Raw genomic sequence first — 53,125 nt, 5'->3', positions numbered from 1 at the left:
ACAACCTGTAAGATAGGGATTTAGAACTTATCCACTAGAACCAAGGGATACACATTATCCAAAGCCTATGTGCAGCTAAGGGAGCCCACTCACCACCAAAAAGAATCTTAATAAAGACATGAGTATGGATGAGTCAACAAACAATTTGGTTAACCAATTAGGCTAGCAGTGGGGGTGGTAGGGTGAGCCCCAAGGGCAATCTCAAGGCTAACCCCCCTAGCCATTTCTGCAAGATAGACACACTCACTTATTCCCACACTAAGAGAGATGGTATGTTGTGTAAGTTTTTGCCAAAATCATACAAGCATGGAGTGTCCATTGCTAAGGCCAAGATAGTAAAAAATTTGTACTCATTGCCAACACCACGAGAATCACAATACAACTCATTGTTGGTACTACCAAGGAAACCCGATAGGAGGGTGGACTCCAACAACATGGTGAATGCTCCTCCTAGCACCAAGGAAACCATTAGCCTTACTAGCCTCACCAACTACTCCTCACAACCATCACAAGCTCTAGTGCCTGCCTACCAAACCCCTTACTGAGAGGTATATTTAGATTTCCACAAAGTTACCATACCCACCTCTGGTATTATTACAATCTCAACCCATTCCTCCAAGAAATACACCAGTACAATAGTAATCAGTGACTCTACTTGTAGAATTAGAAACCTAGGAACACAAGAGCTATGAGCCTTATGAGCAACAAACCAATAAGAGCAACACAGTCCCTATGGAGGGTAGAGCAGGCTACTATAGACTATGCCTCATTTTTTGAAGCTATGGTGTAACAAAAAGGGAGATACTTCAATAGTATGACACATAGGAGGCCATCAAATGCAATGCTTTTGATGCACATGCCCACGTCGTATTTTTCTTTATACTTTTGGGATCATGCACACCAAGTCCCCCTAGTGTTCCATGCACCCCAAATCACGTACCCCTAACCCAAACGTCATTCCTTATGGTAGCAAATGCAATAAGTGGGGATTCAATCATGCTTTTAAAGACTATCCTAATAGAGTTAAAATAACTTATGTAGAGCAAAAGCATCACAACAAGCCAGTTCGATGACCCGTAACTTGTTGAGTGTATAAAGAGGAATTATTCATATAGTCCCCCTTAATGCCATCACAAGACTCCAACCAAGATAGGAGCATTGGCAAGGAATTAGCCACCATGGGAACATCCCCCAAGCATCAAATAACTAAAAGGATTAATCTTGAAAGATTTAACATCAAAGCAACCAACTAAAGAGCATGCGACATGAGCCCTAAAGGCCACAGTAGCCCTTAAATAGGCTAAGGGGATGGAACCATAAGTCCAAATAAAGAAGACATCAAAGAGTAGACGGAAGCATAATACATGGTCTATTATCAAGGATGATGATGTCGTGACCATTGAAAATGGTTAGGACAAGAGCTCTAAAAGCTCCCTCCTTTACAAAGATAGTGAGCAAGCTCCCGTGCAAACCAACTCTTCCCAAAGAGAAGAATCCCATCAACTATGCAAACTTTCTCAAAGAGAATAATTCCATTGACTATGCAACCCTTTCCAAAGAGTGCCCCAATTTTGTCTTGTGAGGTAAGGCTAAACTAGAGCCTATACTTCTCAAAGAGAAGAATTTCATCGACTATGCAACCCTTCCCAATAAACCCAAAGAGTGCCCCAATTTTATCTTGTGAGGAAGATACACGGACTGAACTAGAGCCTAGTCGACTAACCCCACCCTAAACGTATCCTAGACCCTCTTCCACACTCAATCACATAGAACCTAAGGGAACCTCATAGCTTGCTAAAGGCCTTGACCAAACATGTAACCATCCTTAAAAGGCCATTAAAATTTTTAGTTTTTGGAGCCTCTACCTTTGGAACTGATCCAACCAGGCCCTCCATTGCTAATGTAGAGGACTCATCAGTGGGAGGAAAAATTTGACTCATCATCGCAATATTTTCTCTGAGGTTATATTAGCAACGCCTTTATTTCATCCCCTTTAAAGGCACCACCTCCAAGGGAAGATTCAATTCATATACCCATCATAAAATGGTAGGTCCAAGCCTAAGTCCAAGTGAACACTACCTTGAGAAATAACAAGTCTCACAAACTTCTTATCCTTGGAAATCCAAGTACCAATAAGTTCTCTTTTGTAAGGAAATTCTTAACTTTGGAGAGACTTATCCGATTAGATGAATGGGAACCTAAGAGCCCACTATACAAAGCTTAAAGAGGATGAGAATGAACCATGTCATGTTTAGTGCTCTCCTTCCTTAGCCAAGACCAAAGGATAGCCAAAAGTGCCCATGAACAAGCCAGGACACTACTTTGAAAGTGATGAAATGAATGTCATGTTACCTATCATGTATGAGGGAGCAACGGTCTTTGGAATCTTGGTTAGTGATGTTGGTGTAAACATAATCACCCAAGATTGATGGGAGACCTAGAGAAGTCCACCACTTAAAGTAGGCACAAACCTCATTGATCAATCTTGAGAACATAGAAACCATTCGTGGGATTCCTTTAGGATGTAAAAAATCAAGCCCTTTAGGCTAAGCTTCCACCACTCATTCAAGGTGATGGAATTCCAGAGAAGAGAGTCATACGCCATGATCCTCGGAAGGCCTTTTACGATGTGAGATGCAAGGTTGGTCCATGATTCGGAAACCAATCACATTTATATATATGCAAGGGTAACCAATTCTTGAAGATAGAATTGAAAATATAGAAGACTTACCCTATGGGTCAAGGCATTCTTGCCATGGAGTCAGATACAACCGTTCAAATCACATTCAACATTTGCAAATGTTTTCGAATTGTTAGATAGTGAAAATGAAAACCTCCTCTAGATCTTGATGGCTTGGATTGGATTCATGTCTTGGTAACCATGGACACTTTTTAACAGAAACTTGAAATAACATTTACAAGGCTATATGGAATGGAGTAGCCTCCCTATTTATGTTTAGTGCAGTTGGGAGCTAAAAGTGACTTTGAGCCCAAAGTAGCTAGTGACTCATCTAGTGAGGACACAACACCCAAGCAAAGACATGGTAGCTATTATTTAGCTAGAAACCTACCTATGAGCATAAATAGGCCAAGGGAGCCTCAAGCAAAAGATTCCTACCCACAACCCGAGCAAGGGTAACTATGGGCAAGGTTCTTGAAGCTTTATGGGTTATCTCAAGCTTCTGCTTCTTTGGAGGGATGTTTAGGTCAAGTTTAGTGAAGAGGTTAAGTTTGTCAAGGTGACGTTTGATCGGGGTATTGATTACGGAGGTCCTTTACCGATGGCATGCCATAAGACCTTACTGAGCATGTGGGCACAATTGATCTTGTTAGCATGGGATTTGCAGGCACCATAGAGCTCTAAAGTGAACACATTGGGCCAATTTACTATGGTGCCTTTGTGAAGTTTAGCCAAAATGGTGAGCATCACTTGCCCATGTCAGAACCATCACCTTTAGTGTGTAAAGAAACATGTTGGAACTTTTATTGCATCAAAGTTTACCCCATTATTGTCGATATGCTGATAAGGTAAGGGGCATTGTCTCAACAAATGGGTCAGCGACTTCCACACTTGCCTCTTCTTTTGGTGCTACCTACTTGAGTGGGATAAATGTGGAGGTTGCATAGTTAGACATCATGGATAATGTGGAATACTTGTGCACATATTAAACCTTAATTTTGGTATATGCATAGGTGTATATGCACATGTTGTATTGTGATTGGAAGACTTGGCTTAGTGAAAGGGGGGGTACAATGGAAAGAATGCTAGAATGATAAGAAGTGGAGAAGAGGCTTATAGAGAGAAGTTAATGGACTTCCCGAAAATATGGATATAAAGTTAGACTTTTCGGGCTATGTGTGCCTACAAGTCAATTTCCCAGCTGTGAGAACTGGCTCAGATCCACTCTATGGGGAGTTGATGAACCCACTTACAATCTTGGAGCTACTCTATCCACTCAGTGGTGCAGGGAGCTATATAAGAAGTAAAAGGAATATTACCTTATAAACTTGTGTGTAGAGGTTAACACATATGCAGGGATGTGCTTTCCAGAAAGGTCTTATTGTGGGTAGGCTTGATTATGCCTCTTACGTTGACCTTGTCAAAAGGTGGTTTGTTAATAGTGTGGTAGGAGATGCTACTGCTTTGGTGGTTTCTCTGTCTTTTGGCTTCCCATCCTTGTCAGTCTACTTTCCAATGACACATCTTTAATACTTTTCCCGAGTATAAGTTACCAATTACTTGACTTTTTTACTATTACCCACGGGGGCTTGTGGCAATTATCTTCCTCTTGGTGGTTCACTTCTTTCCATGCGATGTTATGGCTCACCCAAACCCCCCCTTGAAATAGATCCAACAACAAGACATTACCTGGTGAACCGCAACTATCGTGAGGATCTTTTCAATGGCCGAGCTTGTAACCCTTGAGGTCTCCAAGCTCTACAACTCCTTGAGAAGCAATTACATCACATCTCCCATGAGCGTTGTCACACGGCTGCATTTCACTACGTGTATTCGTCCCTCCTCTCACCTCACTTCACTCACACACACTCACTAGCATGCATTAGAAAGAGATTAGCAAGAGGAGTAGCAAGAGCAAGACTCTATTGCACAATGGGAGAGTCCTTTGTATTATGAGAGATATTCACTTATATACATGGCCATAAGTGTTCACACTCACTTAAAGTCTGGCTAGCCAGGCACTTTAGGCTCATAAGAGGCCTAATGCTATTACAATGTCTACTCTCATAATATATCCAATGAATTACATCACTTGGGACTTTATCCTAACTTGTTACCACATGCTCTTGAAGCGGGAATCGCCACAAGTATTCCAACAGACCATTACGGGTGCCCATCTCAGTTGTAGATTTGGATACCATTGCTTCACATCTTGAATGTATGACCTTTTGGTGTATCAACCTTGACTCCTTGATATACGATAATGGTAGTAGCCCTTGTTAACCCTAGGAATGGGTTAACATTTTCCTCTTCCTAATGTTGATCGCGTCCTCATGATCGTGTGTTGAAGACCTTTGTATGGGGAGAATTGACAAGCTTTATTAATGGCTTTTGATGTTGAGTGATGTTGAATGATTTTTGTTCCTCTGGAAGGAATAAGAAAGGCTAGTTAGTAAATGAAAAGGTTAGTTAGTGATTAGCGGGCGAGAATTCCTAACGTGTGGGGGTGGTGGGGGTTTTTTGCGAGTGATTGCATTTTTATATTCTTATGAGCATGTTTTAATGTGGGTTATATTTTTTGCTCACTTTGTTTTTTGCAATCATAAGTAAAGTTACATGTTATTTGTGTTAGTTAGGAAACTAAGAGATGTTAATTATTGGGGAGAAGAGAAGGAAGGATCAAGAGAAACGTAAACAAATCATCAGAATAAGATTATGATTCTCAGTTCCTCATCTAATTCATTTAAAGAGACATTCATCATTTGAAGACATTGGCCTTTGATAATGTCTCCTTTTGTGACAGGATTATTGTCAAATGTTATTGAGTAGGATCTATTCCTATATGCTTCTTGCCATGTGGTTTTTATGCTTTTATGTATATTTAAGTGCTCAATATACATGAAGTATAAGAATTGAGTCAAATAGACTCTTATTGAGGTGATCTTGTTGAATAGCCACTTGTTGGGGCGAGGCTTGAAAGAATTATGTTGACTTGCGAGGTTAATATGGAAATCTTCACGAAGGATTAGATATCAATTGTGTTGTGAATACTTAGCTCTGTTTATAGAGGTTTGCAATTTGAAAGAAAATTCCAGGCGATGGTGGGTTGTACCATTGACCAAGATTTCGCCCACCATGCCCCTCTCATCCCCAGAGATGTACCTGGAAAGTTGTCACTGATAAGGCTTTGGTGTAAATGTTCTCCATTGCATGAGTATGGATATGTACTCATGGAGCAGCCGCTACATTACTTAGCCAAAAAAAATAGTAAGCTATAAGCTTAACAAAAATGTATTGGGGCTAGAAGATTGTTGGGAGGTTCTTCTGATATTCTACCATTTTTAAGTAGGCCATTTGTGTGACTCCCTTGTGTTATTGTTTTTTTTTTAAATCTTTTTGGTGATGGGAAGAGTGTTAGTAAAGTAAACAATAACAACAATTGTGTGATGTGGGGAATTAGTAGAGTAATTAGTTTGTTCCGTGAAGCAGTAGACTGTAGGTCACGACATGAAAGCTTAATATGTGAAAGCTTAAAGCATGAAGGGTTAAGGCGTGAAGGCTTAAAGCATGAAATGTTAATTCGTGGTGTTAAAGTGTGAAGGCTTAAAGCGTGAAAGCTTAAAGCATGAAGTGTTATGGCATTAAGGGTTTAATCCGTGAAAGCTTAAAGCGTGAAGTGTTAAGGTGTAGAGGGTTTAAGCCGTGAAAGGCTTAACCCGTGAAGGGCTTAAGCCGTGAACGACTTAACCCATAAAGTGTTAGGGCGTGAAAGCTTAAAGCGTGAAATGTTAATTCGTGAAGTGTTAAGGCGTGAAGGCTTAAAACGTGAAAGCGTGAAGTGTTAATTCATGAAGTTTTTTTTTACATTACACTAAATTTTATTACCACCTTAAGAACAACAGGTTCTTGTGGCTACTCTCCTTTTTGAGAGAATAGGTTCTTATGCCTACCACGTAGCTTTTGCACTTATGTTTCTTATCTAGAGGGGTGAAAAGAGCATTGTGAGTTTGTCCTTGATGTGTTCATAAGTCTCCATTAGATGTGGGAATTGATTCTTGAATTTGTGGTTCAAGTGTTGTCGAGGCGGTAGGTACAGCTTTTGGTTAGTTACCACCATTGGGGTTGATTGAACAAGCAAGATCTTGTGTATGTGTTATATGCACGAGAGGGGTTGAGTGGCTTGCTTGGTGTTACTTGGGCCTCCATTCTTGTCGAACTTTAGGTGAAGTTGCTAGGATTGAAGGTGTTGGTAAAGCTTTCTTCACTTTGTTTGATCTTGGTAACCATATGATGGGATTACCATCATAATACCCTTTTTCCTGAAACAAGTGCATAGGCACCCATCTTTGATGAACATTATGAATTGGTACTGAGGTTTCTTTCTTTGTGGAGGCTTACGAGACTTTTTGATGTGCTTGAGAATCCAATATTTGGTATTACCTTGGTAGTACCCTTGTGCTTGCAGTAATCTTTTTGGTACCCACACTTGCTGAGTTGCCGGAGTTCTTTGAGGAGCTCACACAGGCTTTTGTGGACAATGTTGTGGAGTACTTTCATTCCTCTTTGGCCTTTGAGTTTTGAATTAAGGAAGAGGTTTTGATTGTTGAGGCACCCAAATTGGAATGGCACCTTCATAGTAGCCTTGAGCTACAAGTAGCTACTTTTCCACCCACATTTTGATACGATTAAGATACCTTGATTTTAACTATCTTGGTGGAGTTTTCTTTGTGGATGAAGTGGAAGGTTTTGGGTCCTCCTTCACATTGGCTGGCATTGAGGTTCCGGTTTTGAGACTCATGGGTGTTGTTGTCAATGAGGCTTGATTCTCTTGTGGAGTGGTTGTTGATGATGAGGCTTTTAAGCATGTAGCCATCTCCTTTGGCGAGGTTGGCCGATGAAGAGGTGTTGGCTCTATAGCTTTTCCCTTGAGTTCCTTTTTAGAGATATATGGTTGCGCTAGGGGGACTTTGTCTCATCAGGAATAGATTTTGATTGCGAGGTTTTGGTATTGGGCATAGAAGCTATTTCTCTTATTGGTGAAGATGGATTCGGAGGAGTAGAAGCTTTATCGGATTTGGGCATTGATGCAGATGGTAGGTCTTTATGTAGAGGGGCTTCCAAGGAAGAGGGTTGTAGCTTTTAGCATTCGACATCATAGAAATCCATTAGGGTTGAATCCTCTTCCGTGCAGTATGGTATTGTAAACTTTGTGTCATTGACTATCATGATGACCTTATAGCTAGTAAAGCACAGTGGCGCTTGGGTAGTAATAGTCCATTTATGCCCCAAGATCAAATCTACTTCCAACACATATTCAACCACAAAAAACTTGCAAGTAAGGGGGTTAGTTTCAATATACATTATATGTTCAAAGTACCCCAAACGTGGCATGTTCAATTCTTGTGTGAATGGAATTCTATCAGGATATATGAGCCGTGAGTGTTGGTTGACCTAACAAATCCCATAACTCGAGGGTCATGAGATTTTGCTCCCATTGTGAATAAAGTTGTGCTTGGATTGTGGTGATTTTATGGGAAAGCTCTAATCCAACCATAATTCTTGAGATATTTTGAGTAAGATATGTTGGAAGTTCCAGGTCCTCCAAGGTCTCTTCCTCCCGTACCAATTGCACAATGCCTATTTGCATGTATTCATCAATTGATACAACGAGTCACGTACCCAAGTTCCACCAAGGATGACATAATACTCAAGGGAATTTGGGGTAACATGGAATCAAAATTCCACATTTCCACCGATTGTTTGAGTAGCATAGCTAAAGTAACCTGGAACTTCAATGTTTTGTCCACCATTAGCACCTTTTGCAGCAAGACTATTATCTTTAGGGATGATTTGCAGTTGTCCCAATGATACCCAAGTGTCTATTGTCATGATGTTATAACTATCTCAAGGGCTAATCAATGTGTGTTTGCGCTTAACATCATTGCCCGTAGGAAAATCTAACCATACCATAATAGAATCTTCAAGTGGATACATGGATGTTTCAGTTTTTATTTCAGCTTTAAATCCTATTTCGGTTTCATATTCCCATTCACCTTCATTCTCTTCTTGGCTTTCAAATTTTTCAAGAGTGCTCAATGTGTATAATGGTACACTCAATCCTTTGACAACTCTAACTGAGGTTTGTTTGGAAACCTACAAATCCATATAGTCCTGTTCTATGTAGCTCTTGATGTCTTGGTATAACTCATGTTTAGCCTTTAAAGGTGCAAGTGCTACCACTATGCTGGCTTCACCCACCAGACAAGAGTACTCCTCCAATTAAGGATTTGAGAGATTTCTTAAATTTTGTAAGGGATTCATCCAATTCCTCATGTGCTTTTTCAACCGCACATTTGTGCAATATGCCTCTAATGACTCTTCTATAGAGAGTACGTCTTCCTCTTGAAAGGGAAAGCGATACTCCTCCGAATTTTGCATTTTGGTTGCTTTTTTTAGTTTGACATTATGAGGTTCAATCACAACCAATGATCTTGTGTATGACACTCAACAATGCTTACCATGTTCTCCTGAGCTTGCTTTTTACGTTCCGCATAGGTCATCATTTTCCAGTTTGGGGTGGTTGGGCACGTTCTAGTTTCTTGATTGGTCTATGAGGTGCACTGATCGTCGAATTAGAACTTTTTTTATCCTAACTTTCCTTGGATTGTCAGGTTTTCATTATGTTTGCCCATGCGACGATAATGAACTTTCTTTTTTGCTTTTTTGTTCTCTGTCTTACCCGTGGGTTTTGTAGTTTGAGTGGTAGCCTTTGAGGTGGATGCTTCTGCATCGTGTGTATCTTTTGGCTCTTTTGGAGTTAGGTCCTCCATAGACTCCTTTCCCTTGTCCTTTTATGTCAACTTTGGTGTCGACAGTTTGTCACCCCTTGTTTTTCTTGTGTTTAGAAGGTTTAGCTTCCGTCTTTGGCTTATGTTTTAAAACATGCTCCTCTACCCATTTTGAAGTGTTTTCGTTTGCATTCTTTTTTATTGTTTCATGTGCTTTGGCTTGCAAGTACGTAAGTACATTCAAGGGTACCGTGGACAATTGCCCGTTTTGCACACTCAAGATGTTAAGAATTGTATTATGTAAGACAGGCTGCAGGGAAGTAACTCGCCTTGGGCAATCTTGGAATATGTGATCGATGCCACATCCTTCACATATGAGTTGAAAGGTGTCAATGATTGTGGGCATGGAAGGATTCCAAACTGTGCATTCTCCACCTTGTGCGGTCTACGACAATAAAAACACTAGAGTGTTTCCTTAACTTCTTCCTGAGAAGTTTCTACCCTTTGGACTATTTTTGCTTAGGGCACAGAAGATTGAGGTTTTGAGGTAACTGTAGGTGAATTAAGACATTGGGTGTGTCATGACCAAAGGTATTGCAATATATGCAGTACAGAAAGACAGGCCTATTGTACATACATTGGGGATTGGGATGGACGTAGTGATGGCAATGAATACAAGGCATTTCACCCATCACCTTGAGAGGCATTAAAGATGTTTGTTTTTAAGGGAGTTCATCCTCTCTTGGAGATTCTGATTCAAAGCTTTTAAGCAAGCCTATGTAGAATTCAGGGAATGATAATTCTGAGATCAATTTTTCTTTAACCATTGCTTCACTTGGTTTAGATGAGGAACATCTCGTATCGTGATCATCGTTGTCATCTAAACGCATTGCTTCTTTACAACATTGATCAAATGTTTTTGGATTGGATACAATGATAAAGTTATGTAAGATGTTATTCTTTATGCCCATCATGAAACATCTCTTCAATTGCGCATCATTTAATTTCTCCCATGGCTCACATCATGAGTCTAAGATTTTTATCCGAAGGATAAAATCTTAATGGTTTCATTTTGTTTACACTCAATTGAATAGAGTTCTTTTGCTTCACTCCACCTATCACCTTGTCTTGAAAATCCATGGGGATAAATGCTGACTTCAGGGTCCTGAAGTTCGTCTTGATTGCCAGAATCAATGTGATGAACCATTGACTGGCCTTTCCCACTAAGCATAGGTTCAATGCATGTACCTTGGTGGGGCAGTTTGGATTCCAAAGGCTTTGCATTTTTTTTCAAACATTTGTATGAATTGAATAGGATCAGTCGCTCCATTGTATTTGCCCAAGATTCTGGAAATCTGTACGGCCTTGTTTTTGTATGAGTCATGGAGGTCGTGTGTGGGTGCTAATGTGGGTAGGGAGTCAATTAGTCCTTGGGCAACCTCCCTTCCCAGATTAGTCAATACATCCAAGGTGTGGGCATCTAGGGGTTGCAAAGGGTTGGTACCTAGCCCTCCTAAAGGTTTAGGACTTGTGGTAGTGCAAGGCAAGGGACCAAATCGCGGAGGGATTGATGTGACAAGGGGTGTAAAACCCGATGACACGCTTGTTGTCGGCATGGTGAATGGTGTTGAGAGTTGCATCTGGGGCATGGATCTCAATGGCTCAAAGATATCAGCCATTGGGTTCAGACTAGGTGTGAGCGCACGTAATCCCTCTATCATTGCCATATCTTGACGTTTTCAATTGCTCCTTAATAAGGTTTTCTTTACAGCTCGTTACACCCTCAGGAGGCTTGGCACACCCTTTGCTAGGTCAAACAAGTGTTCATTTGCCTTAATTAGCTTAGGTGCTACACGCACAAGAATGGCCTCTTAGAGATATTTTTTCAAAAAAAGAGCATGCCAGTAGCATCTGAGGAGGTCTCAAAACCTATTTTCCATCACTGTCTCAAGATGAAAGTTTTTTCTAGAAATATTTTTCCTGTTTCACAGCCCGTTTTTGAATGTATTCCAAAAGGAATTTGGAAAAACTTTGTATGAGAGAGTTGTAGTATTTTTGGAGTACTATAACTTTGTCTCTCTGATTTTTTCATAATCTAATCATTTAAATACTCAAAAAGTAGCCCAATTATGGTTCGCAAAATCTCTTTTCAAGCTATTTTGGGCGATTTTTAGTGCTTTAAGGGCCATTTTTTGCCTCGATTTCTAGGTCGAATTTTGAGGCTGCTAGTCAGAAACCAAAATGATGGATTTTTTCCTTGGACGCTCAAGACCAATTTCGAAGAGCTTGATGTCGGCTTTCCGATGAGCACTAGAGCGTGTTCATCGGATTCATGATTTAGGATATATGGGTCTCCAAACAGGGCCTTTTCGCCAACGGACTTGTTTCATAACGTGAACCAGCAGGGTTTCACGACGTGAAATGGACTTCACCCAAAAAAAAATTAAATTAAATAAATTTTTTTTGGGCGTTAGATGCTAATCCGTGAAACACTAACTCGTGAAACGTCGATTTATTTTTATTGTTGTTATTGTTGTTGTTGTTGTTCTTGTTGTCGTCGCTCGCAGGTTCTGTTTCACGTCGTAAAACAGCAGGGTTTCACGCTATGAAACACTAACTTGTGAAACTTTATTATTATTTTTTGGGTGCGGGGGAGCTGTTTCACGCCATGAAACGTCAAATTTTTTTCCCTGGGACTAGTGGAAAATTCGAATTTCCTTGTGTGGAGGGAATATTTATTGAACTTTAATGTGAGGAGATATGGGCATTTGGCAAGTGTGGGAATCAAAAAAGTCAACACTTTTATGAGACCCCCTTACAGCCTTCATAAATAATCCCCAATGCTTCAAACTTATCCCAAAGAAAATACACCCACATCTTCCTCCTAAAATCATTTATAAGTAACAAGAAGTAGGGGAAAAATGGACAATTCGACAACTCATTGGCATATTTCCTCATTAGCCTTAATGAGTTACGGAAAAAGGTATTTAAGAATTAATCAAAGATTAATCTTTCCCCCTTTTGGACTAATCAAGGGCTCTAATTAATCATTAATCACTAATTCACACCATTGAGCACATCATTGGATAGAGCATGGATTTGCTAATAAGCTATGTGCATCAACTAATGTGTAAATTAATATATAATTAGAGATTAATTAAACTCTTAATTTTGGTCTCTTCTCTTTATGTAAAATTAAGCAAAAGAGAGGAAAATTCCTCCAATTGATCAAGAAATTGATGTAGCTAAGTATTTTGATGTATCTAGATGCTCTCTCTCAAACACTAAAAAACACTAATGTCGACCTCTTTCATGATCAATTTTGACCCCAAAAAATATATTTTCTAATCTTTTTTGCCTCTTGAACTAGATTAATCACCCCTCAATTAAGGAAGATTAGTTGTTTTCAAGAGTTTTTTAATGTTTTTGAAATTTTTTTTAAAATGATTAAGCTACTCCTAATGCTTTCTAACACTCTAATGTATACAAATCAAACAAAAAAACACATGAATCAAACAAAAATTAATGATTTAGGTCTATGTTTAACTCTAAAAATAGCTAAAAATCTCTAAAAATTACATTCTATTGCATTTTTTGATGTAATGGAAGCAAAAAAAGCCTAATAGACTCTATATGCAAGCCCTAGGAACATTAAAAACCACGTTAACAGTAAAACAAAAATAACGATTTAAGCTAAAAACTAAGCAAAAAGGCATTCTTTACAAAACAAAAAAGAGAGCTATTTCTCACCAAATCACCATCAAAACCACATCTTTTTCACAATGGAAAACAACTAATCAAGACAATGGGCAATGGGTAATGCGTAGATTAGAGGAAAACAATGGAAAAAGCCAAGGGATGATTCCCCGGCAATGGCACCAAAAATGTTATGGACCACCCAAACCCTCCCTTGAAACACATCCAATAAGAGATTCTATCATGAGGATCTTTCCAATGTCTAAGATCGTAACCCTTGAGGTCTCCAAGCTCTACAACTCCTTGAGAAGCAATTCCATCGTGCCTCCCGAGCGTTGTCACACCGTCACGTTGTACTCGTCCCTTCTCTCACCTCACTTCACTCACACACACTCACTAGCATGCATTAGAGAGAGATTAGCGCAAGAGGATTAGCAAGAGCAAGTCTCTATTACACAATGGGAGAGTCCTTTGTATTATGAGAGATATTCACTTATATACATGGCCCATAAGTGTTCACACTCACTTAAACTATGGCGGACTGAGCACTTTAGGCTCATAAGATGCATAATGCTATTACAACAAGTACTCTCATAATATATCCATGAATTACATCACTTGGAACTTCATCCTAACTTGCTACCACAAGCTCCTAAAGCGGGAATCGCCCAGAAAAGTATTCCAACGGACCATTACGGGCGCCCATCCAAGTTGTAGATTTGGACATCATTGCTTCACATCTTGAATGTATGAATTTTTCGTGTATCAACCTTGACTCCTTGATATACGATAATGGTAGTAGCCCTTGTTAACCCTAGGAATGGGTTAACATGCGAGATTTTGTTTCTTTTCTTATGATCTTCTTGTTAAAAATAACAAGTGATGTTGGTTAAATGTTATGAGGTTGGGTAAATGTAAGAAGCAAGGGGGGGAGTGTCATGTGACCCTCTATTGATGTATAAGTTACATAAGCCATAGACTATGGTTCAAAGGCTCAAAGGAAGCCCATATGGGCTAATGGATTACCATATGAGCTGTTTTTTCTTAGAAGAGATGAGAGAGTCCTAGCTAGGATTAGAAGATAGTTTCATCCATCATATTGCACTAGAAGAAAATTCAAAAGGAGCATGGGATGAACTAGAGATGGTGCCAAACAAAAGAACCTGAAAATTTGTTTGAAAATTCAATTCTTTTTATTGGGAATCAAAGAAAGTGAGGAGCCACTTCAAGCTCACTTAAACAAAATGAAACACATTATGCAATAGCAATCCATCTCAAAGTGGATAAAGTGGATGCAATAGCAATCCATCTCAAGAGCATTACCTTGGGAAGCATTTTGGCTATCTTGAAAAATCTACCATACTAGACCTTCAATGGCATTGAAGCAACCTTGATTTGAGTGGAGAAAAGACTCAAAGTCAAAGAAAGTGGACCTTCATCACATTATGAGGAGAAAGCCAAAGGACCAAGAGTGAAGTGAAACTTTTGTGGCAAACTAGGCCACAGAGGAAGATTCTCATAACAAGAATAAGACTCAAGCCATTGCTCAAGAAAACACAATGATCAAGAAGAAGACTCAAGCCATTGCTCAAGAAAACACAATGATCAAGAAGAAGACTCAAGCCATTGCTCAAAGAAGAACCAAATGAAGGGGCTTCCCAAGAAGGAGGCCCATTTATTAGAACATCCATTCTAATTGATGGAAAAGGGAACCTCTTTTAATTCATGTAAGAGGGCGTATATCCCACCTTGTGTTTAATCCACTCATTGTATTCCTACCCTTGTGTAAGACTTCAAGCCCTACTCTAACATTGTAGCCCTATGAGACACCTATGTGACTGAGAGACCACTCTAACCAATTACTAAGAGTGTAGATCCAGTCAGAGGTAGCCATCTGAGTCGACCCACTACTGTGTAGCGAGCCGTTGACCTACTCTATTGACAAGTTGTTGACCTGCTATTGCCAGCCATTGACCTGTTGCTAATAACCCAGCGACTTACTACTAAGATACTCACCACCTATTGTCGTACAACTTTTTGCATTCCAAAGTCAGCATTCAGTGTTTAGCCGAGTTTACTCATTTGGCTAGGTTTACTCGTTTCTTCGGGTTCGTTTCTTCGGGTTTACTCGTTTGTCCAAGTTTACTTTCTTGGGCCAGGTTTACTACAGCCAGAAACAACTTTTCGAGTCAGTTGTCATGAAGTTAGCTCTAGTTGTTGGAACCCGAAAGCAAAATCAGCTGATTGTTCTACTGATTCAATGACACCCAACTTGAGTAGCCTACACTAGGAAGGAGCTAAAAAACTCAATAGTACAAACTATACAACATGGAGGCTAAAGATGGAGTCACTATTATTCTTCCAAGATTGTTGGGAGATGGTTTCTATGGAGAGACCAACTGATCTCATTGTTGAAGCCCTAGTAAATCCACATGATAAAGCTGAGTGTGAAGGATGACATCCTTAGCCATTTGAGGGAGGTGATGACTCCCAAGGAAGCTTGGGACAATATCTGAAGAAGGTGTATGAGCCTAAAAGCACTTTAAGACAGATTTCCTTGAGAGCTGAACTCACCAATGAAACAAGGAAGCCCAATGAGAATGCTACTGACTTCATCAAGTGGGTGAAATACCTACAATAACAACTAATAGATATGGGAGACAAGATGTGTGACTATGAGCTTGCTACAATCATCATCCATGGGTTGAAAGCAGGCTATGAAGGTCTTGTTCAAGGCCTCATCATTCTGAGGGAAAAAACCCTCACTTGACAAAATGGAGCAGATCCTTAAGGATGAGGATCGATAAGCAAGCATGAAGAACATCCATGGTAGCAATAGCACTTTAGCAACAATGACAAAGCCCTCTTCACAACAAGAGGTAGAGGAAGATCAAATAATCAAAGAGGACGAGGAAGACATAATAACTACCAACCCAACAACAACAACAATAATCAAGGTACTTATTCTTATAATGGTAGAGGTGGCTATTCCTCTAGAGGTAGAGGAAGAGGTAGAACCTCCCATAACTCCATTCAATGTTATTACTCTATAACATTTTGAGAAAGATTGCATGAAAACGCAAGCTGATCTAAAGGGGAAATCAGTCAGCTATGCTAAAGATGGAAGGTCTTAAAGCTTCACAAATGCCAACACTTTCCTCTCTATTAAAGAGATCAAAGAGGCCAACCATGTAGACCATGGCAGCAAGCAAGAACCATGGTGGATTGATAGTGGGGCAAGCCTCCTAGATGTGGGGATTCCCTTTGTAGAATCCTTGTGCTTCTAGCAATTTTGTTTGAATCCAACAAAGCATTGAATTTTGAGGTGATATTAGGTACTAGGCCCCATTACTTGGATCTTTTGGGCTTCTAGGGTTATGTGGATGACAATGTTTTTCAGACCCAAACAAAAGAGATCCCTTTGTAGAAGCCTTGGGCTTCCAATAGCTTAATGAGGATTTAACGGAGCTCAGGTTTTAGGTAGACCACTATTGCAAGGGTCTCTTGCTTGGCAAATCTCCACTCATGGTTGGTCTTTGGATTAAATGATGGCTACTAGATCTTTACATGAGCATCGCAATTTCCTTAACTAGCCAAGGTACTTGTGGGTATCCTAGATCTTTCACTTGGGCATCGTAGTTTCCTAGCTAGCCAAGGTACCCTTGGGTATCCATTCTTTCTTTGTGACCTCCTTGAAAGGTTGAGGTTTGGGGGAGTGGCCTTCGTCTTCACCCTGGCAAGCTTTAGGATCTTCATAATGGTTTAAGGGCATGGCTGGTATGTGACAAGGCGAGAGTGTTGTGTAGTGTTAAAGGTTACCTAAAGGTGGTGGCTTATAAGTGGAAAACGAGGTTTGGGATATTGATAGGTTTGGGGTGCCCTCGTCTACCAAAGGTTTGGTAAAACCCATCCATCTTTGCCAGCTGACAAAGGCCGCAATCCATCCCCTCTCGAGAATGATGCTCACTTTCAATGTACTTGTAGAGGTCACATAAACTTACACAAAACAATTTTTTGCTTTCTTTCAATGTACTTGTAGGGGTCACATAAAACTTACACAAAATAATTTTTTGCCACAATTCATCCCCTCTCAAGAATTGTGCTCTCTACATAGGTTTAGATCTAATCAGAAACTCTACTTTAAAACAATGATCGTAGGGGTGGTGGGTGGCCTAATGAGGTCCACATCTCCCAAGACAAAACATTGTGGCTAGCCCCAATGTCAAGGCGGCGGACCATGTATCTAGATGATGTTTTTGGGAGAATAACTCAAACCAGTTCCACCATTGGTTCTATCTTATGGGAGATCTCTCAATGCGCCTAGATGAAGGTAAGAAGAGATGGTCCTTCATGATGGTTCTCTCTCACAAAATGCAAGGGAGGAAGAAGAAGCTAATGTGCAAAAATCTATAATCAAACCTATATAGTATAAGCAAGCAAGATTCACAATAGCATGCCATCAAGCAAGAAGAGGGAAGAAGGAGAGCTCACAAGAAAACTATTGCAAGGGACTTATTGTCAAAAATAACTGACCTACTCTAGGTCATTTGGGAGGTTTTTAGAGGTGTTTCATGACATCTAAACTTAGAGTAGGTATATATATATATATATGTGTGTGTGTGTGTGTGTGTGTGTGTGTGTGTGTGTGTGTGTGTGTGTGTGTGTGTGTATGTATATATATGTATGTATATATATGTATATATATGTATGTATATATATGTATATATATGTATGTATATATATATATATATATATATATATATATATATATATATATATATATGTATGTATGTATGTATGTATATATATACAAATGACCTAGAGTAGGTCTACATGTGTGTGTGTGTGTGTGTGTGTGTGTGTGTGTGTGTGTGTATACTTAAACAATTTTGGTCTCATACACTCTTTAGCCTTTTCTATACATAAATAGAACTCTGAGAGAGAGAGAGAGAGAGAGAGAGAGAGAGAGAGAGAGAGAGAGAGAGTTCAATTAATGGATACAAAAGACCAAAGAGTCTATGAGACTAAAATTGTTGGAGAGAGAGAGAGAGAGAGAGAGAGAGAGAGAGAGAGAGAGTTCTATTAATGTCTATAAAAGACCAAAGAATCTATGAGATCAAAATTGTTATAATGTGTCCATGAAATGAATGAATTACCTTTGGCACATGGGCACTATGTGCTGCCTAGTCCGTCAAGTAGGGCATCTCAGTTAGAGCTCTCTCGTGGTCATTAGCGGAGGCCTCTCCATACAAGGTCGAATGAAAGAAACTTGAGATAGGAGGTAATGGGAGGTAATTAGGTACTTGGGGTCTCCATCTATGCTTCTCTACATAGCTAATCTATGTGGTGGTGATGCAGGTCCATCAAAAATATGCACTGCAAGTATGAGAAATCAATACCCTAAGATAATGGGCTAAATCCCTCCCTAAAGAGGTAATGAAACCTCCCCATATCTTATAGTACACTAGGCATCTGAAAAGATAGTACTCCTCCATCCTCAACCTCTAGTGTGAGCAAAATTGGTAGATCATGTTCTCTTTGGCAATCCCCTATTCTTGCCCAATCTCCATCCTTGGGTGATGTGATGAGGATCTAATCTGGTTGATTGCAATCCCTATGTCACCCCCATGGCACATGCAACATGTCTATTAAGATAGCTAGGCTTATGAATGAAGTGGTTCTTTCTATGAACCTCTAATAAAGTGGTCGTGAAAAAAATTACATCTTTGTAGGAAGCTACAGGGGTTATCTAGTTTGAACTTATGGGTGAGAGGGAATTGCAGGGGTGCATCTAGAGTGTAGTGGAATGGGGGAAATTCATATAAAGACCACGTGAGAGAAACCACTATGTAACCCCGGTATACCAAACTTTAACTCTAACCTTTCCCATCTAGTCTTCTAGACAATTATAATGCCAGACGGAGACCCTATCTATCCAAGGTTCCCCCGACATTGCTTATTTTACCTTCCTCAATGATTTATTTTGCAAGAAATTATCTTTGATTATAGTAGCTTTTTGGTGATTCCCATGAGTGATTTTTATAATCCCTCCCATCCTTCTACACCATCATGCAAAGCCTCTACTCCTAAATTGATGAACCCTTTATCATCTTCATCCTTGATCTCAAGAATTTACAATTTTTTTAAATCTCTTTGAGATACTCGATTATGGTTTCATGCTTGGAAACAAATGAGAAAAAGCATCCTTAAGAGCATGTTGTTATGTGGCAAGCTAAGAAAGATTATTGATTTGTGCATTTTTTTAAAGTGATCATTCCATAACCGACTCTTCTTGCTTAGCTTTATCTTTCGCTTCCTTCTTGGAGTTATCTTTTTTCTCTTCTTCCTTGCCATCTTTTAGTCAAACCAAAACTTTTTTTCCATTGGTAAACCCTGTTGAAAATACAAGTGAATAGGGTGTGTGCGGGAACAAGCCCTTGGTTAGAGGCTGTAAAAGAGAATGAGTAAATGTGAAAGAACCTGTGAAAAGGTGAGAAGAATCTACTGGGAGAGAATAAAGGGTAGCATGAGAAGATTTAGGAAGTGTGGAGATATTCTGGGAGATATTCTGGGAAAAGTGAAGAGGTGGAGAGAATCAGGGAAAAGAGGTGGAGTGAATCAAGGAGAAATCAGTGGGATTAGATGCTTGATGTAAACTCTATAATTTGAGGCATTGCCCTAATGAGAATTTGCTAGTTTTTGAGTATCCATGCCTACATTAATATATTTGTTAATTACCCACTAATTACATCTTAATTATTTGCTAATCACTTTGTTAATGATGTTGATTCTAGTGTTTGATCCACCATAGCTCATCACAATGCCCTAATTTCAACATGGTATCAGAGCCATGCTAATTTGTGAGCCCATTATCTTGCTAATCATTTTGCTAATTAGGATTAGTAGAAAATTATAATTTTCCCTCTTTTTTCAACTCACCTCTGTACCCCCAGCCAGTGGAGGAGTTCCCTCTCCTTGCACACATAAAATTAGGCCAAACCCTTCTAGCACATGATAGGTATCTCATAGCTCTTCAAGCTCATCCAAACAACGTAGCAAACCGCCGTCGGATGAAGGAGAAATCGATGTTTTAGCAGGCTCCGTTTTTTAGCAGAAGATCTCAGATCTACACTCACTCAGGGTGAATCACTCTAATTCCTCTTAGCCCAAGGTGTTTTCAAGCATGCTCTACAAGCTGGTGAAGACAGAATTCAGTTTCATCAAGTCTACAGTGAGATCCAAGCTCTTCATCAAATCTGCAGGTGACTTTGGTAAAACAGAGATTAAGCTTTCAATATTTGGTCAAATCTCTTGTGCTTATTAGCTTAATCCTCTACTAGACTCATTGCTATTGATGGCTTTGAAAGCATTTGAGCTCATTTGAAGTCTAAGATACCAGATCTGGACTCCCCGCATACTCTATTTTTTGCACACAAAATAGTGGATTAATTTGCTAATCAATGATTAATCAGTGCTAATCACTATATTTTGGTGCAATTGAGGGTTCAAATCAACCATTAATTATTTGATACAGATCCCTATAACTTCAGATTACAATTCGGAGTTGGTTTGATACTCCAACCATCCCGTACAAATTGGTTACCCTTGATTTAATGTAATTTCTGGTAAAATTGTGTTGATAAATTTGTGAAAATCATCATTTTGCATTTAACCCTTGGTTAATGCCTGCAAATTACACTCAAATTCAAGATTATTCATAGCCAGAGTTGCATTTGGGAATGTGCATAAGAATGAATGCCATATGCATTATGTATTGGGCACATTACATCAGTGTAAATATGGGATCAGACACTGCCCTTGTCCAGAATAAGGCAAGAGGTAAGACCTCCTGCATAGATTTGGGTTTGCATTGCATAATGACACAAGATAAATAGAAAAAGCCCAAAAGAACTGTCAACAAAATGTTGAAACATGTTGCTCACATGGAGCAAGAAGATCTGACGGACAAGCTCATGGCCCCAGCCATGAAAGAAGAAGAATATCTCTTTCCAAGAAGAGGATCCACACCGAGAAAAAGATCTAAAGGAAGAATTGAAGGAAGACACGGACACGAGAAGAGAAGCTGCCACAAGAAGAGAAGCTGTCCCAAGAAGACTGAAAGAAGAGACGGACGCGTGGAGAGAAGCTGCCACGACAAGGAGACTGAAGACAAGAGAAGATGTGAGGCTCCAAAGAGTGAGGAGCCATGTGAAAATCTCTGAGAGAGAGAGAGAGAGAGAGAGAGAGAGAGACCCCACAACCCAATGTAACCTGCCCCAACAAAGTAAAACCACCTCTGAGCCATCGATGATGTAGGCCACGTGGTAGATAGATGTATGTGTGAGCACTTTAGTCAAGGTGCGGGCACTTATAGTAGCCTTGGACACAGAGAGAGAGAGAGAGTGTCAAGGACTATGGAGTTTAGGGACTTGAGGCACTGGTCGATACAGGGTCTAGGTGTGCTAAGATAACTTGAGGGGAGGAGTAGACACTGGTCGCGGACTACCAAGTAAGGGAAGGTAAACTTGGTATAGGGTCTAGGTGTACTAGGAGTATTCCCTTGAGGGGAGGTGTTGAAAATACAAGTGAATAGGGTGTGTGCGGGAACAAGCCCTTGGTTAGAGGCTGTAAAAGAGAATGAGTAAATGTGAAAGAACCTGTGAAAAGGTGAGAAGAATCTACTGGGAGAGAATAAAGGGTAGCATGAGAAGATTTAGGAAGTGTGGAGATATTCTGGGAAAAGTGAAGAGGTGGAGAGAATCAGGGAAAAGAGGTGGAGTGAATCAAGGAGAAATCAGTGGGATTAGATGCTTGATGTAAACTCTATAAATTGAGGCATTGCCCTAATGAGAATTTGCTGGTTTTTGAGTATCCATGCCTACATTAATCTATTTGTTAATTACCCACTAATTACATCTTAATTATTTGCTAATCACTTTGTTAATGATGTTGATTCTAGTGTTTGATCCACCATAGCTCATCACAATGCCCTAATTTCAACAAACCCATGCAAGTATGAGAAAGAGGAAGAAAAAGTATTTTGAGTGTTACTCTTTATAGGATCCTACCAAGCATCTTTCTACATGTTGAAAATCATCTTCCACCATATCCAGATCTATATACATCCTTTCATATAAGGCACACATGTTGGGAGAGAAAAATGGCCACTATCACATCATTACCAACTTGTTACCACCTCTACCAAACACTGCTCCTCCTTGTAGCATGGTGGTGGGCTCTTCCTTCTTTAACGTGGTGTTCCACTTAGTTGGAGGGCCGAACATCCACTAGAAGGTAATGTGGTGACTAGGTTATTGCTCTATCAATCATTAAAAATACTAGAAGTAACGCTGGAAGTAATCGAAGAAGAAAGAGATGCAAGAGATTATCCTCCAACTGCGAGATGAGGACATCTCGCGTTTTTTAAGTGGGGTAGGATATAAGATTCCTCCCCCCTAGCTTTTGAGATGTAAAGGTGTAAGAAGCTCCCCTTCAGTCTCTATAATCATCCCCTAATTCTGAATGCAAGAAAATATTATTTTCTCTTATTTTTAGTCTAGAGAGAGAAAATATTCTAGAGAGAGATAATACAAATTTAAGATATTCTTGGATACAAAGTTTCTCCTAATATCTAAAATGAATTCCCCTAAAATAGAAGTTCAAAAATAATTTTTCAATGTGCATTAGAAATTAACTAAATATGTGTATTGGAGACCTTAGCCTAAGGGTCCACATTTTCAGAAATTTTTGATTAAGGTCCAAATAAGGTTCTAAAGGGCCAATAGGATTAATCCAAGTGTTGGGATGAGAAAAATACAAATAATAAAATAAAATATCGCAAAAATGAGTAAATATTCACATAAGATGAAAAGTGGACCAAGGACTGGGTTTATTAGTTAAAAATTGGGATATTTTAGTAAAATTATGAATTTTTGACGCCTCAGTAAGGAGGGCGAGGCCTCATGAAGTAGGTGCCTTTTTTCATCATTGCTTTGCATTTTTAATTCAATAAAATGAGATGTTTTTATCTCTCCTCTTGCAAACTGGATCAAAAAGTGAGCTAAACTGGTCCAAAACTTATCCTAAATGGATCAAACTGAAGCTGGAAGCCTCTAGATCCCAGTTGGACTTGGTAAGCGGCCTCCCTCACCTATAAATAGACCCTCACTCCTTTGTATTTTCATCTTTGAGTAATTACATGCCAGTATTATCTTCATTTTAGTGTAATTCTATTTTTTGCCTCTACTTTTGGAAGCTTTGGAGCTTCACAATTCTCCATCCTCTCTTGGAGATTACCCTCCCCAACTTGGTGGCCGAAGCTTGCTTTGTGGGCTTTACTTCTTTCTTTAAAGAATCAAGTCAAAATCAAAGGTAAGCCTTAATCCAATGTTTTTTCTATCTTTCTCAATGGTTATCTCCTTCCCAACCCCTCTAATGCTTGGGAAGCTTTCAATTAAATGGTTTTTCTTGAAATCAAGCTTTCTAATGACTCATAATGTTTAAATAGTTTAATACTAATCTTTATGCTTAATTATAGTATTTTTATTAGTAAATCTCTCTTTTTGGAAAGATTAATCATCTTTATGGTTAGATCCTTGTTAGAAGGATGGTTCTTAATGATAAACCCATTATCTTAAACAAAACTCTAGTCTTGACAAGCTAGAGAAAAAGATTAGGTATTTTTATGATTTTAATCTAGTTAAAAATGATGATTAATTTCTTTAAGCTTGTTTATGATTAATAAAAATTATATTAATTCATTTTAAGTTGAAAGAGGGTTATGCTAACATTTTTGGAAATAAGGAATGGATATTTGAGAATAATCAAGAGATTTAATCGTAATTATACTTATAATTATGATTATAATTATGTTATGTATGCATAAATAAATTTTAGTTTAAAAGAGGAGTTCTTATCATATTTCAATTATGAATATTCATTTAAAGTTAAAAAATTTAACATTCTCAAAAGTTGCAGCGAAATTTTTCATAAAAAAGAAAAAAGATATGAATATGAAGCTATGGCAAAAATTTTCCAGAAAAAAGATAAATCTTATTTTTATGCATAAATTTAATAAAGCAAAAAGAGGAACCCCCATCATATTCTAGGCATAGATATTTTTATGCTAAAAGAATGATTTTTGTCATATTTATGAAAAATACTTTTATAGTATTTATGCATAATTATTTAAATAGAGAAAAGAGGAATTTTTGTTATATTTATCTTTATATATGTACATGCATCAATAAATTTTATGCTAAAAGTGGAGTTTTGAGCATTATTCAATAGTCAAAAAAATAAATAAGGTTATGCACTAATATTATAGAGTCATTCAATTTATGAGAATTATGGAAATAATTCATTTAGATAAATGGATTAGTGTTTATACTAAAAGAGTAAATTATTGATTTTGTAAATCCCATGAATCTTTTATTAAAAAAAAGAATATTGAGCATATTTTATTTTGAGAAATTTGTGAATGGATGTGAGTGGATGTAGGAATGATGTGAATGGATGTGAGTGGATGTAGGAATCATGTGAATGGATGTGAATGGATGTAGGAATGATGCAAATAGATGTAGGATGATGTGAATGGATGTGAGTGGATGTAGGAATGATGTGAATGGAAGTAGGAATGATGTGAATAGATGTAGAAATGATGTGAATGGAAGTAGAAATGATGTGAATGGATGTAGGAATTATGTGAATAGATGTACAAATGATATGAATGGATGTAGAAATGATGTGAATGGATGTAGGATGATGTGAATAGATATGATATGATGTGAATGGATGTAGGAATGATGTGAACGAACGTGAATAGATGTAGGAATGATGTGTCTAGATGTGATATGATGTGAATGGACGTAGGAATGATGTGAATGGATGTGATATGATGTGAATGGATATAGGAATGATGTGAATGGATGTGAATGGATGTAGGATGATGTGAATGGATGTGATATGATGATGTGAATGGATGTAGGATAATGAGAATGGATGAAAATGGATGTGGAATGATGTGAATGGATGTAGGACGATGTAAATGGATGTGGAATGATGTGATGTGAATTGATGTAAAAGAACGTGGAATGATGAGAAATGACGTGGAATGATGTGGAAATATGGGAGTTTCGTGGAAACTGTAATTGAGACCTGTTTTTAAATATTGTTTTATGTCAAGAATGCTGAGAAAGCATTTTGACTATCTTGTCAAATAAGGTCGTGAGAGGACCTAAGTGAAAAGGTTACAATGACAGAGAGTCAATGAAAGACCTCTCGTGTGGGCAAGATTGACCAAGGTCTTGACTAGCCTCGGTTCGATTAAAATGGTGAGCTTCCGGTACGATGGATGAGGGACCAAGGAAGCGGCCTATGAGTGAAGCGCTAGGTGACCGAACGAACCTAGAGGGTGCTGACCATACGGTGCTTGGGCTCTAGGTCGCCTAGGAGATACACACGTGTGCGACGAGGAAGAAAAACGAGTTGGAGCTGTTTTCTGAACACGGACATGGATTTGGTTGATTGGCCTTGCTGGTCTTCAAACGGATGAGTTCATGGCTCTTTTACATGGATCTTGTTGGTTGATCTTGCTGATCCCCAACTGAGAGTCCATATGGTTTTTATGTGATTAAACTCTTAGGTACTATGGGCTAGGAACTATTGAAAAGGCCCCTAAGTGAGCAGGTGGTGAGCGTTCTGGTTGCCAATGATGCCATAGGTACGCTGAGGAAGGAATGAATGAAATTGGATCTTAGGCTGGACTGATGGATTCTTATAATAAAATTCAATTCTATTCAAATTACGATAGTTGAAGTAAGTCCCAGGATAATCCTTGTTCTATGGAAAAAGAATCAACGGCTGTGCCTCTTTTGATGGGGAAAAAAGCGTTGGTCTCTATGAACCAAGTCCAAGTTCCTCCTTTGATTTGGCCATCTGACCCGCAGGGTCAGTCGGAATACAAAGGATAGTTAAGGTTGTTGACTACGTTAGAAGATTTTTTTTGGAGGAATCGCCTATGCTTTGAGGGAAGTTTTTCCAAGGTTCGGTTTTGGAAGAGTCGCTGGATTAGTCTCTTGTCCGGACATTCATGGGTGAGGCCTCGAGTGGGAAACTCTGCCCTGCGCGCAAGGTTGCTACTTCCGCTGCCAGCACTGTAGAGTTCGATGTGCAGAGGGGGCAGGGATTTCACAGTTGGTATCAGAGCTTTGTTGAAAGCTTAAGAAGAAGAAGAAAATATCAGAAATTTATAATAATAAAAAACTCAAAAAGAGCATTTACATGTTGTATTCTCATTCTTTAAGCTTCATTAATGAAGACTTCTAATCGATGAATTGGGCTTTTAGATGGAAGTACCACAATTGTGTGGAATCCTTGACTTGCTTGAGGCCTAGACATGATGGTATTTACCTTAAAGCTCCAAGGACCGTGATTACTCGTCTATATTGTGGATATAACTGCAGCTCTTTACTAACAATATATACGAGTGAATCTAAGACCTTAAAGTTATAAGCAAAAATGCTATCCCAGATGATGAATTCGAATGCTGGTTGATATGATTTTAGAATTCTGGTTGAGAATTGATGAATTGATTTGGATTCTAATTGAAAGATGATGATTTTTGAATTCGGGATGATGAGTTGAATGTCATGATGATGATGAATGGAGAGAATTCTAGTAATGATGTTGGTAACTGGAAAGATGATCAAGTCTTTCAACAGATTACTATGATATTAGTGGATTACACTGACAGATTGACCTTTGGCCTAGTGAACCCAATTGTGGAATGACAAATTAAGAACCTGTATAACTGAAATTCTCGTGGGGAATGTTCAGATGATAATTGGAAATTACTGGTCTAGTGGACCATTTTTGTGTTAAGGATATGAATAAACTATTTTCTGATGATGAGTTCTATATGTTTCTTCTTGTAGAAGGGATCTTTATCCCAGGATTCTGAGAGGGTTGACCAAACTTTAAGGAACCCCAGAATCAGTTGGATCTAAAGTTTAACTCCTTTCAGATTTGAAGTGATCCTTTCACTTGAGCGTTTTGGTTAAGTTGGAAAAATGGACTTAACAGGGAATTTTTGTATTGATAGGATCATGGATCATGGATCAAATTTGTCATGGTAGGAATGTTAGCCCCGACACGATGAGGAAGAGCTCGACCCAGATGTTCGCAAAGATCTTCATACATCTCAGCAGCCTGGACCTTTCAAAGGTGAAGGGGAGCACTTGGGAGAAACAGTAGAGAAGTGGATCGAAGCTATGGAAGAGTACTTCGATGTCACTAGTTACAATGAAAAAAGTAAGGTGGCTCTTGCCAGGTTGAAGACCGTAGAAACAGCCAGGGTAGTGTGGAGGAACCACTGTGAAACAAACCGTTGGATCGGAACACCCAAACGTGGAATGATCTCAAAGCTTACCTCAAGAAGTGATTCTGTCCTCCCAGCTTCCTAGAAACTAAGATGAATGAATTCCTAGAGCTAACCCAAGAAAGCCAAATCACGGAGGAATATCACCGAGTATTCGCTCTCCTCAAAGCTTACCTCAAGAAGAGATTATGTCCTCCCAGCTTCCTAGAAACTAAGATGAATGAATTCCTAGAGCTAACCCAAGAAAGCCAAATCACGGAGGAATATCACCAAGCATTCGCTCTCCTCCTCAAATACTCACCATCATTGGTGGATGAAGAACAGCTGATGACTAGGTTCATTTGGGGAATGAACAAACCCTTGGATACCCTAGTGAAGAATGCTAAGCCAGTTTCTATGGCTGAAGCCGTGTAGATGGCAAAGGATTTCGCCAAAGCCTTTGATGTCAAAGTCGCGTCGAAGCCAACACCATCATCTTTCAAAAGATTCCTAGCTCCAGAAGGTGATTCTAACTTTCCACCTCCTAAGAGACAACAAGGTCAAACTCAGGATACGGGAAGTTCCAGAATGGAAGAAAGGTCTTTTTTTGGAACACAATCCCTCGAAATTCAACTTCAGAAGTTTCAACCTTAAACAAAGAAGTTAAATGCTTTAACTGCCAAGGATACAGTCATCGTAGTATGGATTGCCCAACTACTTTTGGATCAAGGTTTTCAGGACAAGGAAGTTAAGGACCAAGATTCTAGATGCCAGTTCCTTCCTTCCAGGGTAATCAAGGTCCTTCCCGTCAAAATCAGGGAAACCCCAGAGGTAGACCCCCTAACCAACCCACAGCTTCAATGCAAAGTAATGCAAGACCCCCACCTCAGAATAGGGGAAGTCAAAGAGAGATATTCCTAAATCGGTCATCTACTTCCAAGGCAGTAACGCTGGAAGTAATCGAAGAAGAAAGAGATTATCCTCCAAATGCGAGATGAGGGCATCTGGTGTTTTTTAAGTGGGGTAGGATGTAAGATTCCTCCCCCCCCAGCTTTTGAGATGTAAAGGTGTAAGAACCTCCCCTTCAGTCTCTGTAATCATCCCCTAATTCTGAATTGAAGAAAATATTGTTTTCCCTTATTTTGGCCTAGAGAGAGAAAATATTCTAGAGAGAGAGATAATACAAATTTGAGATATTTTTGGATACAAAGTTTCTCCTAATATCTAAGATGAATTCCCCTGAAATAGAAGTTCAAAAAGAATTTTCCAATGTGCATTAGAAATTAACTAAATATGTGTATTGGAGACGCCTAAGGGTCCACATTTTCAGAAATTTTTGATTAAGGTCCAAATAAGGTTCTAAAGGGCCAATAGGATTAATCCAAGTGTTGGGATGAGAAAAATACAAAGAATAAAATAAAATACCCCAAAAATGAGTAAATGTTCACATACGATGAAGAGTGGACCAAGGACTAGGTTTACTAGTTAAAAATTGAGATATTTTAGTAAAATTGTGAATTTTTGACACCTTAGTAAGGAGGGAGAGACCTCATGAAGTAGGTGCCTTTTTTCATCATTGCTTTGCATTTTTAATTCAAGAAAATGAGATGTTTTTATCTCTCCTCTTGCAAACTGGATCAAAAAGTGAGCTAAACTGGTCCAAAACTTATCCAAAACGGATCAAACTGAAGCTAAAAGCCTCTAGATCCGAGTTGGACTTGGTTAGTGGCCTCCCTCACCTATAAATAGACCCTCACTCCTTTGTATTTTTATCTTTGAGTAATTACATGCCAGTATTATCTTCATTTTAGTGTAATTCTATTATCCCTCTATTTTGCCTCTACTTTTGGACGCTTTGGAGCTTCACAATTCTCCATCCTCTCTTGGAGATTACCCTCCCCAACTTGGTGGCCAAAGATTGCTTTGTGGGCTTAAAGAATCAAGTCAAAATCAAAGGTAAGCCTTAATCCAATGGTTTTTCTATCTTTCTCAATGGTTATCTCCTTCCCAACCTCTCTAATGCTTGGGAAGCTTTCAATTAAATGGTTTTTCTTGAAATCAAGCTTTCTAATGATTCATAATGTTTAAATGGTTTAATACTAATCTTTATACTTAATTATAATATTTTTATTAGTAAATCTCTCTTTTTAGGAAGATTAATCATCTTTATGGTTAGATCCTTGTTAGAAACATGGTTTTTAATGATGAACTAATTATCTTAAACAAAACTCTAGGCTTGACAAGCTAGAGAAAAAGATTAGGTATTTTTATGATTTTAATCTAGTTAAAAATGATGATTAATTTCTTTAAGCTTGTTTATGATTAATAAAAAATATATTAATTCTTTTTAAGTTGAAAGAGGGTTATACTAACATTTTTGGAAATAAGGAATGGATATTTAAGAATAATCAAGAGATTTAATCATAATTATGCTTATAATTATGATTATAATTATGTTATGTATGCATAAATAAATTTTAGTTTAAAAGAGGAGTTCTTATCAGATTTCAATTATGAATATTCATTTAAAGTTAGAAAATTGAATATTCTCAGAAGTTCCAGAAAAAAGATACATCTGATTTTTATGCATAAATTTAATAAAGCAAAAAGAGAAATTCCCATCATATTCTAGACATAGATATTTTTATGCTAAAAGAATGATTTTTGTCATATTTATGAAAAATAATTTTATAGTATTTATGCATAATTGTTTAAATAGAGAAAAGAGAATTTTTTGTTATATTTATCTTTATATATGTACATGCATAAATAAATTTTATGCTAAAAGTGGAGTTTTGAGCATTATTCAATAGTCAAAAAAATAAAGAAGGTTATGCACAAATACTATAGAATCATTCAATTTATGAGAATTATGAAAATAATTCATTTAGATAAATGGATTAGTGTTTATACTAAAAGAGTAAATATGGGTATAATTGATTTTGTAAATCCCATGAATCTTTTATTCAAAAAGAAGAATATTGAGCATATTTTATTTTGAGAAATTTATGAATGGATGTGAATGGATGTAGAATGATGTGAATGGATGTGAGTGGATGTAGAAATGATGTGAATGGATGTAGGAATGATGTGAATGGATGTAGGAATGATGTGAATGGATGTAAGAATAATGTGAATGGATGTGATATGATGTGAATGGATGTAGGATGATGTGAATGGATGTGATATGATGTGAATGGATGTAGGATGATGAGAATGGATGCGAATGGATGTGGAATGATGTAAATGGATGTGAATGGATGTAGGAAGATGTAAATGGATGTGGAATGATGTAAATGGATGTGAATGGATGTAGGAAGATGTAAATGGATGTGGAATGATGCGATGTGAATTGATGTAGAAGAATGTGGAATGATGAGAAATGACGTGGAATGATGTGGAAAGAAGGGAGTTTCTTGGAAACTGTAATTGAGACCTATTTTTAAAGATTGTTTTATGGCAAGAATGCTGGGGAAGCATTTTGACTGTCAAATAAGGTCGTGAGGACCTAAGTGAAAAGGTTGCAAAAACAGCTGACGAGACGGAGAGTCAATGAAGGACGTCTCACGTGGCAAGATCAGCCGAGGTCTTGACTAGCCTCGGTACGATTAAAATGGTGAGCTTCCGGTACGATGGATGAGGGACCAAGGAAGCGGCCTATGAGTGAAGCGCTAAGTGACGAACCTAGAGGGTGTTGACCATACGGTGCTCGGGCTCTGGGTCTTGCCCAGGATACCGACATGTGTGACGAGGAAGAAAAATGAGTTGGAGCTGTTTTCTGAACACAGGCATGGATCTGGTTGATTGGCCTTGCTGGTCTTCAATGGATGAGTTCATGGCTCTTTTACATGGATCTTGTTGGTTGATCTTATTGATCTCCAACTGAGAGTCCGTATGGTTTTTATGTGATTAAACTCTATGGGCTAGGAACTATTGAAAAGGCCCTTGAGTGAGCAGGTGTGGTGAGCGTTCTGGTTGCCGATGATGCCATAGGTACGCTGAGGAAGGAATGACTGAAATTGGATCTTAGGCTGGACTGATGGATTCCTATAATAAAATTCAATTCTGTTCAAGTTACGATAGTTGAAGTAAGTCCCAGGATAATCCTTGTTCTATGGAAAAAGAATCAACGATTGTGCCTCTTTTGATGTGGGGAAAAAAGCATTGGTCTCTATGAACCAAGTGCAAGTTCCTCCTTTGATTCGGCCATGTGACCCGCGGGGTCGGTTGGAATACAAAGAATACTTAAGGCTATTGACTACGTTAGAAGATTTTTTCTGGAGGAATCGCCTATGCTTTTTGGGCAAGGGAAAATTTTTCGGGTTTGGTTTTGGAAGAGCCGCCGGATTAGTTTCTTGTCCGAACATTCGTGGGTGAGGCCTCGAGTGGGAAACTCTGCCCTGCGCACACAAGGTTGCTACTTCCACTGCCAACACTCCAGAGCACAGGGGGAAGGGATCTCACACCCTAATTGCAACACTTCACTTCATTCAGACACAACAGATTCCATCCATCTTTCTCCAAAACAAAGCTGGATTGTCCCCAAAAAATTTGTTACTCCAACTGAATGCAAGCTTCCATGGTGGAAGGAAGTTTTGAGTCTTATGACTTAGGAAACTCAATGATTAGTTCTTGATACTTACTCAGCAAGGAAACTGAACAACAAAGGGTTAAGAAGGCTAACAACAAAGGCTAACATATTGTTGGGGCTGGACAGATGTTGGGTGGAAAGAGCTGGATCAACTAATGCTGAATTTTCAATTGTCTTAATGGGACAAGTGCTTGTTTATCTTCAGCTTGGATAAAATACTGGGCTTGGTTCAATGGGGCTAAAGGAAAAGCTAGAGACCTATATACTGAACTAAGAAAGGGGGAAAGCAATGTGGAATTTCACCCATGTCCTTTCTATTTAAGGTCTCATTCTCTACAAAATAGAGGGAGTAGGAGGGGGAGGAGAGGGGGGGGATCATGTACCAACGTTGTATTAATTAAATGCCACTAAATAGATACCAACAAAGTTATTGTCAATAGGTCTTGCCAATAACTTTGATGGGACTTTCAAAAATGAGACAAAATTTTCATTCTTAATAAATAAGCACCTAGCAAACGTTTCTTTGCTCGATTTTTTTTTGGGCGAGGAATTAATTATTAATATTACAAAAAAAGGTTTACAATCCCACAGGCAAAGTTCGTGATATTTAGAATATAAGTAACATATTCACTGCAGTTGTAAGCTCCATGTCTTTATCCTTGAAGGGGCATGTAAACAGATCAACGGAAGCTTTAATTGCTTGACCATCCAACTTATCCACCCAAGTGCATGAGATTCTCCCAAAAACTAGCCCATTGCATCCCAGATGGAGTTAATGACGGCGACTCTGATCCACTGCCACCTCATGTGGCCAAGGCCGAGTTGATTTTCCTCGTATCTCCTAACTAGGCATTCTTTCAATGGAATGTGTCCTGGGTGTGCCAACTTTTTGTAACCACCACTAAGTTACCTCTTTCGATATTCATCAGGCAAAGGGGCAGCTCCAGAATAAGTGGTAAGTTGTCTGTAGGGGGATACGTTTGTTGCAGGAGGGTTGTGGTCCTCATACACAAATTCAATAAAATAATGGACAAAGCTCACTCTACCTTTCTCAAAACACCATAGCTTATTGAGATATAAACTTGCATGAACATGAAAGAAGAGAAGATGCACGACACACACATTGGGTACAATCTCCCCCCACTTGATGGCTCACACTTTCAAGGAAGTGTATTTGGATATATTATTTTGTGAGCCAAAATGGACTTTTACACTCCACTTTGGGCCTTACCCCTAAACTTTAGGGAAGTGCCATGCATGAAGTAATGTGAACTATCTTTGGGTCTTGACTTTAGCAAAGTGTCATGCATGAATTAATATGGGCCATCTACTAAGGGTAAACAAACCATTTGAATAAATGTCCCTATAGCAAATGTGCATAATATAAATATGTGTGTTGTCATTTTATGTACAAGATAATGATGGCGCACCAAGCCACTACATAAAATATCGCATAAATATAATGTCGCCATGCACATAGTGATGCCAAAATGTGCATCTATATGCACATAGTGATGCCAAAATGTGCATCTATATGCACGCCAAAATTGTGTAACCATCATCATGCCACCCACACTAACCGTGCCAACTGATCTGCTATCAAAAACACATGCACAAGATTATATCCAGTGACTATCTACCTAACATGATGCAACCAATACCTAGCAGTAAGTCACTGACCATGTGGCAAATAAATATCCATGAAAAATATACCACAAATATTTCAATAATTTCCATAATCCATAACAAGGTTTGTCCACTTGCTCAACCTACCTCGCGTGGGAAATTTTTGAAAAACAGTCCTCCAAAGCCAATAGCTTTAGCCCTTCGTTGCCAAGCCCTTAGAGTGTCACGAGTGCTCCATTTGAAGGTAGCCTTTTCAATCGAAGTAGTGATGTGCATGTCTTATATCCACTCGCTAGGCTTGAGCTTCACTAGAGGTTTGCATGATCTACTTGTCCAGTTATGGAACCTGTTGGTGGAGAGATTTATCATTGGGACTACTATGGGCCACCAGTTAGGAATGCTTTGTAAGATGTGCTCTACATATGTTGTTCCTCTAGCGTTGAGTTGAAATACATCAAATACTTTAGCTAAGCCCTTCCAATCTGATTTTATGTAGTCCCACAATTCTAACCATCTACGCATGCCTTTCTAACCACAATTCTGACCATCTATGCATGCCTTTATAATTAAGTTTCATAGCAATTCTAGGCCTTTGTTTGGAAAGAAGTATCTCAAACTCCTCTCTATAGCCCTGGTCCACCAGATTGTTTTGGCTAGAGAGGCATCTCCTTGCATGGCCCTCTGCCGCCCCACCTAGTGTAGCTCCTTGTATATGCTTCTTTCCAACAGTCCATGATGCCTTGATTAAAGGGGGATCTTTGGATAAAGTAGACAAAAAGCTAGTCTCTCCACATGAGACCTTCCCACTTCCTAGACAGTCCTCTCGTGATGAAGGACCAAGGCTAGTCATAGTTAATGGAAAGCACAAGCCTTGCCATCAAACCCTGAGCTTTTGTAAGCAATGGTTTGACTCTAAGTCCTACCTTGTCTTTTGAGGTACATACTTCAGACCATGGGATGGCAGTCCAATGCTTGTGCTGGGGTGAGGACCACATAAACATTCAGAAGACTTTCTCTATTATGTCCCGAGCCGCTTGACTGAATGTGCAGACAGAGGCAAGAAATAACATGGGGGAGGAGAGCACATGCTTTATCACTGCGAGCTTCCCCACCGGGTGCGTCAATACAATGAGCGTAAACCAATGAGCGTTGCGAGCAAGGGTATTTTATGAGCAACAATTCCGAGATAATAATAAAACCTTATTTCCCTATGAAATACAATACCTCCTAAAAGAGGAGCCACAAGAATATGCTTTAACTGGTTGGCTGCTTGGAAATAAATAGGCAAACAATTAGGTCCTTGTTACATGTTTGTAGTCAACACAGAGAAAAATTTTGAAAAACGCATCATCAACAAAAGTATTATAGATGGATTTAAGAGATATATTGGGCAAATTTCATCATGTCTAGGACTATGTGCAATTTTAGTAAAGGTCCATGAATGTGATATTAAATCATCTAAGTTGCCAACAAGAAGGTTCATTGTTCTTTAGTTCAAGTGAGAACCAAATTCATGCGATGTGCATGATTTCAGGGTTCTAACATCTCTAGCCTCAAACATACTCATGTATCTTATGAAGCTACAAAAAAACATTAATCATCAAGCTACAAAAAGTACCAACAAAACAAGAGAATGGCTTGTGAATCCTTTATGACATAGACCTGCAATCCACCTAATACAAGAGTCAAGTAATACATCATCTATCAAGCTCAAAAAATGAAGCTATGAGTCTGTGTGGGGGGGCAGGAAAGCATGAATCCACATAATCCAAAAATAGCGCTATGCAAAAGACTACTTCTCATTTGCTTCATCATCAAGAAAAATACACCTTCTCCTACGTTTCTCCCGTCCCAATGATCGATCATCCACAATGGTGCTTGTCATGTGTATTGCCATTGCCTCTGCATAACATGGTAACTCACTTTAAACTTCCATGACAACATCAAAGAAAAAGAGAAAAGAAAAATGTAATAGAAAGACATGCATGTTTTACTTACTAGTCGGATGGTGCATCATGCACTTCATAATCACCAGAGGATGTGTCACTTTCTCCAAGGTCTGCCACCTTTTTTGTGCCATAGATCTCCTCTATATATGGTGAAAGGTAATCCTTGCATATCTCCTCATCATTATCAATGACCAAGCAACCACGGCCGGTGTGCATAGATGCCTTTAATATAGGCCCTGTCCCAGCCCCCAACTCCAATATTGTACCTGTTCGTGGGCAAAGAGCCTCAGTAAACATAAGCATATGAGAGGGACTCCTCTCTAGAATCCCTCGCCAACTACCACTTTTTCCACCACGTCGTGCTCTATTGCTTGAAGGTAAGTAATGACCAATAATCTCACAAGAGAGGTCCTGCTGCAAAATATTTCCCACCTACAAATTGAAATACACATAGTATCAAGTGATCACATTCAAAAGTAACCTCCAATCATTTAAATTCAATGCACTCCTAATAAGTACTGAAAGTGTCATCCAACCTTTAATGCACTCTCACTATTGAAAGGAGGATCCTTTCCCCTCTTGTGGAATGCCAAAGCATAAAATACATTCACCTATACAGGCAACAAAGAAAAAACAACACAATATTAGATGACAAATAGCAAGAATTAACATTCAAGTGAATAGACTTAAACCTTTTGCATATGTCCATGCTTTTGTAGCAGAGATAATGACTCAGAGCTCTCCATAATCCATCTGAAACCTAGCTCCAAGCCTGTACGCTTTGCAAAGCGCTCCACAGAAACAAGAGAAGAACTCAAGCAAAACACTAAGACCCATCCCATATCATCCATAACACATGATGCCGCCAATAGAGAGAACTTCATGTGGTCATCTGTAAGGACATTCCATTGTGGAATACCTTGAAACCCATGAATAGGCAAACCTGCATATTAATCATGTATATCAGCAAGTTCCTTTTACACAAACACCATCACAAAAAAGGAGTATACATTAAAAAAGTTTTACCAGTAGGAAGATCAATGAAAGTAAGGTCAACACTCCAACTACTTGGCTTAGAATTTCTCATCTTTGGACCTCCACCCAAACGCACATAAAACTCCCTCATAAAAGCAAACCCCTCATTGAAGTTTCCGGATGCAAACTCTTTTCCAAGCACTATGTAATCGTAAATCCAAACCTTGGAATGATTTTTGACTCCATGCTTCTCTACGAACAAAAAGCTAGAAAGTGGAGCATACACCATAGCTCCCTTGGTACTTGTCTTGTGTGCTATAGGACTCTCCAAATTACGGGTGTCTATAGATAGTATGTCCAACAAAAAAACAAATTAATAAAATCTAGAAAACTATTAAAAACAAATATTTAAATACAATCCAGAAGAACCCAATGTTACCTTTTATTACATCTCCCTTTTTTTGAGAGGGACGCCCCTTGTTTTTTCCCAAAGCATGCATCTCTAGCTCTTCTCTCTCTTTGATAGATTTCAACTCTGCCTCCATTTTCTTCCTTTGCTCCTCTGACATCTCGCCTGATGACCCAGAATCAGATTTGCATTCTCCTTTTAAATGTTGAAGGTATCTCTCCTTCTCCTCCTCTAGGCACTCTCCTTTCTTCATGTCAATCCACCAAGGGCAATGCTTTCTCTCCCAATCCGTCAAGATAAAGACTCCATTAGGATCTTTACCTTCACGAAAGATGGAAGAGGTATACATACTATAGGTTGGAGGAGAAATCACAACCCAAGCCTTGCATATGTCAGGCAGACCATTGATTGTTTTCTTGGCTATTAGATGCATTAAAAACCTACAAAAGAGATATAATAAATCAACTAAAAAATAAACACGGTTCATAAGATTTCAAGAAACAATGCAAAAAGAGAATTACCTATAAACCAACCGTCTTGAGGAGTTTTTTAGATCCACATGCTTGGCCGACGGAGTTGCCACACTCATCTCTTTCTGGAGTTCATAAAACAGCACTCCTCTATAACGGTTTACAATATCTGCAAAGTAAGTCTCTATGTGCACATCGGCAGGTAGCTCCACCTTATTCACCCCCTGAGTAGAATCTACCACTTGGTGTAGAAGCCGTGTGGCATCCTCCAATACCTGATCCATCCAAACCTCCTTTGCAAGCCAAGGAATGTAGTGGTGATCTCCAAGTGGCATACCATAGCTCTGCCGAAAGTTCTCATCTGCACCTAACATCTTTAACATTTTCAGCTTGAGATTTTGGGAACAAGCAGCACTAGAAATGGCATAAAGTTTCTCAATTGAGATCTTAAACTTCTCATCCTCAAGGGGCAGCTTCCATAATACATTGAACCACTCCTCTGAATTAGATGGATTTACCACCGAAAGATTCTATGCCACCAACAGAAAAGAATTAGAAGAAGAAATGCTTGTGATGCCAAAGAACCAAAAGCAGAAGATACAAACCCGTGTCATCCTTCTATTATAGGATTTGACGACACTCCTCCTAGCTAGTGTCTCAGCCTTAATACGCTCATCCTTTGCCAAGCTTGAGGAAATCTTCTTAATTGCCAATTCTAAATCTGATTTCCATTTATTCTTCAAAAAATAACAGCCATTAAAAAAACACTTAATGACAAAGATAGCAAAGTAACATTCTTAACCACCTTTATTAAGTACTTACCCCATATACAATGGGTCCAAGAATAGCTTGAGTGAGAGGATACCAAACTCGCCTTCCAGATTGTGCCTCCCTAGACCTGGCCTTCTCCATTGACCTCTTATCTTCTTCCGTGAAGGAGTCAGTGAAATTAGATGGATCAAGAGAGCAAACCGTGCTTGTATGGAATAAGTAATCTTTGAGGTTTGTCTTTACAATAGCCTCTTCATTCATTCTTCATGAAATAAATAGAAACAACCATAAGAACTAATCAAAACAATCATAAATACAATGTTGAATATACAAAATGTTGAATACTCACATGTTTATTCTTTGAAGTGCAGCGATAAGCCTCATCTCATCTTGTTGATTAGGCACAATGAATTGCGCCATAACTCGAACATGTCTCTTCTTATCATTACGATACATCTCCTTGATGCTCTCAAGCCAAGAAGCGGTCCTGTGATTTCCCTCCCAAACATAAAACATCTTTCCACTTAACATAGACCACTCATCTTTAGATGCAATCTCCTCCTCAAACTCTGCATTGACAAGCTGCCAGTTTTTGTCCCATGTCTTCATGATATCTTCATCCACATCCTTTGTGCTGCCATCTGGTAGATTTATGGAGAGAACAAACATACCTTTCATCATCAAATATCCTTCCTCTTCAAAAACCTTCTTTAACAATGAGAGATCTTTTCGAAGCTCTCGCACCCTCTCGTTGACCAAGCATCTACACAGAGGGATCAATGGAGGCATGGAACCCTGATTAAGTGCCAAGCTGTCTATGAACTCAGACCCATGTGGCTTGATGATGGATTGTGGAATAAGATCATCCACATCTTTCTCATCCTTGTCACTAGAAGCATCAACCTGTTGTTGAATCGGTATGAAAGGCTCAGTTAGAACTTTGTCTCCAGCTTCTTTGCTAACTTCCTTTTGAATGTGACTCCCTTGACCACTCTCTGCCATTTCAATGGTCTTTTCACTGCCATCACTAGGTGGAGATTTTCGCTTTCTTCCCACATTCTTGGCCGTTGATGTCTTCCTTTTTCCAAGAGCAGGTGACTACAAAAGACATTAAGAGCAAGTGATTATACAAGACATTGTTCTTTGCAACACTATTTCGCCAGCGAAATACATAAGGATGGAAAAACACTTGGCATTACATGCATTCAAAGTTGCATAAGACAAATTCACAAATTTCAAGGCATTCATGCACCTCAATTAACCAAAACGAGGAAATTTCAAGGCATAAGAAAAATTTCATAACACATACATGCGAAATAGTCTTCGCCCTGTTCACAAACACACACACACACATACTATTTCGCTGGCGAAATAGTGTTTACCTAAGGCAAATATTTTTGCCTCTCTCGTCTTCATCATCACCGCTCTACACATGCCCTTCAATTCAAATCGAAAAAGTCTTCATCACAAATACTTTTCCACATTGCATTGAGTGGAGGATGGATGTGTACTCCAAGTTGGGAAGGTTTCCACATTGCATTGAGTGGAGGATAGATAGGTATGCTCACAAGAACACACACATACACTATTTCGCTGGCGAAATAGTGTATGTGTGTGTTTTAGTTACCACAAAAACACACACAAACACTATTTCGCTGGCGAAATAGTGTGTGTGTGTGTTTTTGATAATCTGCAATGAGTGTGTGTGTGTGTTTTTGATAATCTTCTGAGCTTGGCCATCACGACATAATCCTACAACTATGAAAAGGCGAAATAGTGTGTATGAGTTTTGGCTACCACAAAAACACACACAAACACTATTTCGCTGGCGAAATAGTGTGGGTGTGTCTTTTTGATTGTCTGAAATTTGGATCCGCCACACCTCTATTGCCTCGGGACGAAAATGCGAGCGCACAAACACACTCACACACACTATTTCGCTCGGAGGTTTAGTAAGTCTCGTTATGACCTTGTGAGAACAAGTAAACACAAATCAACCCAAAGATAATTGCCATATTGTTGTGTAGGCTAGTAGCTTTAATGCACCAAAAGGAAGCCCATCAGTTATGATGTCACAAAGGGTTGCAAAGGGGGGGGGAGAGAGAGAGAGAGAGCTATATTATTGTCTCCAAAAGACCCAATGGGTCTATGATATCAAAGTTTTCCATGTGATAGAGAGCCACAGAAAAGACAAATAGAAACTAAAAGACATACAAAAGGATAGAGTAGTTGAATGTCTATCATATCATCATCATCAAGAGAACCACAGAAAAGACAAATAGAAACTAAAAGACATACAAAAGGATAGAGCAGTTGAATGTCTATCATATCATCATCATCAAGAGAGCAACAACATCATCATAGTGATGGATACATGTGCAAATACATCATCTCCTTATCATAGTGATGGATACAAGTGCAAATATGTATCCTTATCAATACAAAATGAGATCTTGTGTGTGTGGTGGCATCCTCATCCATCTAGAATATCTATCATAGGAGAGACTATGATTATCAAGAGGATCGCCATGCCCGCTATGAGAGGTGGAGTATCCTTGTGTCACTCGAATTGGATTTATCATGTGGAATGCTACGATTGAAAATGAGCTTATGAACATCGAGTGCTGGGAAATCTGGTCTAAGGTGACTCCGCCACACCTCTATTGCCTCGAACGAAAATGCGAGCGCACAAACACACTCACACACACTATTTCGCTGGCGAAATAGTGTGGGTGTGAGTTTTTTATCCGTCTGTAATTTGTAATTTATTGCTGTACGTTTTATATGCGCCGGTGGGCAGTTTCTCCTCGACGAAAGCGATTCCAAGTGCGCTCAAAACGAATGCCTATCTATTCCATGCGTAATCAGGCCACGCGTGCCAAAAGACTCCAGTCTTTCCAGTAGAGCAAGATGCGATCGATGGATGCGTCTTTAATTGTGTGAGATAGACGAAACAATCAGTCCGATTCGCAGGTACAAACACACACACACTATTTCGGCGATAGCGCACAAACACACACACACTATTTCGCTGGCAAAATGGACTCGAAATACCTTGCTGCTGCCCGCTGATCTCCTTGTCGCACGCTTCATATCTGCTGCCTACTGATCTCCTCGTCCCACGCAGAGGCTGAAGGCAATACTCGGGAGAATGCTCGGGCGCAGAGGCGGAAGACAAAGCTCGGGCGCAGAGGCTAAAGGCAATGTTCGGGAGAGCTCCGGCGCAGATGAACGAACTTGCTCAGTGGGAGATGCAATGAATTAGAGTCAACAAACTCACACACCCAAATTAAAGGCTCTCTGACTCACACACACCTACCCAAATTAAAGGCTCTCTAACTCTCTCTAACTCTCTCTAACTCTAATCCGAGTTCACTTTCCAGGGTCTCCCACACTCGCGTCCATCAATCTCTAGCCTTAATTCCTTTCTATGGGCTCTCTCCCTCTCTGTCTCTCTGGAGATATTAGGTTGCACCTAGGTCCTTTACTCACCCACCCATTCACTTAACCACTCGCCCAACCCCCCTCTGGTAAGCGGATCTAGAGAATCTCTCTTTAACTAAAAGGAGGCGGCGGCTTGAATGACACACACACTTGTTGGATTTAACGCATTAAACGATTATATATTCTCTTTACGCTACATATTATAAATAATAGCTATTTTTAACCTTTTATAATAATTATTTGATTAAAGATCTTGCCTCATAACAAAAAATAAAAAGGACACTCTTTATAAAAGAAGTGTCGCCTCTAACAGGTCGACGAGTTCTTGACAATGGAGAAAGCAATTGTTCAAGATGAGAATGGTGTCATTCAGATGGAGTTCGTAACAATGGCTGGATTTGTTGAGGTGTCCAAAAGAGAATTGTCTTTACATTTTGGCTTGACAGAGGAATCCATCCACCTTCACCAAGTATCTGGTGATCCGGATGATGGCCTGTATTTTGATCTTGCATCTTACCTTAGAGAACAAGAAGTAATGTTTCACCTGGATTTTCAGTTTGGAAAGGTATTTATTGTTCGTGGAGATAAGGTGCCATGCATCCCTTCTCAAGATGAAGATTTTACAGATCTTGAAGTTGAAAAGAGGATTATAGGTGACACATTTCAAGAAAACGATGATGCTACAGTCAGTATAGTGCAATTACTCAGAAATCTTCCATTGAGGAACTCATTGAGAAACACTTTTATGCAAGCTAATGAAATAAAACAAGTGTCAGAGCTACCTAATAGATATGATGGGAATATAATGTTCGAGCTGCCCTATGCAAATCCCTCAACAAGAACCATTGGCATGGAAAGCAAGTTGGATGGGCATACTTGGACAAATGAGATGACAAGCAACATATCTGGATTTGAGGGAGTAGTGAGATACAGAAAGTGTGGTGGCCATTTACAATGCCTTAACAACTTATGCACTGGCTTGCAACGATCTAAAGTAAAAAATGAGAAGCATTGGACTGGTCGGTTAACAAGAGTTTGTCCAGAGGGCTCAACAACAGAAGGATTCGGAAGCCTTAAGTGCTTTTATTGCAAGTCATATCCAACTTGCGTCGCTCAATGTACATGCAAGCTAGTCCTTTGTTTTCCCAATGAGATTGCAGGTAGAAAGGTGTCTAGAGGTGTCATACATATTGGCCACCACATGCATCCAGTTGCAGAGGGTGTTTCTAAACAAATTCTGGATAATGTCCATGAAAGAGTTAGTAGAATGGTTTCTAGAGACATTGGTGGTAAACCCAGATCTTTTCAACTAAAACTAGCAAAGGAGATTGTCATGGAATCTTGTCTTTTTCAACAACATGAAGGAGATGTTAAAGTGTCTGACAGCGACTTAAGTGTCTTGCTGGCAAAACTAGCACCTTCTCTCGACAACAGAAGGTTATCACGTTGGAGGAGAGACACACAAGTTGACTTTGGACATCCATGTGGTGACTTTGAGGCTCTGCTAAAGCTCAAATCAAAATTGATGTTTGATTACTTTCAGAGTATTGCATTCCCTGGGCAGATAGAGTTGTCAAGCTTCGAAAGGTGTCATGTCTTTAAAATGTCAACCCAAGGACCAGGTAATGGAGTAGAGTTGGTTAATAAAATGAGGCCTAAAGGTGAGTTAGGTGGGTGTTCTTTGACTTTGTGAAGAGAATGCATGACTGGACGACCATGGCTTGCCATGTATATAATCCATTTGTGCAAGAGATGCAGACCATTGCAATAGGGGATTTTAAGGTCGAGGACACAGAGTCCCAGATTTTATTTTGGACATTGTTGAATATGGTTATGGAGAAAAAGGGTTACAAGAAGGCATGTTTCAAGGGATTCATGGCTGATGAGGCTCAGGCTAATTGGCGAGCAGTTAGGACAGTTTTTAATGGAGGCCCTAAAAATGTCATGGTTGGAAGAGAGAGGTCTTGCTCCTTTCATTGGGAGCAAAGCATGCAGCATCATGCAAAAAAATGCATTCCCTCTCATAGCCAAGAGGAGTTCAAGTCACGATGTCGTGCATGGAAAGCAGCACCATCAGAGGAGGCTGCTGAGCAGGAATTGGACAATCTTTGGACATGGTTGCAAGAAGGTCATGCTGACAAAACCAATATCTCAGCTTTGCAAACATGGTTAATATGGTGGCATGCAAGAGTAGCTCACTGGGGTGAATACATGGTCAAGGTAAGACAATCTAATATGGAGTTGACTCCTGCATTGTAATTTTGATTCAGTTATCTTATGTTTAAATTTGTTCAAATATGCAGGCCATGGAGGGAGATGAAAAGTACCTTGTTCCAAGAGCAAACTTGGCGGAGTCTATGCATGGGAGTTGGCTAGCATCCAATGATGGGGTGAAATACATTTCCCTCTACAATGCTTGCTATAATGACCTTTTGAATACTCTAATCCAACAGTCAAAATATGATAGCTATCTTAAGGGTGGCCACCTTGGATGTGGTCCTGGATTGGAGAAACTTAAGAGACGGGCCTCAACAAGTGCAATCCCACCTGCGGCAAGAGAAATTGTTGATCTCACAAATGAGGCTGCTGTAGAGCTGGGGGCTGCCAATAGGTCTCTCTCCGCAGATGGTGATTCTAGGTCTGTTCGGCGAAAAAGACGAGGTGTATTAAAGAATCCTATCAAAGAGGGAGATTCACACCGACCAGAGTATGAGTATGTCACTTACAACACACAACATCACGGTGCACCCAATGTTTTGCAGGAAGTACATAATGAGGGAGAGGTGGAAATACATTCAACAAGGTGGGCAATCAGAAGGACAACACCAGGGAGTAAGGTGCGGTGCCAAGGATACTTGAGAAATGAGAAACGAAAATGTAATGAACTTATTGATAAAAAAGGTAGGGCAGGATTACTAGGAGTGCCAGCACCATGTTTTGAGGGACTCATTGAAATCCCCTCTGGAACCAGGAAACAATTTGTATGGTTTTGTGGAAGTAATGTTGACCATACCTAGGAGCCCTCTCACAATGTAATCGAGAAACCAAGCACTAGACCTGCTGTGTGGCCCGTTGCAATTGGAACTTCATTGGATTCTATAGAAATATCTGCATTGTCAAAGGCAGGCTTTGATTTGAAGAACATTAGTGCAGAGGCACATCAACAAGTAGGGACTCCTCTTGCAAGTCATGATGATGCTGATGTGCGTCCCATGAACCGCAATGGAAAGCTAGTGATTGTTGCCAGGGTGGTGAACAAAGAAATGCGGGATAGAATCAAAAGGGCTGCAGAGCTTATTTGCACTGTTCATGGGTGTAGGGTTGTTGTGCCAAAGGAGCATGTTGAATACACTTTATCGACTGAAGGAAGCATCAAGAAAGGACAAAACTACTTGGTTACTGTTTCAGCTTTTCCTTCTTGCACATGCGATGACTTTCAAAATCGGGAACGCAAAGGCAAAAGATACATGCCTTGCAAACACCTTTACTTTATTTATATGCATGAGCTGGACTTGAATGTGGATCACCAAAAGTTTATTCACCAAGCAGCCCTCACTAAAAGAGAGTTGCAGCAAGCTTTGCGACTAGTTGCTTGATGATGTAATTTTTACTTTTTGGTATTGTGCATAGTCCATGTTGGAACTCCTTCAATGTATTTAATTTTTGGTGTTGTTCGCAAATTGCAATGAGTTGTAGCAAGCATTGCTGCTAGTGGCTTGACGATGTAATTTTTACTTTAAGAGATTTAAATTTCAATTTTTCTTTGATGTGCACTTTTTACTTGTATTCATAGGGAAATATAAGCTTCCTTTGTCTTTATTCATACTGCAATGAAACTTATAATGTATTTCTTTTTGGGATCTTCTTTAAAGTCATGTTTGTAATGGATTTAAATTTCAATTTTTTCTTTGATGTGCACTTTTTATCTTTATTCATAGGGAAATACAAGCTTCCTTGAGGTTCATAGTTTGGATATTGCAATGATGATGGCCCTTTTTTTTTTCCTTCGCTCGCCACGCTCGACACTTTACGCTCGTAAAAAGGGCCCCCCCTTCCCTACCATGGAAAAAGCTGCATAGAGTTCTTGTAGATCAACTTAACCAGCATCTTCTCCAAGAACCAATCAAATGTGAGTTCAGCTCCAATGGGGCAGCCGAGCAACCCTTCCATGCTCAATCCATTTAAACCCATATTGGGCTATTCACAAGCCTCAGGGTTAGTTGAGTGTAGCAATAGTGCCTTGGCTTTAGCCAAACTATTAAAAGCTCATAAAACTCCTCGACCACCTATAAAAGGAGTCAACATTGTCCTCGAAGAACATTCCAAAGTATTATTGTTGTCATCATCAAAAAATTGTGTCATCATTTGCCTAGGGGTGCCAAGGAGTTTAAGGACTTTGGTGAGTCCACTCTCCTAACAGTACCTCACCTTTTCTCAATTACCAAAGCAAAAAGGAGCGGGGCCAAGGGGCATCCCTACCTCATTTATCTATTCAATTTAAACAATATTGTTGAGTTACCATCCACCAGCATAGTGGCGTGTGCATTAGCCAGCAAGGGTTGGACCATTCTATAAACTTAGGCCAAAATCCCAACTTCCAAATGACAGCTAGCATAAAGTCCCATCTCACACTATAAGAAGCTTTATCCAAGTTGAGGTTAAGGAGGGGACAAAATGGGCCAAAGTATGGTCAATGCTACATTGAACATTGAGTATGGCTTCATGGAATTTTCTACCTTGAGCAAATTCAAACTGGTTTAGGATCAACTACTTTAAGGAGAATGAGTTTGATGTGTAGTGCCATGGCTTTAGCATATATTTTGTATGATGTATTGAGCATTGTTTCTATCTCTTGGGTGAAGTCTAATTGCTCTCTTAGGTATTAACTTATTGGCTCCCCAGAGAGGCCCGTTGCGTTTGTCATATCACACAAGTCTCTCTTGATGAGCTCCCAAAAGTGCTAATAAAACTTAACTGAGAGGCCATCAGGCCATGGAGATTTCTTTTTTCCCAATTTGTTGGTTGCAAACTTCAGTTCATCCTCTCAAAAGGACCTCTCGATAAGGTAGATGATTTCACTAGGGATCTCACTATTTATTTTGGAGAGGAACTCTCCCATCTCACTTTGGATCTAAACCTAACACCTTCTACCTTTATTTTTTAAGGGATGAGACTTTTTATAGAAATTTAGAGCAAAGTTGATGCATTGGTCCCATCGGTCCTGAGCATTAACCTAGCACATTCCTAGGCATGTTTAATCCCTACATCAAAATCATGCTTCCATAGGTTTCTGACATTGAACATGAAGGGGGTGGGGGGTGCTCTCATACTAGCTTCTCAGTCTTGGATCTCGCATTGAATGATGAGAGGTACATTGTCAGACACAGCAATGTCCAAGGATAGCTTAACATCCAGGGAGGGTGAATCCACCATCCTCCATATAGGTGAGGTAACGTTTATCCAACCTGGTAGCCTGCCACTATTATCTATTAGTCCATTTGTACATGCTCGCCTCTTGACTATCAGAGAGGCATTTGACCATGTACCACTTTCCATGTCTGTCTTAAGTATTGCCATGCATTCCACTCATCATTGAACAAGTCATTTTATGGTGGGACATGTCCTTGGGGTCCTCAACCATGTACCACTTTCCATGTCTATCTTAAGTATTGCCATGCATTCCACTCATCATTGAACAAGTCATTTTATGGTGGGACATGTCCTTGGGGTCCTCAACCATGTACCACTTTCCATGTCTGTCTTAAGTATTGCCATGCATTCCACTCATCATTGAACAAGTCATTTTATGGTGGGACATGTCCTTGGGGTCCTCAACCATGTTAAAGTCCCCAAACAAAATACTATTCAAACATAAATTTTATGGTTTTTATTCATTTTTGGCTTAATAATTATTACTTATTGGTTTAAGGTTTTAGAAAAAAACAAAAACAAAAAAAAATCTTAGTGGATCTTCCCACTGTGGAAACTTTCACCTACAAAAGCATGTAGAGGTGCATGGACTTCATCGGCTCTCTCTCTCTCTCTCTCTCTCTCTCTCTCTCTCTCTCTCTCTCTCTCTCTCTCTCTCTCTCTCTCTCTCTCTCTCTCTCTCTCTCTCTCTCTCTCTCTCTCTCTCTACCCTTTCTCCCTTTGCGTCTCTCTCTCTCATATGTTGAGCATGTTGTTTGTATGCTTAACCCCCAGATTATTGCTATAAAAAATAAAAACCTTCAATCTTCTTTGACTAAGCCTCCCCCACCCCCACCCCCCAAAGCAAGACTAAAAACACAAAAATCTATCACTTCACAACTTATTTCCATCAAAATTTCAAATCTAAATATGTATGCTTTTCATGTATTTTTATGTAAACATCTTGGTAAGTTCAAACTTTTTATTGGAGGTTTCTAAGCTTGAAAATTCAAAGGGCTTATTTATAGACATGGAAACCCAAGGCCCAAATTGTGGGCATTCGAAAGACCAAGTTAAGTGCACTTTTTCACCCAATGAGAAAATGCACTTCAAATTTTGTGCTTATTGAATGAATTTATTTGCACTATAGCTAATGCTTTGATGTCTTTAGTTGAATTAAAAGTAGGACACTTGGCTCATGCTACCTAGTTCATTTATAAAATTTCACACATGGAGGCCTTGTTTCTTTTTTCAATGATTAGAGGTCATAAAATTACATTGTTGACTAGCCTTTGACCACTCAAAACAAGGGAACAACACTAGGTCCTCGCAAGACCAATTTCAAAAGTTATAGGTAGCCCTTGTTAACTAGCCCTTGACCCCTCAAAACAAGGGAACAACACTAGGTCCTCGTCGCAAGACCAATTTCAAAAGGTATAGGTAGCTATCATTTTTATACACGCATATAGAGGATGGGAGAGATAATTATTGTAATAACCATTCATATTGAATTTCATCAAGTTAGTCCTTTCTCTAGCCTCTCTTCATAAGTTGAAATTGTGGCAAATGGATGTCAACAATTCCTTCCTCGATGGCCAGCTTGAGGAAGAAGTGTACATGCAATAGCCTACTAGTCATGTCAAAGCAAAAACATAGTATCTTGTTTGCAAGCTACAAAAGAGCTTGTATGGTCTGAAGCAAGCTCCAAGAGCCTAGTATGGCAGAATTGATGAGTGTCTCAAAGTTCAAGGTCTCTAGAAGAGTGATACAGATTATATTCTCTACTACATGGTGAAAGGGAAGGGCATTATTCTTGTTCTTCTATATGTTGATGATCTGTTTTTGACAAGAAGCAATGAATCCATGGTTGTAGCTATCAAATCCAAACTCTCAGATGAGTTTAAAATGAAAAATATCAAATACCTGCACTATATCCTTGGGATTGAAGTAGCCAGGACCACAACAGGTGGTATCTTCATCTCTCGGCAAATGTATCTATGACTATTTTCAAGAAGTTTGGTATGGAGACTTGCAAGCCAGTGTCTACACCAATGGAATCCACTGTGAAGCTGACAAAGAATAAAACAAGTCATCCTTCTAATATTACTTTGTACAAGAAACTCATTGGTTCTCTCATTTACTTGACTATCACTATAGGCTTGACCTCTATTTTGCAGTAAATATTCTTGCTCCGTTTGATGCGAAACCCCAAATTGTCTCATTGGGCTGCAACCAAAAGAGTGCTCAGATACTTAAAAGGCACTCAGCATTAGGGTATCTTATATACAAATGACACACTAAGTCTGCATGGATTTAGTGATTCTAACTATGCAACCTATCTAATGGGATAGAAGAAGCATTAGTGGCAATGCATTCTTTCTTGGTGCATGAGCTATTTCATGATGCTCTAAGAAGCAAATACAATCACTCTATCATCCACAGAGGTTTAATACAAATCCTTAACCACCTCAACTTGTGAAGCTATATGGTTGAAAATATGTTTGCAGGAACTGGAGGGTGGATGGAATGGCCATGGGCAATAGTGTGGGTCTATATTTCCATGCAGGCATAGAAGGCATAAGTAGCCCACCAAGGCATAGGAGAAGTGTGCATATTTGTTGGTGTGCTTAATTAAACTTTAGCCTTGAAGGCTAGTAATTTGATGTTGCAATACGGTGCATGGGGTTTTTTTGGTACTATGGTGATCCCCTAGTAGAGCCTTAAGATGGCTACCCATTAGGAAGTGTGTGTATATGGCTCTCTTGGGGGTTTGGCACCACTCTAGATAATTTGTCTTTTGACTTGAAGTATACGGCCCACCACACATGGACTTGGTGATGCCTCTTATACTGGTTGGTGTCCATGGACTCTCCCACCTCATGGAGATCAACACATGAGTCAAGGTGGTAGGCTAGTTCTCTCCTTTCCTACTTAAGCTTTTAGGGTGGCATTGGAGCCATGGATTTAGGTCTCTACTCCATCCTTGATGGGGTGATTATTATCAAGGCTTGTAGTGCAAGTTCCTTTGACCTCAAAACAACCCAAAAATGTAGGGGTCAATTAAAGTGTAGCTTATTAGGGGGATGGAATTGAGTGTTGGGTTGACTCTCATCAACTTAGGGGTTGTGATGCAGCGCGAGGTTTTTGGGACCCAGAAAAAAGGGCTCCCCTCATAGAATCCTTGAGCTTCTAGAATCTTAATGGGATCTAGCGGGGCTTGGGTTGTTGGTAAAACTCATTTGCTTGAGTCTCTCATTGTGGTAAATTTTGGATCATACTGTTAATCCCATTTTGGATTAACAAATACGCTCCTCCATCATTTGAGGACATTAATAAGTGTCATGCAAAGGCACTATAAAAGTTATGCATTATGAGATATTGGCCACCCAAGGCCTTAGTTAAGTAAGTTTTGGGTACCCAAGTGTGAATAAGGGCCAATTGTATATAAGGCATTTTCTTAAATGAATGGATACAATCCCCCTTTGTGCTATGAGAGTTCTTGCTTTTGTCTTGAGAGAGAGATTGAGAGAGAGTACTCTAGCATATGTGCTTCTTTATACTTGTATCCTTGTATGCTTGTTTGGAGGAGTGAGAGAGAGTGATTATCTTGTGTGGTGGTGTGAGAGACTCTACTGTGACAACGTGGAGGTGGAGATCCTCAAGTGAGCTTGGAGACCTCAAGGGACACGAGCTCAAAGCATTGGTAAGTGCCCTACAACAGTTGTGTTCTATTGCTCTTTCTAAAGGTGAATGCATTGAGTTCCTTCTTGGAGGTGTGGTAGCCATAACATTTTTGGCACCACTGTCGGGGAAACACCTTTGTTTCTTCTATCCTCTTTGAGTTTCAGCTCCCATTACATAAGTTTCATCATTGCCTTTGCATTCTAGTAGTGCATTATGTATGGAATGAATGAATAAGATTTGAGTGGAAGTGAAAGTTTATGAGAAATTGGTTGTTTTTATTGTGTGGTTGTGTATTGGAGTGATCTTGGAGGAAAACTCCACTATTTTTTCTTTTCAATTTTGATATTTGTATCACTAGAATCGTGAATGTGAACGAGCAAGGTGATACTCTGTTTTTCTTTCCTTTAAAAAAGTCTACAAAAATCATAAAAATAAGGAGCCATTGGTTGTGTCTTGAACTCGTAGTACATTTTTTATGCCTAGCACAATCATTTTGGAAGCATCTAGATAGGTATTTTGCACCCAAACTCCTCTCTGTCGACGTGGGAATTCTCCATGTTAAACTACAGGAAAACAATTCACAACGTGAACTACTCCCTTCAATCTCACAGCATGAAACACTCCCAAAATCATCACGGCAATCGGTGCTGCAAATCATGGGATTACCTTACTAAAAACAGCTCGTCCTATCCTGACACCTCTAACACCACGGGTCTGACAAAATTGTAATCCATGAACTAGCACAAAATGCTTCACAATGTGAAACATTAAATAGTTCACGATGTGAACGATTTACATTTCATGGCGTGAACTGTTTCAGCGCATCTCACAGTGTGAACTAGATAGGAACTCACGACGTGAACTGTTTCTGTAGTTTCACAAGGTAACATGGATTTCTAAGTCCAAAGTAAAATTTGGAGCACGTGAAAGTACAGAAATTTGTTCACGACTTGAACAGTTCTCTGACTTCTCACGCCGTGAACTGTTATCTACATTCTCACAACCTCAGAAAATAAATCGACAGTATCTTACCAGAATTTGATTAGGGTTGAAAACTAGCTTATCAAATCATATTCACATGCACTTAAGGTCTAGAAAGCTATCGGAGACAACCTCACTCCCGACGATAGTGCATCAAATCACCCAGGATCTTCCTATCAAAAGAGTGTTGGTTCAAGCCACTCAATGAACACTTAGAGTGTCTTAATAAGGAATCTAACCACCGTCGAGACTAGTAGTGAAGAATCCATGGAGAAGAAGGGCTATGATTCTCTAGGTTTGGGGAAGAGGAGACACCACCCTCCTCAGAAGGGCTATGATTCTCTAGGTTTGGGGAAGAGGAGACACCACCCTCCTCTACCAGTGGTATCATTGATATAGCCTGGGGAGTTTTTGGTCTCCAAACTAGCAATGATGAGGAGGCACAATCTGCGGGCGCGGGTCCGTCTACCAGCACTAGACTTGGTCCAAGGCAAGAATTACCAATCCAACCTTCAAATTCTAGGCTATCTAACACTGGCACCCCCCGAATGAGAAGAGACTTAGAAAGCGCAGCCACGACAGGTCAAGTATTCTTCCCAACCTTAGAGGAAGTAGAATTAGATTTGAAAAGGATTGAAGTAGAATGAAACCTATTTCAATCACGTGGCAAAGAGCTGGAAAAGGTCATGAGCAGGAGTGAGGGAGAAATTCCAAAATTAGAGCCCATTAATAAAGAGCCAAGATCAGAGGAAGGGTTTGTAACCCAAGATGAAGGGGATAATCTACCGAGGAAAATGAGTGAAGTAGAAGACCGCCTCTACACTAAGAAAGACATTGAGCAAATGATCAATCATCCCACGTTCTTACAACACATGGAGCTCTTGATTCTACAAAGGTATATGGAGTTTGCTAATGATGAACCAATCCAGAATGAAGGGGCCAGACTATCCTATAGACCAGAAATGCCTAGAAGAGCCAATGTTAAAAGAGGACGAGGTCTAGGTAGGGGGGAGTAGCTCCTTAAAGACCAAGGACAGATCCAAACATAGATCTTAATGTGGCCACAAGGATAGATTTGTTGAATATGGCTATAGAAATGGGCCGAGGAATGGTCAAGGAACTAGGCACTGCTCTAGAATCTAGACCATCCCAAATGAAGCCACACATCATTTCAAAGCTAATACAAAAGTTCTCTGGGGATGGGGATCTGATTCAACAAATAGAGATCTTTGAGTCCACATACGAAACCTGCGGGGCGAATAATTGATATAACCATGATTCATGCCTTCTCATTGA

At 39.5% G+C, this 53,125-nt stretch overlaps 2 protein-coding genes across 2 annotated transcripts; both read right to left on the bottom strand.

Moving 5' to 3' along the window:
• Positions 1-35,734: 35,734 nt before the first annotated feature.
• Positions 35,735-36,812, bottom strand: LOC147626340 (uncharacterized). Its single transcript, XM_086816795.1, has 4 exons — positions 36,713-36,812; positions 36,379-36,629; positions 36,223-36,297; positions 35,735-36,118 (listed from the first exon to the last, which is right to left on the bottom strand). The coding sequence occupies exons 1-4, from the start codon at positions 36,810-36,812 to the stop codon at positions 35,735-35,737; spliced, it is 810 nt and encodes a 269-aa protein (XP_086672921.1).
• Positions 36,813-36,825: 13 nt separating this feature from the next.
• On the bottom strand, positions 36,826-39,100 carry LOC147626339 (uncharacterized). Its single transcript, XM_086816793.1, has 8 exons — positions 38,661-39,100; positions 38,598-38,605; positions 38,363-38,463; positions 38,146-38,277; positions 37,758-38,070; positions 37,101-37,358; positions 36,910-37,003; positions 36,826-36,850 (listed from the first exon to the last, which is right to left on the bottom strand). Exons 1-8 carry the CDS (start codon positions 39,098-39,100, stop codon positions 36,826-36,828), a joined length of 1,371 nt encoding a protein of 456 aa, XP_086672919.1.
• Between the last annotated feature and the right edge of the window lie 14,025 nt (positions 39,101-53,125).

The sequence above is a fragment of the Cibotium barometz genome, chromosome 22 (assembly GCF_041138505.1).
Source record: "Cibotium barometz isolate CiBa-2024 chromosome 22, ASM4113850v1, whole genome shotgun sequence".
NCBI classification, from domain to species: domain Eukaryota; kingdom Viridiplantae; phylum Streptophyta; class Polypodiopsida; order Cyatheales; family Cibotiaceae; genus Cibotium; species Cibotium barometz.
Note: the sequence above shows the minus strand (reverse complement) of the source record. Positions and strands in the feature narration are given on the sequence as shown.

Coding starts and splice junctions, on each gene's coding strand:
- LOC147626340 (XM_086816795.1), bottom strand. CDS start 36,812: ATGAGGGAGTTTTATGTGCGTTTGGGTGGAGGTCCAAAGATGAGAAAT. Junction 36,298..36,378: donor AGCATGGACATATGCAAAAG/GTTTAAGTCTAT, acceptor TTGCCTGTATAG/GTGAATGTATTTTATGCTTT. Junction 36,119..36,222: donor ATAGTGAGAGTGCATTAAAG/GTTGGATGACAC, acceptor TTCAATTTGTAG/GTGGGAAATATTTTGCAGCA.
- LOC147626339 (XM_086816793.1), bottom strand. CDS start 39,100: ATGCCTCCATTGATCCCTCTGTGTAGATGCTTGGTCAACGAGAGGGTG. Junction 37,004..37,100: donor AAAGGGAGATGTAATAAAAG/GTAACATTGGGT, acceptor TACTATCTATAG/ACACCCGTAATTTGGAGAGT. Junction 36,851..36,909: donor AGCTTTTTGTTCGTAGAGAA/GCATGGAGTCAA, acceptor TGCTTGGAAAAG/AGTTTGCATCCGGAAACTTC.